The following is a 72089-nucleotide window of genomic DNA, read 5'->3' as shown; positions in this document are numbered from 1 at the left end:
CATCAGAAGACCGAAATCGAGATACTTGTCCGTGACTTACTGAAGCAAGGTATTATTCGCCCTAGTACCAGTTCCTTTTCTTCTCCAGTTCTGCTTGTTCGCAAAAAAGATGGGTCATGGCGACTCTGCATTGATTTTCGAGCACTTAATCATCTCACTATAAAGGACAAGTTCCCCATTCCAGTTGTTGATGAACTTCTTGATGAACTTCATGGGGCTCATTTTTTCTCCAAGTTAGATCTTCGTTCTGGGTATCATCAAATTCGGGTTAATGAGGAGGATATACCTAAAACTGCCTTTCGCACACATGATGGTCACTATGAATTTTTAGTCATGCCCTTTGGCCTCACGAATGCTCCTTCAACATTTCAGGCAGTGATGAATAACATATTTCGACCATACCTCCGGAAATTCATTCTGGTCTTCTTTGATGATATCCTCATATATAGCAAAACTTGGGCTGAGCATCTCCATCATCTGGAGCTTGTCTTGCAACTTCTCTCTGATCATCACCTCTGTGCAAAACTATCTAAATGTGTGTTTGGCCAGGAGGAAGTGGAGTATCTCGGGCATATTGTTGCACACCATGGAGTGCGGGTGGATCCTACAAAAATAGATGCCATGAAAACTTGGCCGCATCCTAAAACTCTCAAGAGCCTTCGGGGTTTTTTGGGGTTGACTGGCTACTACCGCAAGTTTGTCAAAGATTACGGGAAAATTGCAGCACCATTGACAGCTCTGTTAAAAAAGGATGCCTTCTCTTGGACCCCTGTTGCTGAGACTGCATTTGAACAACTGAAACAGGCTATGTGCAGTACACCTGTTCTCGCGATGCCAGATTTTTCCAAACCCTTCACTATTGAGAGTGATGCTTGCGGCAATGGATTGGGTGCTGTTCTCCTGCAAGATGACCATCCTATTGCGTTCACTAGCAAAGCCCTCTCTGGTAAGAATCTAGCCCTCTACTTATGAAAAAGAAATGATGGCTATTTTGCATGCTGTACAGAAGTGGCGGCCATACCTCTTAGGGAGTCATTTTTGCATCAGAACCGATCACCAAAGTCTGAAATACTTCTTGGAACAACGGGTATCCTCTCCTACACAACAGAAATGGGTCAGCAAACTCATGGGGTATGATTATGAGATCACCTACAAGAAGGGTAAGGAGAATATTGTGGCAGATGCTCTTTCTCGCACATTTGATAATCAAGCTTCCCTTTCCGCTATTTCTATGCCCATTCCCAATTGGTTAGCGTCTGTTTAGCAGGGCTATGACAGTGACTCTTCTTTATCTCAAATCATTCACCAGCTAACCAATAATCCTTCTGCTATACCACATTACTCTTGGGATGGTGCTTCTCTTCGATACAAGGGTCGGCTAGTGCTTCCTCAGAACCCAGCTCTACATCAGGCTATTTTTTATGAACTCCATGCTTCTCCTTCAGCAGGGCACTCAGGCTTCCTCAAAACTTATGAGCGAGCAAGGAGAAACTTCTTTTGGAAAGGGATGAAACAGACGATTCAACAGATGGTGGCTGAATGTGATACTTGCCAACGCCACAAGGGTGAAACGACCCTCCTTCCTGGCTTCCTCGAACCATTGCCCATCCCTACATGGATTTGGACTGATATTTCTATGGATTTCATTGAAGGGCTTCCTAAATCCGGTGGCAAGACAGTGATCTTGGTTGTGGTTGATCGTCTCTCAAAATATAGTCATTTTTGTGCCCTCAGCCACCCCTATACTGCCTCCTCTGTTGCACAAATCTTCATGGACCAGATATTTCGTCTTCATGGACTCCCTTCTTCCATTGTCTCTGATCGTGATGCAACTTTTACCAGTCATTTTTGGACTGAACTGTTTCAGAAAACTGGCACCAAACTGAAGATGAGTTCGGGCTATCACCCACAAACTGATGGTCAAACTGAAATTGTCAATAAATGCTTGGAAACTTATCTTCGTTGCTTCACTTCCGAACAGCAACATCAGTGGGCCAAGTGGCTCCCTTTAGTTGAATGGTGGTACAATACCTCTTACCACACTGCCTCTAAAATGACTCCATATGAAGCAGTCTATGGTCAGGCACCTCCAGTGCTCCTTCCCTACACTCCCAACAGCTCACCAGTCCAGGCAGTTGACATAGTTCTCCGCAGCAGGGATCAGATTCTTCGTACCTTACAGGATAATCTTCACATGGCCCGTAATCGGATGAAACAGCAAGCAGATCAACACCGTTCTGAGCACTCATTTCAAGTTGGGGATATGGTTTTTCTTCGTCTACAGCCATACAAACAATCCTCCCTAAAGCTGAAAGGGCGTCATAAGCTGGCCCCAAAATTTTATGGGCCTTATAAGGTTCTGCAGAAGATTGGTTCAGTTGCTTATAAACTGGAACTTCCTCCTTCTTCCCGCATTCATCCAGTCTTTCATGTTTCTTGTCTAAAGAAAGTTCTGGGTACCACTGTCAGAGCACAAACTACTCTCCCTGAAATGGATACGGAAGGATCCATTATCCTGGAGCCGGTGGCAATCATTGACCAGCGCACTCGCCAGCTTCGCTCTCGCTCCATCTCTGAGGTCTTGATTCAGTGGCATGGCATGCAACCAGAGGATGCTACCTGGGAACCCCTTCTTCAGATTCAACAACAATTTCCACACCTTAAGCTTTGAGGACAAAGCTTTTTTCTAAGGGAGAGGGGATGTTAGGAACCTGTGTGTTCCTTCTGTTTATTTTGTCAGAGTAGTGTTGTTGGACGCATATGCTTTGTAAGTCGTCCCGTGAGTATATTTTATTATCCCACATGCATAGGTAGTATTACTTTTCTAGATCCTACTCAGTATATAAGAATAGGTTGAGGCCCTTGATGGGTACAGACGAATTTATTGTATTGAGCTTGCTCAAAGGAGGTTACCCCCTCGAAGTGGCCTGCGATCAGTAGATTCATTCTGAGTTCTGCTATCACTTTGTATTCTGTTATTTCGAGCATTCTCATGATATTGCTATAAGGAGGTTCATCACACTATTCTTGTGTTACTCGTAATTGCATTTTTCATGTGCTTCTCTTTCCCTATTTCTGCTTTTTTTTTTTCTAAATACCTTTACCGTTGAGTTGTTTGTTTTTGTCCTATTTAAATTGTACACCGAGTCATTATCTTATAGATGGAAAGATGACTTTATTTATTTTATTAAAATAAATAAGAAGTCTACGTGTGTTACTTGACAAAGGATTATAAATGATGTTAAGTGTTATTTGAATTAAATATATGTTTTGGATAAAGCTATTTTTAATCTAATGATAAAATTATATGAAATTATTATTTATGAATAATAATATGACTTATTCTAATGGAAATAAAGTATTTAATAATCACTTTAATATTTTAGTAAATAATCAATTTAGTGTTTTCAAATTTTTTTTTATTATATTTATCTTTTATTAATATAATAATAAATGTTAAATAATTTTTGAAGAAATATACTTAAAGTATCTAATAATGATTTTTTTTTGATGTTGTGTTGTATTTAGGTAAGAATTAGTTTTATTTACTTAAATGTAATAGCTAAAAGTTTTAGTAAATAAATAGAATTTAAATAATTGATAAAAATCTATCTAAACTAAGAGTGTTTATTATGCCAAGGTCTATTTTTTTTAGATATCATTAATTAATATTCTATCAAATTGATACTTATTTTTTAGTGGATATTATGTATATTTTTTTCAGTATTAATTATAATTTTTCGTAATTATTTAACTTAACATTGATAAAAAGATTTTTAAAAAATAAATGTGATAAATATTTTTGATTGGCTATTATTTTTTATAAAATAGTTATAAATAATGATGAAAAAATATATAAAGAATACAAACTAGAATATTAAATACAAAAGAAGTCACTTATTTCAAATGTAACAATATTAAATAACTTATTTTTCCTTCTTAAAATTGATTTTTGAGATAAAATTAGTAAAATAAATTTTTTTTTAAATCAGTTAAAAATATTATAAAGATTTAAATAAATAGAAATGATTATTTATTAAAAAATAATAATTTAAAATGAATTATTTAAGATATTTTTTTTCTTAAATATCAATCATAAAATGGACAACATACATTACATTTTAATTTTTTTACTATTATAAATTTTTTATATATATTTACATTTGATAATTAAATATTAATTATTGCCGGGTTGTTATGCATTGAAAAGTATGAGGGAGTGAGGCCGAACATAAGGCAAGTGGTGCTAATGCTGGAAGGGAAGTTGCAGCCACAAATTTCACAAATTCAGTACTATGCGCTTATGGATAATCCAATAGACCAAAAAAACACTAGTAGCAGTGGCGATATATGACGTAAATAGATTTCAATAGTTGTGAAAGACACGAAAATTAGACTTGCAATGTTTTATGCACATGGATTGTGGTTGCCTCTTGGTATCAACGTGGAAAATGCTTTACCTTCCCAATTCTATTGTATAGTTTAGATTTTTGAAGATCTGAAAGATTAATCATTGACTATTTTTAAGCCAATAGGCTTATTTCTATTGGGCTTGCCGCCTTAATGTTGTGACATTCTGGTGTTGTGGGAAATCATAAAATAGAATCCGGTCATTAACAACAATCTGTAGAAAGGTCCAAAAGACATAATCAAATTTAGGATTTCTAAATCGGCTTAAATATTGTATGTCATGCAAAGATTAGTTTTAAAGCCCTTCTTGTCTAGTACGACCATGAACGGAGCTCCTTCCTCCAAATCTTCACAATACCATTTTCCAAATTATAATTGAATAATGCAAGAAATTAGTGAAACATGTAAGGTATCACAATGGAAACTCTGAAGGGAATTCGCTCTCCTTTCCTTTGCCAAATTTCTTAAAGTTTGTTTTGTTATATTATTAATCCCAGGAACTAAAGTTATTAATGCTCTATTTCTCATTAGTTCTGCTTAGGTAATTGTGCACGTTCTTCAGTCTTCATTTTAACCTATAGTTGGCATGAAAAAATTCATTATACGCAATTTAGAGCATTTTAATTTCTCTTTCTTCATTGGGCATGTTTCTTTTTCTCGGTGGTCTTTTTGTTTTTTAGCCTCAAAAATTGAACAAAAATAGAGTTAGGATAACTAGCAGGGACAAGAGATGTGTCTTTCTCTAGAAATTTTATGTGTCTTGTTACATGAGCCTCACGTGACTCACTCAAATAACAGGCTGCTACAGATGAGGCTATTAGAGATGGCTAATGTCTTTTAGCATGCAACATTTTATCTTTGTTCATCCATATCTGGTGAAACTTGTCAAATTCAACTGAAAAGACAAGAAGAAATTTATACCTGGCAAAAAATATTTCTACAATTTGTCGCTGGACTAACCAGACATTAAGATGGCTTTGCTGCAACAATACTAGTTAGGGTTGAGGAATTTCATGTGTTCTTTAGACAATCACCAGTTTTATCTAATCCGATATGTAAATTATTACTCGCTAAACTGGTTTCTCTATGACTTGTTTTTCGTATCTTAAATTGTGTTATTTTAATATGGAGATTCAGATCTTCATTTCTTTTTTACAAAAATTGCTTGGTGTGGATTATCGAAGCTTGTATTAAAGGATTCTTTGCATTTGGTAAGATATTTTAAAGATTGATGACAACTGAGACTTTTTTCCTTGCACAAATTCATGTTTCTAGATAATTTCTGTTGATTTTTATTTTTTTATATGCAACTTCATATAATTTTTTATTTTATTTTTGCTTATGTTGAGTATTTGATGGAACCATTTTTGCTGAATTTTGACTTGGTGATTTGTTATTGAATTTTCTTTTTCTACCTAAAATTTCGTTGATGTTGCAGTTTTTTTTATATTGACCTCTATATCAAGTACTTTTGGATTGTTTTGAATGAGTTTAATCCACGGGTAGGTTTTATTGAAACTTTAGTTGATTTTGGAACTATTTTTAAAAGTGAATGTTTGAATTGACTAAAGAAACTTTGACCAATTTGTAAGATGAAAAGGAATCACTAAAATTGGTGCATGGGAAAATGGCTATGAAAAAGTGAAAAAAGTGTCATAATTGAATTTAAGCAATGTAAAATTTAGAAATGTGCATGTTTACCTTATAGATTTCATTAGGAAGTTGACAATACCAATTGTTCTCCAAACATCTGTGAAATGGCCCCAATTGAATAGTTACATAAAACTTGTGAAAATTGTATTCAGCTATCTTTGCTACAAATTCCAAATGTATAGATGACATATATATCAATATTATTCTTTCTTGGTTTCCCTTCACATCCAATCTCAATTCATGTTATATTAAGACCAAACTTCAAACTTGGAGGGCTTTGCAGGTTGACATGTGCTCCCAAAAGGATAGCGTTGCAGGCAGGGTTGTATAGAGGACTATTTGCTATTTTGTTGGGCTCTATTGTTCTATACTACTCATCATCCCTAATTCTATTTTTTCTTTCCAGATATTTGTAAAACTAGAAATGTCGAACAAATGGGTTGCCATTACTTTTCGGCACAAAGTTTGGATTGTAAAAGCCATCAAAATTTTGATGTAGCCTCATTGCCCTTGTTTTCTATTTGGATCTTCTGATTCATGCCTAGTCAATTGTATAATCTATAATTAGTTGATTGGAGAGAGAGAGAACAACATAATTTTTTTTGGGCATGATTATTTGCGAGTTGTCCAAACATAGGTAATTTTTCTCTGTTTAGAAGGTGGTGACCAACATATTTTTTTATACATGATTATTTGTGAGTTGTCCAAATAGAGATAACTTTTCTTTTTTTAGAAGGTGGGGATTAATGTTTTTGACTTTCTATTACACGTTTATTGTTTCATTGGGACCTGAAAAAATTGCAAAACAAGCCCATTTATACCATAGGCTGAGATAAATTCCTATTTAATCAAATTTCTAGATTTCAATTATTTTTTATCAGCTTTCAATTTTCCTAGTAGTATTTTTAATTTTATATTGAGAAAATTTGATGAAAAATAGAAAGATGAACTCTTTCTTAAAAGTGGGTGTGTCATGTTCAAGGAATGTTAGGGTTTTTGTTGATAGTTTAAAAGATAAGATAGAATTTTTAGCATTTTTTGATGTTACTAGTAGATTATTTATATATTATATTTTATTAAAGGGCTTGACTAGACACTTGGGAATGTTAAAACAATACTAGTGCTTCACATGTGCTTTCAAATTTGGCATGCATTTTTGATAGAGTTAGCCACATAAGTGTGTTTCTAACATGTCAGATAGACAGTAGCTTGTAGGATACAATAATATACTTAGTAGGACTAGTATTTTCTTCAACATATTGCATAGATAATATCTTGTCTATGTTCCCACATTTTACTTACATGTCTAGCATGGTAATTTAAATGATAATATGGCAATGCCCTACAACAATTTTATGGATAATATCTAGGTGCTAGGGCACATATAATTTTTTTTTCCTTTATCTTGACACCTTTCTCCTCACAATTTTCGGTCCCAGAGGTAACTGCTCTTGCTAAGAGGGTTGCATTTTTTGAATATGAGTTGTCTTATTACAAATAACTTAAATCTCATTTTAATCCTATTAAAGAATTCTAAAAATTGTATTTTATCTATTTATCTTTGTTATGTTGCTAATATTTAGTTGTGAAGCTTTTCTTAGGAAAAAAGTCGGTGAAATTTGATTCTTACAAGAACAATTAGCAAGAATTCATCAGCTTTATGTTAGCAATCTTAGCAATGATCATTTTCGATAATAATTAAAATATAAGTTTGATAAACTTTTTTGATCTATATCTATAAAGGCTTGTACAATTTAATATTTTTATATAGATGTTTAAAGAAAATTTATAGGAAACCAAATGGAATGTCATTGATTAAAATAGTAAATATTTTTAAATAAAGAATAGATTGTGTATATAGGGATAGTCTAATTAAATTCAATTGTTGAACGTGCATTGTAATTTTAATGAATATTTTATCAAAGTTTACAAAAATATTTGGAATAAGTATATAAGAATATAAGAATCTTACAGTCATTTATTATTAAAATTTATTTTTCAATTGTTATTTTTGAAATAGACTGTGTAAGGATTTTTCCTTCAACTTTTAGATCACATTGTATGATCCAGCATTCTTTCCTTTTATTTCTCTTTCATTTAGATGATAGATATGGAAGTATGATCTGAAAAAATATTTACATAATCATTTCTAAAAATAGCTTACCACTATTATTAAAATTCATTTCAAATAAAAATTTAAAGTATAATAAATCAAATAACAAAAGATCAACACTTTACATAGCCAAAAGAAAAAAACTATTTAATGCGAATGGTGTGGACTAAGAAGTCATGTGAAATGTCCCTTTACTAATTTTGTATGATATTTCAGGCCTCTAATCAGATTTTCAAGATCAAACAACTAATATCACAAAGATCCACCAAATTTCTCAAGAAACCCCAAATCGGGTATGCCAGAAATAGTGCCAAAAGCTTCACAGCTTCACCTATTATTAATAAATCTGAAAGTGGACATTTTTACAGAAATTTGAGCAGCATAACAGGCTTAAGCATAACTTTTTCCCTGATTTCACCCATCTTTAGTTATGGAATGAACCTCCTCAAGCCTTAAAATGTACTTAAAAATAAATGCTAAGGTGGATATTTTCGTCAAAGATAAATGCCACTTCAAAGAGGCCTTGGATTTAGAAATTAACTCCCCAATTTTCCAAACTTGTGAGCTGCAGATTCATACCAAAGAGCTAGGAATGCACTACACTCTCACATTTAATAATCTGAAAGTAATGCTTTAAATTTTGTGGCCGCGAAACATGTATGTTGGTTCATAGTTAGGTGGGAAAGGGTTTGGAGAAACATTTTTGGGCAAACAAGTCCAGTAAAGCAGTCGTCCCAGAAGCAGCTCCCCGAGTTTAAGTCAGTCGTCGTAGTCAAGCTGCTCCGTGGCTAAGCCAGTCATACAAGTCTACGTGTGGATAAGTCAGGTGTCATAGTCCACAAAGTAAAATTTGTTTCTCGTGTTTCATGGAAAACGGTTCTAAAAAATATAGCCAAGCCAAATTTTAATGTAAATGTATAAGTCAATTGTAATAGTATGAAAAGTTTAATTATACTATCATAGGTATGTTGGAGATATGTAGGAGGTTTAAACTTCTACTTTCAAGGAAGAAGAGATAAAGTGAAGATTTATTTTTGTTATGTGAATATTTGAAATCTTTTCCTAAATTGTATTTAGGAGTTCTTATTTTTCAGTAAGCGGATGAAAATGAGATGGTAAAAAAATTTGTCTCAGATTCTTATTTGCCATTTAGTAACCATTTATGTTTAAATTTTCAGTAAAAATAAAATTAGAAGGAAACTAATTTTTTTAACTTGTTTTTATTGTTGCACGACATAGATATGTAATAATGAGAGGACCAACTTTTTTCAATTTTAGAGATTAAACTTTTAATCCGAAATTGACTACAAGATTGCTGGGACCAACAACTTTGAAATATTCCTAAACAAAATCCATAATCTCGAACTCTATTTTTTAGGAAGTGGCCATCAATGAGACCTCACCTTAAGTCATGGAGACGAGCAACAAGGAGTTAAAATACAAAGACAAGCATGGGCCTTATCTAATATGCACAAGATGAGGGATTCATAGTTGAGTGTTAAAGTATCTAAATACTTACACCACCAATTCTTAAACTATATGCAAGGATATTTTTTTCAAGGCTCATCATTTGTTATATAAATTGTACTAGTAGTTACATGCTTATATGCATGTGATGAGGAGGAGCCAATAGGTTTTATTTATCAACAAGTTGGTAGTAATGGCTGCTAAGCACATAGGAGAAGGGAAATTTGATATCAAATACAATATAGGTGTGTAAATCCTAATGAGCCTTTGACAAGCTTAATAAAGTGTGTGAAACTATTGATGACATGAGGTATTGAAATTTGGTTTGGCAATGATTCTCTTTCTATGCTTTTTCTTTTCTTTTTCCAATTTGTGGGCCATCCTTTCTAGGTAGATCAATGTAACTTGGGATCTTTGACAAGATTAGGTATTATATTGGAAGTGGCCTTTATAGATTCTGACCAAGGAGAAAACAGTGATATTGTAACTTGATATTTGATCTATTTGAAATACTATATTTTTTTTGTATTGTTGAATGATATATTAAATAAATCCCCTCAATCAATATTTTAAAGTAATCTAATAATTATCCTTATGAATGCTTTGAGAATATTTATTAATAATATATGAGGTTCATTAGGGTTTACAAATCTATTCTTGTGTTACTCATAATTGCATTTTTCATGTGCTTCTCTTTCCTTATTTCTGCTTTTTTTTTTCTGAATACCTTTACCATTGAGTTGTTTGTTTTTGTCCTATTTAAATTGTACACCGAGTCATTATATTTTAGATGGAAAGATGACTTTATTTATTTTATTAAAATAAATAAGAAGTCTACGTGTGTTACTTGACAAAGGATTATAAATTAAGTGTTATTTGAATTAAATATATGTTTTGGATAAAGCTATTTTTAATCTAATGATAAAATTATATGAAATTATTATTTATAAATAATAATATGACTTATTCTAATAGAAATAAAGTATTTAATAATCACTTTAATATTTTAGTAAATAATCAATTTAGTGTTTTCAAAATATTTTTTTATTATATTTATCTTTTATTAATATAATAATAAATGTTAAATAATTTTTGAATAAATATACTTAAAGTATCTAATAATGATTTTTTTTTTATGTTAAGTTGTATTTAGGTAAGAATTAGTTTTATTTACTTAAATGTAATAGCTAAAAGTTTTAGTAAATAAATAGAATTTAAATAATTGACAAAAATCTATCTAAACTAAGGGTGTTTATTATGCCAAGGTCTATATTTTTTTAGATATCATTAATTAATATTCTATCAAATTGATAGTTATTTTTTAGTGGATATTATGTATATTTTTTTCAGTATTAATTTTAATTTTTCGTAATTATTTAACTTAACATTGATAAAAAGATTTTAAAAAAATAAATGTGATAAATATTTTTGATTGGCTATTATTTTTTGTAAAAGAGTTATAAATAATGATGAAAAAATATATAAAGAATACAAACTAGAATATTAAATACAAAAGAAGTCACTTATTTCAAAAGTAACAATATTAAATAACTTATTTTTCCTTCTTAAAATTGATTTTTGAGATAAAATTAGTAAAATAAATTTTTTTTAAATCAGTTAAAAATATTATAAAGATTTAAATAAATAGAAATGATTATTTATTTAAAAATAATATTTTAAAATGAATTATTTAAGATATTTTTTTCTTAAATATCAATCATAAAATGGACAACTTACATTACATTTGAATTTTTTTACTATTATAAAAATTTTATATATATTTACATTTGATAATTAAATATTAATTAAATGAGAAAATATCTTTTTGTAATTATAAATTTTAATGAGTAAAATTTATGAATTATATGGTCCAATATTCATTATGAAAAGTTAAAATATTATTAAAAGTAAAAGTAAAAATAAAAATAACAAAAATATATTTTAAATAGTCAATATTATAAAACTAATTAAATTCACCTAGTAAAGGAAGAACATTAGTAATGACAATTAGATTGAACAATGATCCTAATAGTTAAATACTTGAAGATTATTTTGTGATTGGGATTATGTTGGTTTTTGACTCACTTTGTGTCTTTAGTCTAGAATATTCACTATAAAAGGTATTAATAGTTCATTTCTCTCTTTCAAACTATTCCCAAGAAACCAACAATTCTCAAAGTTCTCATGACTTTAGTAGTACAATAATCATAAGCTACCTAACTAAATGTTGGCTTCCATTCTTCCTACACTTCCAATAGCTACTCTCAAGCACCCAAGGGTTCTTGTGGTTCTAGAATGTTACAAGCACAACAATGATAATTAGAACAAACCAAGATAAAAATACTCTTTCAACACACACTAAAGTTACTTGACCATTTTCTCATTGATAATTTGTAAGCACAAATCTAATAGAAGGAAAAGTTCTAAAACCATATGTAAGTTTTTCTTTAAAATTTATATGTAATATGCTCTACAAACTGAGGTAGCTAAATTTTTTTCCACAAATGCAACTATAAATATAATAAAACTACTCAAAAAAATCTTGGTTATATATGTAATATAATAAACTAATAGATTGTTACTTTCTTTCAAAAACTATTCCCAAACAACCAACGATCCTCATGGTTCCTATAACATTATGAGTACAACAATGATAAGCTACACTACTAAATAATGGACCTTACATTATAAGCATTAATGTAGTACTTGTACGAGATCTTTCATATTCACAATTACATTCTTTGCTTCAAATTTTTTGTGTAAGAAATCTATAACTTGATTAATTCATAAAAGTTTGTTACCAAAAATTCTCATTATTGACCTTGCTAATCCCATTTGACAACAACAAGTATTTTATATTTTAGTGCCTTTGTATCATATATGTATGTGGCATCACAAAAGTAATACAAATAATTTTATATATCATTTTTATGGAGTTGAGAGTATTTCTATAGTTGATTTGGACATTACTTTATAACTATACTACTAGTCCAAGTTCCAAGGGTCTAATGATTGCTTAAAGTGCTTCTCTAACATGTGTTCAATTGTTATTGTATTTGCCATAGCAATATACTATTGCAATCACTTCTATTTAACAAGTGATTAATCTTTTTCCTTCCAACCGATTATGTTTAAATATTTTAATTTTGAATTTTGATTTTTTATTTTTCTAAGGTATATATGTGATATTTTTAGTTTTTAAACCAATAAAACTATTTTACTTGCAATTGATTGGCTTAGATATTTGGGTCTTATAGGAGGAAATTTACAGGAAGTATCCCTATTCTAAGGCTATATTTTTTGATGCACAAATATATAAACATATGAAGGTGTGTGTGTGTGTGTTTTTATATATATATACTTTAAATAAAATTGAATAAAATATTAATACACTAAGATACAACTATTCTTTATTTTTAATATACAACTATGCTATAAATATATTATTTAATAATATATAAATTTGAAATAGTTTTTTTAAAAAAAGAGTAAAATTAAATTATTTTTGATGATAACCATTTTATTCTACTTAATTAAACCATTATGTCTTACACAAAATACAAGCAACTACATCGCACTTGTTTCATAAATAATCTGCACAACTAATTATATTAAACAAGTAGTTAACTAAATAAATTTGTAGTCTTTCACAGATGGTTTACATACAGTGCTTCTAAATTTATATTTCTAAAATTATACATCAAGAGTTTTCCTCTACAAATAGTTTGACTTGTTGATGTTCATTTTATTATTGAAACTTAAAGACCTCTTTAAAAATTATTAAACCACCCAAACTTAAATTTAAGTCCAAGGAAAATAGTAAGTCAGGATCGACAAATTAGGCAAACACACATTCCTCTATGAGGGCTCCCAGCTACCACCTTGTTTTGTGTTATTTTTTAAATGTGCTAATTTGGTCTCCCAAAATAGAAGAAACTAAAACATGATTAAAACTACCATGGCATGTTGGAAACTAAAGATTCAAACATTTAGAAGAGTGTTATGTCTAAACAAGGCTATGTAAAACTTTAAATATACTTATCTACATTATTTGTTTTTAATATTATATCTAATTTACAACTTTATAAGTACCAAATATATTAAAATTTAATATCCATGAAATTACTAAATATATTCTCATTCACACAATAAAAAATGAAATAAAAGTTTAAAGAAGAAAAGGGCAACAGGCATGTGCTTGATCAAACTGAACTATTATAAAATCTACAAAAAACTCTTAGTTAAATAATTTCTCTTTAGATGACGGTTCACCTTTGTCAAAATTGAAAAGATGATTCTACAAGCATGACAAGAACACAGAGCATACAAAATATTTGATAAAGATGATGTTTATGATGTATATTTTGTTGATAAATAAGTGACAAACAATCGTAGAAGAGTAGATAATAAAATTGAGATTCTATATGGCCAAGGGGTGGCCTATTGTTGGAGTTGAAAGAAAAAATTTATAGGGTCTGAGAATGATCAGAAGGAAAGTTGCACTGTTCAAAGACACACAAATACGGAATTTGTAGCTCCTAAATCAGTGCATTCATTTGTTATTTCATCAAACATAAAAAATAGAATGGGACTGCTCATGGTCAGCCTAACTCTCACCCTTGGCATCATGGGAGGGCACTTGTTTCTTCCACTTATATATTTCCAATTTAGGGAACAATTTTTTCATGAAGTATTTTATTTTACATAACTAGTAGTCAACAAAGGATTTCACATTTAGATAGAAGCTTGCATGAGATTCTTGGTCTACTTTGTCCTGTTAAAACCATCAGGGGCCAATGTATTCTTATATAATTAGAATTTTTTTCTTGGATTAATCTTAGAAGATCAAGTCACTATTACAACCAAGGCCATCTCCACCCTATTGCCAACTCCCGTAAGTCACCCTAGAACTTTTTGTAAACTATTAAGACACCAACATAATAAATGTTGACAATATGATAGTCATCAAGCAGGACTTTCAAGAACCACCATTTCCTTGCTCTGTTGTCGTCACCTTTTCTTTTTGCCTCCAAAACATTTTTGGTATTAGACATCACCAAATTGGTGAATGTCTCAACTATAATAGCCTATCGGCTCACAAGGTATGCATGTTAGACAATAAACAAATAGTACTTTGGACAAATATTTTAATAGAAAGTTGGGAATTTAACATAAAGAGAAAATAAAAGAGGGGTCTACAATTGAGAACATGCTAAGTCAAAGCTTAGTGTGTTATGTGTAAGACTAGTTTACTTATTTCACTTTGAAATACCATGACTAATTTTAATCTCAATGGAATTATTTGCTTGTTTCAAACTTCTTGTCAAGGTCCACCACTCTTTTGAAATAAATCTCATTAAATATTTTACCTCATATTTTTCAAATATGGTAGTAGCTATATGCCATATTCAACAAGAGCTCTGTAGAGCTGGAGTCCCACGTAATGAATAAATAGATTTTGAAATTTGTCAAGTGTTCAAGTAATATTTTAATCAAAATTAAGCTTCTCATAATTGAAAATAATTAAATTTTTGATAAAATCATAAGATAAAAAAAAGTGAGTAAGTTCTTTTTTTTTTTTTTAAATGAATAGAATATTAATACATATGCTTTATAAAATGAAGACACTATGAATGATGCAAATATTCAATAAATAAAGAAACCAATTAAATTACTTGGAGTTCGTAAATAAAAATGCCTATAAAATTTTGCCCACATAAGCATCTTCCAAAGATTTAGGTAGATCAAAGTGGTATCATGTAACATGCGGTTGGATGCCTAAGAGTTGAAACAAAAGAATGAATTGATAAGTAGGAGATAATTTCCACAGCTAGTCAAATTGTGATATGAATATCAGGATTTAACTGTGTGATTTTAAGTCAAACTCGATGACCCATGTATCATGAGTAGTGATTCAACATGAATCCATCTCTCATGAGAATAAATGGAACACTTAGCACTCATTGGATCTGGGTGATGCTCACAGGGGTGAAGCACCGGGACTTCCCGGGAGGTCACCCATCCCAGTACTACTCCAGCCTGAGCACGCTTAACTACAGAGTTTCCTCCATAGTTAAACCCAAAGCTTGCAACCCCATTTGCAAAACCTTCACCAAGTGTTGTGCCTTATGGGGTTGCAAGCTTTGGGTTTAACTATGGAGGAAACTCTGTAGTTAAGCGTGCTCAGGCTGGAGTAGTACTGGGATGGGTGACCTCCCGGGAAGTCCCGGTGCTTCACCCCTGTGAGCATCACCTAGATCCAATGAGTGCTAAGTGTTCCATTTATTCTCATGAGAGATGGATTCATGTTGAATCACTACTCATGATACATGGGTCATCGAGTTTGACTTAAAATCACACAGTTAAATCCTGATATTCATATCACAAAAGAATGAATGTCAAGATTTCCACTTACATCAAATGTTTATACACAAAAGTATATAATGTTAACAAGGAATAGAGGCACATACACCTTTTGGATTGGGTCTAGTCATGCCATACAAAATGATATAGTTAAATCCCAATAGTATCACACTATAGTATTTAAAATGAAATACATAGAAATAGAAATAATTAAAAAAAAAAAAAAAAAAGTAGTAGAAATAAATAAATAAATGTGACTTTTCTATAAATGACTATAAATTTATCCCTCCACATGGCCAATGGTAAACAAACAACTTTAGAAAATAGAGTAAATCTATTTTACCCTCTATCCCACATATAGGGCACTCTTAAAGGTTTACCACGTATAATGCTAATCACAAGGTCAAAGGAAAATTCTCAAAAAATAGACTTTCTGCAATACCCGATTATCCATCTACTACAGCTTTGATCAATTAAATTTGCATTCGAGCTGAAAAGAATGTAAAAGAAATGTGTGTACAAAATCTATTCAAAGATTCAAAGGGAGATATAGTGAATCTAACATGGTGGAGATTGGGGACTTAATTTTTAGATGTAAAGTCCTCATTGTCATGCAATTGAACTTAGCCAATTTCTCTTTACGCAATGGGTACAAGGCTTCGCCCCAAAAGACACTCGCGCTTGGGATTCGCGAGAGTCGTGATCGAGTGGCTGTGTTCGACAGAGCCCCTTAAACTGCCATGCCAAAAATGGAAGCACCTACGGATTACGAGATCCGAGCAACAGTTTGGCTGCTGTTGAATCTGCATCGTCACACCCTGCAATGACGAAGATAGATTGCTAGAAAGCCTGCCTCCTCAACTGCTCTTGCACTGCGTTTTCTTTTAGTTCGCCTTCAGGGCCCTGCCAAATCTAGTCAGGCGATATTTTGAACTTGCGTACCTCTCTTCCATCAAAAACCAATGCAAATATTTTTATTCGAGTAGCTGCCTCTGCAGACGCTACGATCGATGGATAGTCATGCAGATTCCTCGATTTCTCTTCTAAGAATGTTTAGCTACATTGAGTTGAAGATTGCAACTAGGAATTTCAGGACAAAGCTGGGGAGAGGAGCATTTGGCACGGTGTACAAAGGACGTCTGGTAGACTGTACACTTGTGGCGGTAAAGAAGATGAACAGTGTACAGAGACAAGATGAGAAGCAATTCCGAGCAGAAATCAACTCTCTATAACTAATTTATCATTCTTAGCCAGGCTCCGAGGCTTTTATGCAGAAGGCAAGAGAAGGTATTTGATTTATGATTTCATGTGTAATGGCTCTCTTAGTTCCTTACTCTTCTCAAATAAATCTAAAGGTAAACATAAGGTACTCGACTGGAAGACTCGATTTGAGATCGCGTTAGGCATAGCAAGAGGATTACTTTATCTCCATGAAGAATGCAGAGATTGTATCATTCACTACGATGTTAAGCCCGAAAATATTCTTCTCGACAATAATTTTTCGACTAGAAGTTGGCAGATTTTGGACTGGCAAAGCTTGTGGGTAGAGATTTCAGCCGTGTTCTCACAACAACAAGAGGAACGAGAGGATACTTGGCTCCAAAGTGGATCTCTGGTCTTCCCATTACTCCCAAGGTTGATGTGTACAGTTTTGGTATGACGCTTTTGGAAATCATTTCTGGCCGAAGAAATTTGGATTTAAGCATTCAAGACTCAACTAAGTATTACTTTCCCTCATGGGCTGCCTCCCAAATTTTCAACGGCAACACAATTAATATTGTGGAGGCAGGAACTGCAGAGGAAACTGACAGTGAAGAGGTGAGAAGAACAATTATTGCGAGGTTGTTATGCATTGAAAAGTACGAGGGAGTGAGGCCGAACATAAGGCAAGTGGTGCTAATGCTGGAAGGGAAGTTGCAGCCACAAATTTCACAAATTCAGTACTATGCGCTGATGGACAATCCAATAGACCAAAGAAACACTAGTAGCAGTGGCGATATATGATGTAAATAGATTTCAATGGTTGTGAAAGACACGAAAATTAGACTTGCAGTGTTTTATGCACATGGATTGTGGCTGCCTCTTGGTATCAACATGGAAAATGCTTTACCTTCCCAATTCTATTGTATAGTTTAGATTTTTGAAGATCTGAAAGATTAATCATTGACTATTTTTAAGCCAATAGGCTTATTTCTATTGGGCTTGCCGCCTTAATGTTGTGACATTCTGGTGTTGTTGAAAATCATAAAATAGAATCCGGTCATTAACAGAAATCTGTAGAAAGGTCCAAAAGACATAATCAAATTTAGGATTTCTAAATCGGCTTAAATATTGTATGTCATGCAAAGTTTAGTTTTAAAGCTCTTCTTGTCCAGTAAGACCATGTACGGAGCTCCTTCCTCCAAATCTTCACAATACCATTTTCCAAATTATAATTGAATAATGCAAGAGATTAGTGAAACATGTAAGGTATCACAATGGAAACTCTCAAGGGAATTCGCTCTCCTTTCCTTTGCCAAATTTCTTAATGTTTGTTTTGTTATATTATTAGTCCCAGGAACTAAAGTTATTAATGCTCTATTTCTCATTAGTTCTGCTTAGGTAATTGTGCACATTCTTCAGTCTTCATTTTAACCTATAGTTGGCATGAAAAATTTCATTATACACAATTTAGAGCATTTTAATATCTCTTTTTTCATTGGGCATGTTGCTTTTTCTCGGTGGTCTATTTGTTTTTTAGCCTCAAAAATTGAACAAAAATAGAGTTAGGATAACTAGCAAGGACAAGAGATGTGTCTTTCTCTAGAAATTTTATGTGTCTTGTTACATGAGCTTCACGTGACTCACTCAAATAACAGGCTGCTACAGATGAGGCTATTACAGATGGCTAATATCTTTCAGCATGCAACATTTTATCTTTGTTCATCCATATCTGGTGAAACTTCTCAAATTCAACTGAAAAGAAAAGAAGAAATTTATACCTGGCAAAAAATATTTCTACAATTTTTCGCTGGAATAACCAGACATTAAGATGGCTTTTCTGCAACAATACTAGTTAGGGTTGAGGAATTTCATGTGTTCATTAGACAATCACCAGTTTTAGCTAATCCGATATGTAAATTATTACTCGCTAAACTGGTTTCTCTACGACTTGTTTGTCATAGCTTAAATTGTGTTATTTTAATATGGAGATTCAGATCTTCATTTCCTTTCTACAAAATTTACTTCGTGTGGACTAGCGAAGCTTGTATTAAAGGATTCTTTGCATTTGGTGAGATATTTTAAAGATTGATGACAACTGAGACTTTTTTCCTTGCACAAATTCATGTTTCTAGAGAATTTCTGTTGATTTTTTTTTTTTTATATGCAACTTCATATAATTTTTTATTTTATTTTTGCTTATGTTGAGTATCTGATGGAACCATTTTTGCTGAATTTTGACTTCACGCTTAGTTAATTTTCTATGGGTTGGTGATTTGTTATTGAATTTTCTTTTTCTACCTAAAATTTCGTTGTTGTTGCAATTTTTTTTATATTGACCTCTATATCAAGTACTTTTGGAATGTTTTGAATGAGTTAATCCACGCATAGTTTTAATGAAACTTTAGTTGATTTTGGAACTATTTTTAAAAGTGAATGTTTGAATTGACTGAAGAAACTTTGAGCAATTTGTAAGATGAAAAGGAATCACTAAAATTGGTGCATGGGAAAATGGCTATGAAAAAGTGAAAAAAGTGTCATAATTGAATTTAAGCAATGTAAAATTTAGAAATGCGCATGTTTACCTTATAGATTTCATTAGGAAGTTGACAATACCAATTATTCTCCAAACATCTGTGAAATGGCCCCAATTGAATAGTTACATAAAACTTGTGAAAATTGTATTCAGCTATCTTTGCTACAAATTCCAAATGTATAGATGACATATATATCAATATTATTCTTTCTTGGTTTCCCTTCACATCCAATCTCAATTCATGTTATATTAAGACTGAACTTCAAACTTGGAGGGCTTTGGAGGTTGACATGTGCTCCCAAAAGGATAGTGTTGCAGGCAGGGTTGTATAGAGGACTGTTTGTTATTTTGTTGGGCTCTATTGTTCTATACTGCTCATCATCCCTAATTCTATTATTTCTTTCCAGATATTTGTAAAACTAGAAACGTCGAACAAATGGGTTGCTATTACTTTTTGGCACAAAGTTTGGATTGTAAAAGCCATCAAAATTTTGATTTGGCCTCATTGCCCTTGTTTTCTATTTGGATCTTCTGATTCATGCCTAGTCAATTGTATAATCTATAATTAGTTGATTGGAGAGAGAGAACAACATAATTTTTTGCAAGCATGATTATTTGCGAGTTGTCCAAACATAGGTAATTTTTCTTTGTTTAGAAGGTGGAGACCAACATATTTTTTTATACATGATTATTTGTGAGTTGTCCAAATAGAGATAACTTTTCTTTGTTTAGAAGGTGGGGATTAATGTTTTTGACTTGCTATTACACATTTATTGTTGCATTGGGACCTGAAAAAATTGCAAAACAAGCCCATTTATACTATAGACTGAGATAAATTCCTATTAAATCGAATTTCTAGATTTCAATTATTTTTTATCAGCATTCAATTTTCCTAGTAGTATTTTTAATTTTATATTGAGAAAATTTGATGAAAAATAGAAAGATGAACTCTTTCTTAAAAGTGGGTGAGTCATCTTCAAGGAACGTTAGGGTTTTTGTTGACAGTTTATAAGATAAGATAGAATTTTTAGCATTTTTTGATGTTACTAGTAGATTATTTATATATTATATTTTATTAAAGGGCTTGACTAGACACTTGGAAATGTTAAAACAATACTATTGCCTCACTTGTGCTTTCAAATTTGGCATGCATTTTTTATAGAGTTAGCCACATAAGTGTGTTTCTGACATGTTAGATAGACAGTAGCTTGTAGGATACAATAATATACTTAGTAGGACTGGTATTTTCTTCAACATATTGCATAGATAATATCTTGTCTATGTTCCCACATTTTACTTACATGTCTAGCATGGTAATTTCAATGATAATATGGCAATGCCCTAAAACAATTTTATGGATAATATCTAGGTGCTATGACACATATAATTTTTTTTACCTTTATCTTGACACCTTTCTCCTCACAATTTTCGGTCCCAGAGGTAACTGCTCTTGCTAAGAGGGTTGCATTTCTTGAATATGAGTTGTCTTATTACAAATAACTTAAATCTCATTTTAATCCTATTAAATAACTCTAAAAATTATATTTTATCTATTTATCTCTGTTATGTTGCTGATATTTAGTTGTGAAGCTTTTCTTAGGAAAAAAGTTGGTGAAATTTGATTCTTACAAGAACAATTAGCAAGAATTCATCAGCTTTATGTTAGCAATCTTAGCAATGATCATTTTCGATAATAATTAAAATATAAGTTTGATAAACTTTTTTGATCTATATCTATAAAGGCTTATACAATTTAATATTTTTATATAGATTTTTAAAGAAAATTTATACGAAAATAAATGGAATGTCATTGATTACAATAGTAAATATTTTTAAATAAAGAATAGATTGTGTATATAGGGATAGTCTGATTAAATTCAATTGTTGAACGTGCATTGTAATTTTAATGAAGATTTTATCAAAGTTTACAAAAATATTTGGAATAAGTATATAAGAATATAAGAATCTTACAGTCATTTATTATTAAAATTTATTTTTCAATTGTTATTTTTGAAATAGACCGTGTAAGGATTTTTTTCGTCAACTTTTAGATCACATTGTATGATCCAACATTCTTTCCTTTTATTTCTCTTTCGTTCAGATGATAGATATGGAAGTATGATCTGAAAAAATATTTACATAATCATTTCTAAAAATAGCTTACCACTATTATTAAAGTTCATTTCAAATAAAAATTTAAAGTATAATATATCAAATAACAAAAGATCAACACTTTGCGTAGCCAAAAGAAAAAAATTATTTAATGCGAATGGTGTGGACTAAGAAGTCATGTGACATGTCCCTTTACTAATTTTGTATGATATTTCACGCCTCTAATTAGATTTTCAAGATCAAACAACTAATATCACAAAGATCCACCAAATTTATCAAGAAACCCCAAATCGGGTATGCCAGAAATAGTGCCAAAAGCTTCACAGCTTCACCTATTATTAATAAATCTGAAAGTGGACATTTTTCAAAAAATTGAGCAGCATAACAGGCTTAAGAAGAACTTTTTCCTTGATTTCACCCATCGTTAGTTATTGAACGAACCTCCTCAAGCCTTAAAATGTACTTAAAAATAAATGCTAAGGTGGATATTTTCGTCAAAGATAAACGCCACTTCCATGAGGCCTTGGATTTAGAAATTAACTCCCCAGTTTTCCAAACCTGTGAGCTGCAGATTCATACCAAAGAGTTAGGAATGCACTACGCTCTCACATTTAATAATCTGAAAGTAATGCTTTAGATTTTGTGGCCGAGAAACAACTGTGTTGGTTCATAGTTAGGTGGGAAAGGGTTTGGAGAAACGTTTTTGGGCAGACAAGTCCAGTAAACCAGTCGTTGCAGAAGCAGCTCCCCGGGATTAAGTCAGTCGTCGTAGTCAAGCTGCTCCGTGACTAAGCCAGTCATACAAGTCTACGTGTGGATAAGTCAGGTGTCATAGTCCACAAAGTAGAATTCGTTTCTCGTGTTTCATGGAAAACGTTTCTAAAAAATATAGCCAAGCCAAATTTTAATGTAAATGTATAAGTCAATTATAATAGTATGCAAAGTTTAATTATACTATCATAGTATATAAAGATAATGGAGAGATTCATAGGTATGTTGGAGATATGTAGGAGGTTTAAACTTCTACTTTCAAGGAAGAAGAGATAACATGAAGATTTATTTTTGTTATGTGAATATTTGAAATATTTTCCTAAATTGTATTTAGGAGTTCTTATTTTTCAGTAAGCGGATGAAAATGAGATGGGAACAAAATTTGTCTCAGATTGTTATTTTCCATTTAGTAACCATTTATGTTTAAATTTTCAGTAAAAATAAAATTAGAAGGAAAATAATCTTTTTTAACTTGTTTTTATTGTTGCACGACATAGATATGTATTAATGAGAGGACCAACTTCTTTCAATTTTAGGGATTAAACTTTTAATCCGAAATTGACTACAAGGTTGCTGGGACCAACAACTTTGAAATATTCCTAAACAAAATCCATAATCTCAAACTCTATTTTTTAGGAAGTGGCCATCAATGAGACCTCACCTTAAGTCATGGAGACGAGCAACAAGGAGTTAAAATACAAAGACAAGCATGGGCCTTATCTAATATGCACGAGATGAGGGATTCATAGTTGAGTGTTAAAGTATCTAAATACTTACACCACCAACTCTTAAACTATATGCAAGGACATTTTTTTCAAGGCTCATCATTTGTTCTATAAATTGTACTAGTAGTTACGTGCTTATATGCATGCAACAAGGAGGAGCCAATAGGTTTTATTTATCAACAAGTTGGTAGTAATGGCCGCTAAGCACATAGAAGAAGGGAAAATTGATATCAAATACAATATAGGTGTGTAAATCCTAATGAGCCTTTGATAAGCTTAATAAAGTGTGTGAAACTATTGATGACATGAGGTATTGAAATTTGGTTAGGCAATGATTCTCTTTCTATGCTTTTTCTTTTCTTTTTGCAATTTGTGGGCCATCCTTTCTAGGTAGATCAATGTAACTTGGGATCTTTGACAAGATTAGGTATTATATTGGAAGTGGCCTTTATAGATTCTGACCAAGGAGAAAACAGTGATCTATTTGAAATACTATAATTTTTTTGTATTGTTGAATGATATATTAAATAAATCCCCTCAATCAATATTTTAAAGTAATCTAATAATTATCCTTATGAATGCTTTGAGAATCTTTATTAATAATACATGAGGTTCATTAGGGTTTACAAATCTATTCTTGTGTTACTCATAATTGCAATTTTCATGTGCTTCTCTTTCCTTATTTCTGCTTTTTTTTTTTTCTGAATACCTTTACCGTTGAGTTGTTTGTTTTTGTCCTATTTAAATTGTACACCGAGTCATTATGTTATAGATGGAAAGATGACTTTATTTATTTTATTAAAATAAATAAGAAGTCTACGTGTGTTACTTGACAAAGGATTATAAATGATGTTAAGTGTTATTTGAATTAAATATATGTTTTGGATAAAGCTATTTTTAATCTAATGATAAAATTATATGAAATTATTATTTATAAATAATAATATGACTTATTCTAATGGAAATAAAGTATTTAATAATCACTTTAATATTTTAGTAAATAATCAATTTAGTATTTTCAAAATATTTTTTTATTATATTTATCTTTTATTAATATAATAATAAATGTTAAATAATTTTTGAAGAAATATACTTCAAGTATCTAATAATGATTTTTTTTTGATGTTGTGTTGTATTTAGGTAAGAATTAGTTTTATTTACTTAAATGTAATAGCTAAAAGTTTTAGTAAATAAATAGAATTTAAATAATTGATAAAAATCTATCTAAACTAAGAGTGTTTATTATGCCAAGGTCTATATTTTTTTAGATATCATTAATTAATATTCTATCAAATTGATACTTATTTTTTAGTGGATATTATGTATATTTTTTTTAGTATTAATTATAATTTTTGGTAATTATTTAACTTAACATTGATAAAAAGATTTTGAAAAAATAAATGTGATAAATATTTTTGATTGGCTATTATATTTTATAAAAGAGTTATAAATAATGATGAAAAAATATATAAAGAGTACAAACTAGAATATTAAATACAAAAGAAGTCACTTATTTCAAATGTAACAATATTAAATAACTTACTTTTCCTTCTTAAAATTGATTTTTGAGATAAAATTAGTAAAATAAAATTTTTTTTAAATCAATTAAAATATTATAAAGATTTAAATAAATAGAAATGATTATTTATTAAAAAATAATAATTTACAAAGAACTATTTAAGATATTTTTTTTTCTTAAATATCAATCATAAAATGGTCAACTTACATTGCATTTTAATTTTTTTACTATTATAGAAATTTTATATATATTTACATTTGAAAATTAAATATTAATTAAATGAGAAAATGTCTTTTTGTAATTATAATTTTTAATGAGTAAAATTTATGAATTATATGGTCCAATATTGATTATGAAAAATTAAAATATTATTAAAAGTAAAAATAAAAATAAAAATAATAAAAATATATTTTTAAAAGTCAATATTATCAAACTAATTAAATTCACCTAGTAAAGGAAGAACATTAGTAATGACAATTAGATTGAACAATGATCCTAATAGTTAAATACTTGAAGATTATTTTGTGATTGGGATTATGTTGGTTTTTGACTCACTTTGTGTCTTTAGTCTAGAATATTCACTATAAAAGATATTAATAGTTCATTTCTCTCTTTCAAACTATTCCCAAGAAACCAACAGTTATCAAAGTTCTCATGACTTTAGTAGTACAATAATCATAAGCTACCTAACTAAATGTTGGCTTCCATTCTTCCTACACTTCCAACATCTACTCTCAAGCACCCAAGGGTTCTTGTGGTTCTAGAATGTTATAAGCACAACAACGATAATTAGAACAAACCAAGATAAAAATACTCTTTCAACACACACTAAAGTTACTTGACCATTTTCTCATTGCTAATTTGTAAGCACAAATCTAATAGAAGGAAAAGTTCTAAAACCATATGTAAGTTTTTCTTTAAAATTTATATGTAATATGCTCTACAAACTGAGGTAGCTAAATTATTTTCCACAAATGAAACTATAAATATAATAAAACTACTCAAAAATATCTTGGTTATATATGTAATATAATAAACTAAGAGATTGTTACTTTCTTTCAAAAACTATTACCAAACAACCAACGATCCTCATCGTTCCTATAACATTATGAGTACAATAATGATAAGCTACACTACTAAATAATGGACCTTACATTATAAGCATTAATATAGTACTTGTACGAGATCTTTCATATTCACAATTACATTCTTTGCTTCAAATTTTTTGTGTAAGAAATCTGTAACTTGATTAATTCATAAAAGTTTGTTACCAAAAATTCTCATTATTGACCTTGCTAATCCCAGTTGACAACAAAAAGTATTTTATATTTTAGTGCCTTTGTATCATAGATGTATGTGGCATCACAAAAGTAATACAAATAATTTTATATATCATTTTTATGGAGTTGAGAGTATTTCAATAGTTGATTTAGACATTACTTTATAACTATACTACCAGTCCAAGTTCCAAGGGTCTAATGATTGCTTAAAGTGCTTCTCTAACATGTGTTCAATTGTTATTGTATTTGCCATAGCAATATACTATTGCAATCACTTCTATTTAACAAGTGATTAATCTTTTTCGTTCCAACCAATTAGGTTTAAATATTTTAATTTTGAATTTTGAATTTTTATTTTTCTAAGGTATATATGTGATATTTTTAGTTTTTAAACCAATAAAACTATTTTACTTGCAATTTATTGGCTTAGATATTTGAGTCTTATAGGAGCAAATTTACAGGAAGTATCCCTATTCTAAGGCTATATTTTTGGATGCACAAATATATAAACATATGAAGGTGTGTGTGTGTGTGTGTGTGTGTGTGTGTGTATACTTTAAATAAAATTAAATAAAATATTAATAAACTAAGATACAACTATTCTTTATTTTTAATATACAACTGTGCTATAAATATATTATTTAATAATATATAAATTTTAAATAGCTTTTAAAAAAAAAAAAAGTAAAATGAAATTATTTTTGATGATAACCATTTTATTCTACTTAATTAAACCATTATGTCTAAAAAAAAATACAAGCAACTACATCGCACTTGTTTCATAAATAATCTGCACAACTAATTATATTAAACAAGTAGTTAACTAAATAAATTTGTAGTCTTTCACAGATGGTTTACATATAGTGCTTCTAAATTTATATTTCTAAAATTATACATCAAGAGTTTTCCTCTACAAATAGTTTGACTTGTTGATGTTCATTTTATTATTGAAACTTAAAGACCTCTTTAAAAATTATTAAACCACCCCAACTTAAATTTAACTCCAAGACAAATAGTAAGTTAGGATCGACAAATTAGGCAAACAAACGTTCCTGTATGAGGGCTCCCAATTGCCACCTTCTTTTGTGTTATTTTTTAAATGTGCTAATTTTGTCTCCCAAAACAGAAGAAACTAAAATATGATTAAAACTACCATGGCATGTTGGAAACTAAAGATTCAAACATTTAGAAGAGTGTTATGTCTAAACAAGGCTATGTTAAACTTTAAATATACTTATCTACATTTTTAAAAAAAAATATTATATCTAATTTACAACTTTATAAGTACCAAATATATTAAAATTTAGTATCCATGAAATTACTAAATATACTCTCATTCACACAATAAAAAAAGAAATAAAAGTTTAAAGAAGAAAAGGGCAACAGGCGTGTGCTTGATCAAACTGAACTATTATAAAATCTACAAAAAACTCTTAGTTAAATAATTTCTCTTGAGATGACGGTTCACCTTTGTCAATATTGAAAAGATCATTCTACAAGCATGACAAGAACACAGAGCATACAAAATAGTTGATAAAGATGATGTTTATGATGTATATTTTGTTGATAAATAAGTGACAAACAATCGTAGAAGAGTAGATAATAAAATTGAGATTCTATATGGCCAAGGGGTGGCCTATTGTTGGAGTTGAAAGAAAAAAATTATAGGGTCTGAGAATGATCAGAAGGAAAGTTGCATTGTTCAAAGACACACAAATACGGAATCTGTAGCTCCTAAATCAGTGCATTCATTTGATATTTCATCAAACATAAAAAATAGAATGGGACTGCTCATGGTTAGCCTAACTCTCACCCTTGGCATCATTGGAGGGCACTTGTTTCTTCCACTTATATATTTCCAATTTAGGGAACAATTTTTTCATGAAGTATTTTATTTTACATATCTAGTAGTCAACAAATGATTTCACATTCAGATAGAACCTTGCACGAGATTCTTGGTCTACTTTGTCCTGTTAAAACCATTAGGGGCCAATGTATTCTTATATAATTAGAATTTTTTTCTTGGATTAATCTTAGAAGATCAAGTCACTATTACCACCAAGGCCATCTCCACCCTATTGCCAACTCCCGTAAATCACCCTAGAACTTTTTGTAAACTATTAAGACACCAACATAATAAATGTTGACAATATGATAGTCATCAAGCAGGACGTTCAAGAACCACCATTTCCTTGCTCTGTTGTCGTCACCTTTTTCCGTTGCCTCCAAAACATTTTTGGTATTAGACATCACCAAATTGGTGAATGTCTCAACTATAATAGCCTATCGGCTAACAAGGTATGCATGTTAGACAATAAACAAATAGTACTGTGGACAAATATTTTAATAGAAAGTTGGGAATTTAACAAAAAGAGAAAATACAAGAGGGGTCTACAATTGAGAACATGCTAAGTCAAAGCTTAGTGAGTTATGTGTAAGACTAATTTACCTATTGCACACTGAAATACCATGACTAATTTTAATTTCAATGGAATTATTTGCTTGTTTCAAACTTCTTGTCAAGGTCCACCACTCTTTTGAAATAAATCTCATTAAATATTTTACCTCATATTTTTCAAATATGCTAGTAGCTATATGCCATATTCAACAAGAGCTATGTAGAGCTGGAGTCCCACCTAATGAATAAATAGTTTGTGAAATTTGTCAAGTGTTCAAGTAATATTTTAATCAAAATTAAGCTTCTCATAATTGAAAATAATTAAATTTTTGATAAAATCATAAGATAAAAAAAAGTGAGTAAGTTCCTTTTTTTTTTCAAAAATCAATAGAAAATTAATACATATGCTTCATAAAATAAAGACACTATGAAGGATGCAAATATTCAGTAAATAAAGAAACCAATTAAATTACTTGGAGTTCGTAAATAAAAATGCCTATAAAATTTTGCCCACATAAGCATCTTCCAAAGATTTAGGCAGATCAAAGTGGTATCATGTAACATGCGGTTGTATGCCTAAGAGTTGAAACAAAAGAATGAATGTCAAGATTTCCACTTACATTAAATGTTTATACACAAAATTATATAATGTTAACAAGGAATAGAGGCACATACACCTTTTGGATTGGGTCTAGTCATGCCATACAAAATGATATAGTTAAATCCCAATAGTATCACACTATAGTATTTAAAATGAAATACATAGAAATAGAAATAATTAAAAATAAAAATAAAAAATAAAAGCAAATAAAAAATAGTAGAAATAAATAAATAAATGTGACTTTTCTATAAATGACTATAAATTTATCCCTCCACATGCCCAATGGTAAACAAACAACTTTAGAAAATAGAGTAAATCTATTTTACGCTCTATCCCACATATAGGGCACTCTTAAAGGTTTACCACGTATAATGCTAATCACAAGGTCAAAGGAAAATTCTCAAAAAATAGACTTTCTGCAATACCTGATTATCCATCTACTACTGCTTTGATCAATTAAATTTGCATTCGAGCTGAAAAGAATGTAAAAAAAATGTGTGTACAAAATCTATTCAAAGATTCAAAGGGAGATATAGTGAATCTAACATGGTGGAGATTGGGGACTTAATTTTTAGATGTAAAGTCCTCATTGTCATGCAATTGAACTTAGCCAATTTCCTAAAGATATCAGGTTTTTGATTCTTAAAGAAATTTTATTGCTACACTATTCAAAATGTGGATGATGCCATGCTTGAAGGATTCAAGACCATGTGGCCATAGCTTCAAAATTTGGCAGGTCGTATTTATTTTAAGTTGAGAAACTTTAATATGCGCTCTTCCAATCTCATGCACCTAAACATAGGCTATCTAAGCCATAATGACAGAAACAAGCCTCATGGATGTTGAGCAATACACTAGGCTTAAATTACTACATGAAATTTCAAAAGGAGAATTAGTTAATAAAATCGGTCTTCAAAATTATAATCGAGGCAATGTTGTAAACCAAGAATTCCTAGAATAAGGGTTCTTAATAGGTTTCTAGCACTAGAAGAGTTGGTAATCCATGGCCTATGTTTCCAAGTAAATTGTTGTACATTGAGCTAAATATTTGTAGAATAATATTTATTTCTTTCAAATTCTTGTATAAATTTGATGACAATGGCATTGCTTCTTTTAAATTCTTGCATATGAAGGAACATTTTTATGTCTGATGTAGGAGATGATTCTGAATGAGATTTGAGTACAACAGATGAAATTGATAAATTTGAAAAATGGTGCAAGCCCATATTGGGGCAGACAACGCTAAAAAAGCATTGAATTTTTTGCATTTTCTTTTCAAAGATTGGTCTGTTGAGTGTCACAATTTTTTTTTTTCAAGAAGACTATCCTAATAACATGCATAGTAAATTGCTAGATTAGGAAAATGAGTTTTCAAAATCAAGATTGTTCACTGCCATAAGAAAATAGTCAATGCAGGGGAGAACAAATTTTTAATTTTGTGGAAAAAACCTCTAGTCAGTGATGAAAATAGTAGTGGGAAAACTAGAAGCCTTGGAATGTGCAGATAGATTGATAAATTGAATTTAGCAAAAACTTCATTCATGATTGAAATATATATATAGGAAAAACTAGAAGTCAAAAGCAATTATACATCATATATTGTACACCATTTTTTAATCACTAAAGGATGGAACAAAAATTGAATTACTAAAGATCTCAAATAAATTTAGATAAGTTTTGCAAAAGATCCATGCTTAGACTGTCATATACCTGAAAAAATCACATTATAGACTAAAAAATCTACAACAATTTAACACAGTTTTTTTCTTTTCTCTTGAAACACAATTTAAATAATATATTTAAATACATAAAAAAATTAACATCTCACTTAATTGAAAAATAAAATTAAGTTTCATAGATTTGTGTTCATAACTAGTAAAATGGACCTCACTTTATTTAAATGATATTTATTCCCAACAACATCTCTAGTGCCTCCATCCATAGTATTCTCTGCAATCATACAACAAACAAAAAATGAGGAATGAAATAAAATCAAATAAGTCAGTCTAAATTTAAAATATAAGAGCATCTGATGTGAAAATTTAATATGAACAAAGGTGTTCAAACTGTAGGCTTTCAACCATCTTCTGTTGCAACACCTTCATACTCCAATAATGGAAGTGTTTAAAGATTATATTTTTTCATTGCACAATACACCATAGAAAGTATCCTAGAAATGGGAACTGACTTGATAAGCAACAAAATCAGCACTAAAAATGAATCCCAGTGGAAAATCTTGTGGCAAATTTCTTATGTTGAATGTGAAGCTAACCCAAGAAAAGTTAATGTTCCTGAGTCCATAATTACAATTCTCACCACACGAGGCCCCCTGACCTCTAAAGATTTTTTCTATTTACATGCACATGCAACACAAGACAGGTTACACCGTGAGATGCCATCACATGGAAGATGTTTCCTTTGAAAATTACCACTTGTCTATTGAACAATTTGAAAAATGGCACTTGCTCTACTTCTCTAATTTTCAGTTGAATTTTTTTTTAAAATCTAAAATTTCACTTAATAGAGAAATTAACTTAGACCATAAGATTAATGAACATTTTTTTCCCTTTGCACAGTTTTCAAAACATGAACTATTAGTTAAAAAGAGACTGAAAACTATAGTCTCCGCCTACATATGCAGGACTAATAAGCATTATGATTGTTCAAGAGGTCACGGAACATGCCAAGCTTAATGTGAAATAGTTAAAATCACACGCCTAGACTCTTCCTCTATTAATAATTCATTGCCCTTTCGATGCCTTTTGCTCATATGACCGACTTTGGCCCTTTCAAAGACTTTTGCACATATGACCAACTTTTCATATGTTTCCCGTGCCAAATGTCTTCGCATATTAATTCCCCTGGATGACTCTGCCACTCTTTCTCCTCTCTCTATCGTGGCCAACGTTTGACATATGGGCAGAGTTGCTTCTCTCAAGTCTTTGTTACGCAACACTACCAAATAAATTTCCATGCGTTTGGAAGAACACTATACTTTTCACCCTCAGCTTAATTTTGTGAATGGCTGTCATATCCCCAAAAAACAATTTTATTTTATTTTAAACCCTACGTTATGCAAGCACACCAACCTCTTTAAAATGAATTTTCACATCTCGCTTCTGGGAAATTGGAAACTTTGAGTTGGGAGTGAGGTTTCTCTTTCTGGGGTGTTTCCGGCTGAGCATAATTTCCTTTCTACTTGAGCGCTAGATAGTAAATTATATTGGGAGTGATGGACGAAACCAATAAAAAGTTCTGCATCTGTGTATTTATAGTGTGTATCCAACTGAAAACTCACGGCTCTGCAGTCAAAGGTGGACACTCTCTTGGGCGAATCGATGACTAGAAATCAGACAATAATTTCGAGAAATGGCACATCTGAATTGGGATTTTTCAGCCCAGATGGTACGAGTAACTGGTATATTGGCATCTGGAATGCCAATATAACAGAGAATACGATTGTTTGGGTGGCCAACAGGGAGACTCCTGCGAGAGAAAGTTCTGGCGTTTTGAAGCTTTCAGGAGGAGGTGATCTTGGACTGTTTGACGCAATGGGTGCATCTCTTTGGTCTGCCAATGTGACCAAAAGGCTGTTTTACTAGATTCTGGCAATTTTGTGATGTGCAGTGATGCCAACAAATCTAAAGCTGTTTGGCAGAGTTTTGACTATCCCGTCGACACCTTGTTGCCAGGGATGAGCTTCGGTGGGCAGCAAAAGCTCGTCTATTGGAAAAGCCCAGTAGATCCTTCTCCTGGGATTTTCTCTTGTCAAGCAGACCCATCTGGAACCAAACAAACGGAGAAATATGGAACTTGGGACGGCAAGTCTTTCAGTGAAATCCCATGGATGATAAACCAAGTCTACTTCTACAATGTCGGCGTTGAAAGCACTCACTCTGGCTGTTATGTCAAGTATACATTGAATGGTACCAAGAATATGCTCTCACGTTTCGTCCTAACAAAGTCTGGAGGAATGCAAGCATATGATCTGCTTGATGACGGTAAATGGAATATGTTCTGGTCTCGACCAGCAGAACCCTGTTCCATATATGGTCTCTGCGGCGCCTACGGAATCTGTAACTCCAACAATTTTCAGTTCTGCAGCTGCGTACAAGGCTTAGCCCCAAAAGACACTGGCGCTTGGGATTTGCGAGAGTCGTGATCGAGTGGCTGTGTTCGACAGAGCCCCTTAAACTGCCATGCCAAAAATGGAAGCACCTACGGATTACAAGATCCGAACAACAGTTTGGCTGCTGCTGAATCCGCATCGTCACACCCTACAATGACGAAGAAAGATTGCCAGAAAGCCTGCCTCCTCAACTGCTCTTGCACTGCGTTTGCTTTCAGTCCGCCTTCAGGGCCCTGCCAAATCTAGTCAGGCGATATTTTGAACTTGCGTACCTCTCTTCCATCAAAAACCAATGCAAATATTTTTATTCGAGTAGCTGCCTCTGTAAACGCTACGATCGATGGAGAGTCATGCAGATTCCTCGATTTCTCTTCTAAGAATGTTTAGCTACATTGAGTTGAAGATTGCAACTAGGAATTTCAGGACAAAGCTGGGGAGCGGAGGATTTCGCACGGTGTACAAAGGACGTCTGGTAGACTGTACACTTGTGGCGGTAAAGAAGATGAACAGTGTACAGAGACAAGATGAGAAGCAATTCCGAGCAGAAATCAGCTCTCTATAACTAATTTATCATTCTTAGTCAGGCTCCGAGGCTTTTATGCAGAAGGCAAGAGAAGGTATTTGATTTATGATTTCATGTGTAATGGCTCTCTTAGTTCCTTACTCTTGTCAAATAAATCTAAAGGTAAACATAAGGTACTCGACTGGAAGACTCGATTTGAGATCGCGTTAGGCATAGCAAGAGGATTACTTTATCTCCATGAAGAATGCAGAGATTGTATCATTCACTGCGAAGTTAAGCCCGAAAATATTCTTCTCGACAATAATTTTTTGACTAGAAGTTGGCAGATTTTGGACTGGCAAAGCTTGTGGGTAGAGATTTCAGCCGTGTTCTCACTACAACAAGAGGAACGAGAGGATACTTGGCTCCAGAGTGGATCTCTGGTCTTCCCATTACTCCCAAGGTTGATGTGTACAGTTTTGGTATGATGCTTTTGGAAATCATTTTTGGCCGAAGAAATTTGGATTTAAGCATTCAAGACTCAACTAAGTATTACTTTCCCTCATGGGCTGCCTCCCAAATTTTCAACGGCAACACAATTAATATTGTGGAGGCAGGAACTGCAGAGGAAACTGACAGTGAAGAGGTGAGAAGAACAATTATTGCCGGGTTGTTATGCATTGAAAAGTATGAGGGAGTGAGGCCGAACATAAGGCAAGTGGTGCTAATGCTGGAAGGGAAGTTGCAGCCACAAATTTCACAAATTCAGTACTATGTGCTTATGGATAATCCAATAGACCAAAGAAACACTAGTAGCAGTGGCGATATATGACGTAAATAGATTTCAATAGTTGTGAAAGACACGAAAATTAGACTTGCAGTGTTTTATGCACATGGATTGTGGTTGCCTCTTGGTATCAACATGGAAAATGCTTGACCTTCCCAATTCTATTGTATAGTTTAGATTTTTGAAGATCTGAAAGATTAATCATTGACTATTTTTAAGCCAATTGGCTTATTTCTATTGGGCTTGCCGCCTTAATGTTGTGACATTCTGGTGTTGTGGGAAATCATAAAATAAAATCCGGTCATTAACAACAATCTGTAGAAAGGTCCAAAAGACATAATCAAATTTAGGATTTCTAAATCGGCTTAAATATTGTATGTCATGCAAAGATTAGTTTTAAAGCCCTTCTTGTCTAGTACGACCATGAATGGAGCTCCTTCCTCAAAATCTTCACAATACCATTTTCCAAATTATAATTGAATAATGCAAGAAATTAGTGAAACATGTAAGGTATCACAATGGAAACTCTCAAGGGAATTCGCTCTCCTTTCCTTTGCCAAATTTCTTAATGTTTGTTTTGTTATATTATTAATCCCAGGAACTAAAGTTATTAATGCTCTATTTCTCATTAATTCTGCTTAGGTAATTGTGCACGTTCTTTAGTCTTCATTTTAACCTATAGTTGGCATGAAAAAATTCATTATACGCAATTTAGAGCATTTTAATTTCTCTTTCTTCATTGGGCATGTTGCTTTTTCTCGGTGGTCTTTTTGTTTTTTAGCCTCAAAAATTGAACAAAAATAGAGTTAGGATAACTAGCAGGGACAAGAGATGTGTCTTTCTCTAGAAATTTTATGTGTCTTGTTACATGAGCCTCACGTGACTCACTCAAATAACAGGCTGCTACAGATGAGGCTATTACAGATGGCTAATGTCTTTTAGAATGCAACATTTTATCTTTGTTCATCCATTTCTGGTGAAACTTGTCAAATTCAACTGAAAAGACAAGAAGAAATTTATACCTAGCAAAAAATATTTCTACAATTTGTCGCTGGACTAACCAAACATTAAGATGGCTTTGCTGCAACAATACTAGTTAGGGTTGAGGAATTTCATGTGTTCATTAGACAATCACAAGTTTTATCTAATCCGATATGTAAATTATTACTCGCTAAACTGGTTTCTCTATGACTTGTTTGTCGTATCTTAAATTGTGTTATTTTAATATGGAGATTCAGATCTTCATTTCTTTTTTGCAAAAATTGCTTGGTGTGGATTATCGAAGCTTTTATTAAAGAATTCTTTGCATTTGGTGAGATATTTTAAAGATTGATGACAACTGAGACTTTTTTCCTTGCACAAATTCATGTTTCTAGAGAATTTCTGTTGATTTTTATTTTTTTATATGCAACTTCATATAATTTTTTATTTTATTTTTGCTTATGTTGAGTATTTGATGGAACCATTTTTGCTGAATTTTGACTTCACACTTAGTTAATTTTCTATGGGTTGGTGATTTGTTATTGAATTTTCTTTTTCTACCTAAAATTTCGTTGATGTTGCAATTTTTTTTATATTGACCTCTATATCAAGTACTTTTGGATTGTTTTGAATGAGTTTAATCCACGGGTAGTTTTTATTGAAACTTTAGTTGATTTTGGAACTATTTTTAAAAGTGAATGTTTGAATTGACTGAAGAAACTTTGAGCAATTTGTAAGATGAAAAGGAATCACTAAAATTGGTGCATGGGAAAATGGCTATGAAAAAGTGAAAAAAGTGTCATAATTGAATTTAAGCAATGTAAAATTTAGAAATGTGCATGTTTACCTTATAGATTTCATTAGGAAGTTGACAATACCAATTGTTCTCCAAACATCTGTGAAATGGCCCCAATTGAATAGTTACATAAAACTTGTGAAAATTGTATTCAGCTATCTTTGCTACAAATTTCAAATGTATAGATGACATATATATCAATATTATTCTTTCTTGGTTTCCCTTCACATCCAATCTCAATTCATGTTATATTAAAACCAAACTTCAAACTTGGAGGGCTTTGCAGGTTGACATGTGCTCCCAAAAGGATAGCGTTGCAGGCAGGGTTGTATAGAGGACTGTTTGCTATTTTGCTAGGCTCTATTGTTCTATACTGCTCATCATCCCTAATTCTATTTTTTCTTTCCAGATATTTGTAAAACTAGAAATGTCGAACAAATGGGTTGCCATTACTTTTCGACACAAAGTTTGGATTGCAAAAGCCATCAAAATTTTGATGTGGCCTCATTGCCCTTGTTTTCTATTTGGATCTTCTGATTCATGCCTACTCAATTGTATAATCTATAATTAGTTGATTGGAGAGAGAGAACAACATAATTTTTTTTGGGCATGATTATTTGTGAGTTGTCCAAACATAGGTAATTTTTCTCTGTTTAGAAGGTGGTGACCAACATATTTTTTTATACATGATTATTTGTGAGTTGTCCAAATAGAGATAACTTTTCTTTTTTTAGAAGGTGGGGATTAATGTTTTTGACTTGCTATTACACGTTTATTGTTGCATTGGGACCTGAAAAAATTGCAAAACAAGCCCATTTATACCATAGACTGAGATAAATTCCTATTTAATCGAATTTCTAGATTTCAATTATTTTTTATCAGCTTTCAATTTTCCTAGTAGTATTTATAATTTTATATTGAGAAAATTTGATGAAAAATAGAAAGATGAACTCTTTCTTAAAAGTGGGTGTGTCATGTTCAAGGAATTTTAGGGTTTTTGTTGACAGTTTAAAAGATAAGATAGAATTTTTAGCATTTTTTGATGTTACTAGTAGATTTTTTATATATTATATTTTATTAAAGGGCTTGACTAGACACTTGGAAATGTTAAAACAATACTAGTGCGTCACATGTGCTTTCAAATTTGGCATGCATTTTTGATAGAGTTAGCCACATAAGTGTGTTTCTAACATGTCAGATAGACAATAGCTTGTAGGATACAATAATATACTTAGTAGGACTAGTATTTTCTTCAACATATTGCATAGATAATATCTTGTCTATGTTCCCACATTTTACTTACATGTCTAGCATGGTAATTTAAATGATAATATGGGAATGCCCTAAAACAATTTTATGGATAATATCTAGGTGCTAGGACACATATAATTTTTTTTTCCTTTATCTTGACACCTTTCTCCTCACAATTTTCGGTCCCAGAGGTAACTGCTCTTGCTAAGAGGGTTGCATTTATTGAATATGAGTTGTCTTATTACAAATAACTTAAATCTCATTTTAATCCTATTAAAGAATTCTAAAAATTGTATTTTATCTATTTATCTTTGTTATGTTGCTAATATTTAGTTGTGAAGCTTTTCTTAGGAAAAAAGTCGGTGAAATTTGATTCTTACAAGAACAATTAGCAGGAATTCATCAGCTTTATGTTAGCAATCTTAGCAATGATCATTTTCGATAATAATTAAAATATAAGTTTGATAAACTTTTTTGATCTATATCTATAAAGGCTTATACAATTTAATATTTTTATATAGATTTTTAAAGAAAATTTATAGGAAAACAAATGGAATGTCATTGATTAAAATAGTAAATATTTTTAAATAAAGAATAGATTGTGTATATAGGGATAGTCTAATTAAATTCAATTGTTGAACGTGCATTGTAATTTTAATGAAGATTTTATCAAAGTTTACAAAAATATTTGGAATAAGTATATAAGAATATAAGAATCTTACAGTCATTTATTATTAAAATTTATTTTTCAATTGTTATTTTTGAAATAGACTGTGTAAGGATTTTTCCTTCAACTTTTAGATCACATTGTATGATCTAGCATTCTTTCCTTTTATTTCTCTTTCATTCAGATGATAGATATGGAAGTATGATCTGAAAAAATATTTACATAATCATTTCTAAAAATAGCTTACCACTATTATTAAAATTCATTTCAAATAAAAATTTAAAGTATAATAAATCAAATAACAAAAGATCAACACTTTACATTGCCAAAAGAGAAAAACTATTTAATGCGAATGGTGTGGAGTAAGAAGTCATGTGAAATGTCCCTTTACTAATTTTGTATGATATTTCAGGCCTCTAATCAGATTTTCAAGATCAAACAACTAATATCACAAAGATCCACCAAATTTCTCAAGAAACCCCAAATCGGGTATGCCAGAAATAGTGCCAAAAGCTTCACAGCTTCACCTATTATTAATAAATCTGAAAGTGGACATTTTTACAGAAATTTGAGCAGCATAATAGGCTTAAGAAGAACTTTTTCCCTGATTTCACCCATCGGTAGTTATGGAATGAACCTCCTCAAGCCTTAAAATGTACTTAAAAATAAATGCTAAGGTGGATATTTTCGGCAAAGATAAATGCCACTTCCAAGAGGCCTTGGATTTAGAAATTAACTCCCCAGTTTTCAAAACATGTGAGCTACAGATTCATACCAAAGAGCTAGGAATGCACTACGCTCTCACATTTAATAATCTGAAAGGAATGCTTTAAATTTTGTGGGCGGGAAACAACTGTGTTGGTTCATAGTTAGGTGGGAAAGGGTTTGGAGAAACATTTTTGGGCAGACAAGTCCAGTAAAGCAGTTGTCGCAGAAGCAGCTCCCCGGGATTAAGTCAGTCGTCGTAGTCATGCTGCTCCGTGGCTAAGCCAGTCATACAAGTCTACGTGTGGATAAGTCAGGTGTCGTAGTCCACAAAGTAAAATTTGTTTCTCGTGTTTCATGGAAAACGGTTCTAAAAAATATAGCCAAGCCAAATTTTAATGTAAATGTATAAGTCAATTGTAATAGTATGAAAAGTTTAATTATACTATCATAGGTATGTTGGAGATATGTAGGAGGTTTAAACTTCTAATTTCAAGGAAGAAGAGATAACATGAAGATTTATTTTTGTTATGTGAATATTTGAAATCTTTTCCTAAATTGTATTTAGGAGGTCTTATTTTTCAGTAAGCGGATGAAAATGAGATGGGAACAAAATTTGTCTCAGATTGTTATTTGCCATTTAGTAACCATTTATGTTTAAATTTTCAGTAAAAATAAAATTAGAAGGAAACTAATTTTTTTAACTTGTTTTTATTGTTGCACGACATAGATATGTATTAATGAGAGGACCAACTTCTTTCAATTTTAGAGATTAAACTTTTAGTCCAAAATTGACTACAAGATTGCTGGGACCAACAACTTTGAAATATTCCTAAACAAAATCCATAATCTCGAACTCTATTTTTTAGGAAGTGGCCATCAATGAGACCTCACCTTAAGTCATGGAGACGAGCAACAAGGAGTTAAAATACAAAGACAAGCATGGGCCTTATCTAATATGCACGAGATGGGGGATTCATAGTTGAGTCTTAAAGTATCTAAATACTTACACCACCAACTCTTAAACTATATGCAAGGACATTTTTTTCAAGGCTCATCATTTGTTATATAAATTGTACTAGTAGTTACATCCTTATATGCATGTGATGAGGAGGATCCAATAGGTTTTATTTATCAACAAGTTGGTAGTAATGGCTGCTAAGCACATAGGAGAAGGGAAATTTGATATCAAATACAATATAGGTGTGTAAATCCTAATGAGCCTTTGACAAGCTTAATAAAGTGTGTGAAACTATTGATGACATGAGGTATTGAAATTTGGTTAGGCAATGATTCTCTTTCTATGCTTTTTCTTTTCTTTTTGCAATTTGTGGGCCATCCTTTCTAGGTAGATCAATGTAACTTGGGATCTTTGACAAGATTAGGTATTATATTGGAAGTGGCCTTTATAGATTCTGACCAAGGAGAAAACAGTGATATTGTAACTTCATATTTGATCTATTTGAAATACTATATTTTTTTTGTATTGTTGAATGATATATTAAATAAATCCCCTCAATCAATATTTTAAAGTAATCTAATAATTATCCTTATGAATGCTTTGAGAATCTTTATTAATAATATATGAGGTTCATTAGGGTTTACAAATCTATTCTTGTGTTACTCATAATTGCATTTTTCATGTGCTTCTCTTTCCTTATTTTTGCTTTTTTTTTTTTGAATACCTTTACTGTTGAGTTGTTTGTTTTTGTCCTATTTAAATTGTACACCGAGTCATTATCTTATAGATGGAAAGATGACTTTATTTATTTTATTAAAATAAATAAGAAGTCTACGTGTATTACTTGACAAAGGATAATAAATGATGTTAAGTGTTATTTGAATTAAATATATGTTTTGGATAAAGCTATTTTTAATCTAATGATAAAATTATATGAAATTATTATTTATAAATAATAATATGACTTATTCTAATGGAAATAAAGTATTTAATAATCACTTTAATATTTTAGTAAATAATCAATTTAGTGTTTTCAAAATATTTTTTTCTTATATTTATCTTTTATTAATATAATAATAAATGTTAAATAATTTTTGAAGAAATATACTTAAAGTATCTAATAATGATTTTTTTTTTAATGTTAAGTTGTATTTAGGTAAGAATTAGTTTTATCTACTTAAATGTAATAGCTAAAAGTTTTAGTAAATAAATAGAATTTAAATAATTGACAAAAATCTATCTAAACTAACAGTGTTTATTATGCCAAGGTCTATATTTTTTTAGATATCATTAATTAATATTCTATCAAATTGATAGTTATTTTTTAGTGGATATTATGTATATTTTTTTCAGTATTAATTTTAATTTTTCGTAATTATTTAACTTAACATTGATAAAAAGATTTTAAAAAAATAAATGTGATAAATATTTTTGATTGGCTATTATTTTTTATAAAAGAGTTATAAATAATGATGAAAAAATATATAAAGAATACAAACTAGAATATTAAATACAAAAGAAGTCACTTATTTCAAATGTAACAATATTAAATAACTTATTTTTCCTTCTTAAAATTGATTTTTGAGATAAAATTAGTAAAATAATTTTTTTTTAAATCAGTTAAAAATATTATAAAGATTTAAATAAATAGAAATGATTATTTATTAAAAAATAATAATTTAAAATGAATTATTTAAGATATTTTTTTTCTTAAATAGCAATCATAAAATGGACAACTTAAATTACATTTTAATTTTTTTACTATTATAAATTTTTTATATATATTTACATTTGATAATTAAATATTAATTAAATGAGAAAATATCTTTTTGTAATTATAAATTTTAATGAGTAAAATTTATGAATTATATGGTCCAATATTGATTATGAAAAGTTAAAATATTATTAAAAGTAAAAGTAAAAATAAAAATAACAAAAATATATTTTAAATAGTCAATATTATAAAACTAATTAAATTCACCTAGTAAAGGAAGAACATTAGTAATGACAATTAGATTGAACAATGATCCTAATAGTTAAATACTTGAAGATTATTTTGCGATTGGGATTATGTTGGTTTTTGACTCACTTTGTGTCTTTAGTTTAGAATATTCACTATAAAAGGTATTAATAGTTCATTTCTCTCTTTCAAACTATTCCCAAGAAACCAACAATTCTCAAAGTTCTCATGACTTTAGTAGTACAATAATCATAAGCTACCTAACTAAATGTTGGCTTCCATTCTTCCTACACTTCCAACATCTACTCTCAAGCACCCAAGGGTTCTTGTGGTTCTAGAATGTTACAAGCACAACAATGATAATTAGAACAAACCAAGATAAAAATACTCTTTCAACACACACTAAAGTTACTTGACCATTTTCTCATTGCTAATTTGTAAGCACAAATCTAATAGAAGGAAAAGTTCTAAAACCATATGTAAGTTTTTCTTTAAAATTTATATGTAATATGCTCTACAAACTGAGGTAGCTAAATTGTTTTCCACAAATGCAACTATAAATATAATAAAACTACTCAAAAAAATCTTGGGTATATATGTAATATAATAAACTAATAGATTGTTACTTTCTTTCAAAAACTATTCCCAAACAACCAACGATCCTCATGGTTCCTATAACATTATGAGTACAACAATGATAAGCTACACTACTAAATAATGGACCTTACATTATAAGCATTAATGTAGTACTTGTACGAGATCTTTCATATTCACAATTACATTCTTTGCTTCAAATTTTTTGTGTAAGAAATCTATAACTTGATTAATTCATAAAAGTTTGTTACCAAAAATTCTCATTATTGACCTCAGTTGACAACAACAAGTATTTTATATTTTAGTGCCTTTGTATCATATATGTATGTGGCATCACAAAAGTAATACAAATAATTTTATATAACATTTTTATGGAGTTAAGAGTATTTCAATAGTTGATTTGGACATTACTTTATAACTATACTACTAGTCCAAGTTCCAAGGGTCTAATGATTGCTTAACGTGCTTCTCTAACATGTATTCAATTGTTATTGTATTTGCCATAGCAATATACTATTGCAATCACTTCTATTTAACAAGTGATTAATCATTTTCCTTCCAACCAATTATGTTTAAATATTTTAATTTTGAATTTTGATTTTTTCTTTTTCTAAGGTATATATGTGATATTTTTAGTTTTTAAACCAATAAAACTATTTTACTTGCAATTGATTGGCTTAGATATTTGGGTCTTATAGGAGGAAATTTACAGGAAGTATTTCTATTCTAAGGCTATATTTTTTGATGCACAAATATATAAACATATGAAGGTGTGTGTGTGTGTGTGTTTATATATAGACTTTAAATAAAATTGAACAAAATATTAATACACTAAGATACAACTATTCTTTATTTTTAATATACAACTATGCTATAAATATATTATTTAATAATATATAAATTTGAAATAGTTAAAAAAAAAAAAGTAAAATTAAATTATTTTTGATGATAACCATTTTATTCTACTTAATTAAACCATTATGTCTTACAAAAAATACAAGCAACTACATCGCACTTGTTTCATAAATAATCTGCACAACTAATTATATTAAACAAGTAGTTAACTAAATAAATTTGTAGTCTTTCACAGATCGTTTACATACAGTGCTTCTAAATTTATATTTCTAAAATTATACATCAAGAGTTTTCCTCTACAAATAGTTTGACTTGTTGATGTTCATTTTATTATTGAAACTTAAAGACCACTTTAAAAATTATTAAACCACCCAAACTTAAATTTAAGTCCAAGGCAAATAGTAAGTCAGGGTCGACAAATTAGGCAAACACACATTCCTCTATGAGGGCTCCCAACTACCACATTCTTTTGTGTTATTTTTTAAATGTGCTAATTTTGTCTCCCAAAATAGAAGAAACTAAAACATGATTAAAACTACCATGGCATGTTGGAAACTAAAGATTCAAACATTTAGAAGAGTGTTATGTCTAAACAAGGCTATGTAAAACTTTAAATATACTTATCTACATTATTTGTTTTTAATATTATATCTAATTTACAACTTTATAACTACCAAATATATTAAAATTTAATATCCATGAAATTACTAAATATATTCTCATTCACACAATAAAAAATGAAATAAAAGTTTAAAGAAGAAAAGGGCAAAAGGCATGTGCTTGATCAAACTGAACTATTATAAAATCTACAAAAAACTCTTAGTTAAATAATTTCTCTTGAGATGACGGTTCACCTTTGTCAATATTGAAAAGATGATTCTACAAGCATGACAAGAACACAGAGCATACAAAATAGTTGATAAAGATGATGTTTATGATGTATATTTTGTTGATAAATAAGTGACAAACAATCGTAGAAGAGTAGATAATAAAATTGAGATTCTATATGGCCAAGGGGTGGCCTATTGTTGGAGTAGAAAGAAAAAAATTATAGGGTCTGAGAATGATCAGAAGGAAAGTTGCATTGTTCAAAGACACACAAATACGGAATTTGTAGCTCCTAAATCAGTGCATTCATTTGTTATTTCATCAAACATAAAAAATAGAATGGGACTGCTCATGGTCAGCCTAACTCTCACCCTTGGCATCATGGGAGGGCACTTGTTTCTTCCACTTATATATTTCCAATTTAGGGAACAATTTTTTCATGAAGTATTTTATTTTACATATCTAGTACTCAACAAAGGATTTCACATTTAGATAGAAGCTTGCACGAGATTCTTGGTCTACTTTGTCCTGTTAAAACCATCAGGGGCCAATGTATTCTTATATAATTAGAATTTTTTTCTTGGATTAATCTTAGAAGATCAAGTCACTATTACAACCAAGGCCATCTCCACCCTATTGCCAACTCCCGTAAGTCACCCTAGAACTTTTTGTAAACTATTAAGACACCAACATAATAAATGTTGACAATATGATAGTCATCAAGCAGGACTTTCAAGAACCACCATTTCCTTGCTCTGTTGTCGTCACCTTTTTTTGTTGCCTCCAAAACATTTTTGGTATTAGACATCACCAAATTGGTGAATGTCTCAACTATAATAGCCTATCTGCTCACAAGGTATGCATGTTAGACAATAAACAAATAGTACTATGGACAAATATTTTAATAGAAAGTTGGGAATTTAACATAAAGAGAAAATACAAGAGGGGTCTACAATTGAGAACATGCTAAGTCAAAGCTTAGTGTGTTATGTGTAAGACTAGTTTACTTATTTCACACTGAAATACCATGACTAATTTTAATTTCAATGGAATTATTTGCTTGTTTCAAACTTCTTGTCAAGGTCCACCACTCTTTTGAAATAAATCTCATTAAATATTTTACCTCATATTTTTCAAATATGCTATTAGCTATATGCCATATTCAACAAGAGCTCTGTAGAGCTGGAGTCCCACCTAATGAATAAATAGATTTTGAAATTTGTCAAGTGTTCAAGTAATATTTTAATCAAAATTAAGCTTCTCATAATTGAAAATAATTAAATTTTTGATAAAATCATAAGATAAAAAAAAGTGAGAAAGTTATTTTTAAAAAAAAAAATGAATAGAATATTAATACATATTCTTTATAAAATGAAGACACTATGAATGATGCAAATATTCAATAAATAAAGAAACCAATTAAATTACTTGTAGTTCGTAAATAAAAATGCCTATAAAATTTTGCCCACATAAGCATCTTCCAAAGATTTAGGCAGATCAAAGTGGTATCATGTAACATGCGGTTGGATGCCTAAGAGTTGAAACAAAAGAATGAATGTCAAGATTTCCACTTACATCAAATGTTTATACACAAAAGTATATAATGTTAACAAGGAATAGAGGCACATACACCTTTTGGATTGGGTCTAGTCATGCCATACAAAATGATATAGTTAAATCCCAATAGTATCACTCTATAGTATTTAAAATGAAATACACAGAAATAGAAATAATTTAAAAAAAAAAAAAAAATAGTAGAAATAAATAAATAAATGTGACTTTTCTATAAATGACTATAAATTTATCCCTCCACATGACCAATGGTAAACAAACAACTTTAGAAAATAGAGTAAATCTATTTTACCCTCTATCCCACATATAGGGCACTCTTAAAGGTTTACCACGTATAATGCTAATCACAAGGTCAAAGGAAAATTCTCAAAAAATAGACTTTTTGCAATACCCGATTATCCATCTACTACTCTTTGATCAATTAAATTTGCATTCGAGCTGAAAAGAATGTAAAAGAAATGTGTGTACAAAATCTATTCAAAGATTCAAAGGGAGATATAGTGAATCTAACATGGTGGAGATTAGGGACTTAATTTTTAGATGTAAAGTTCTCATTGTCATGCAATTGAACTTAGCCAATTTCTCTTGACGCAATGGGTGCATCTCTTTGGTCTGCCAATGTGACCAAAAGGCTGTTTTACTAGATTCTGGTAATTTTGTGATGTTCAGTGATGCCAACAAATCTGAAGCTGTTTGGCAGAGTTTTGACTATCCCGTCGACACCTTGTTGCCAGGGATGAGCTTCGGTGGGCAGCAAAAGCTCGTCTATTGGAAAAGACCAGTAGATCCTACTCCTAGGATTTTCTCTTCTCAAGCAGACCCATCTGGAACCAAACAAATGGAGAAATATGGAACTTGGGATGGCAAGTCTTTCAGTGAAAACCCATGGATGATAAACCAAGTCTACTTCTACAATGTCGGCGTTGAAAGCACTCACTATGGCTATTATGTCAAGTATACATTGAATGGTACCAAGAATATGCTCTCACATTTCATCCTAACAAAGTCTGGAGGAATGCAAGCATATGATCTGCTTGATGACGGTAAATGGAATATGTTCTGGTCTCGACCAGCAGAACCCTATTCCATATATGGTCTCTGCGGAGCCTACGGAATCTGCAACTCCAACAATCTTCAGTTCTACAGCTGCGTACAAGGCTTCGCCCCAAAAGACACTCGCGCTTGGGATTCGCGAGAGTCGTGATCGAGTGGCTGTGTTCGACAGAGCCCGTTAAACTGCCATGCCAAAAATGGAAGCACCTATGGATTACGAGATCCGAGCAACAGTTTGGCTGCTACTGAATCTGCATCGTCACACCTTGCAACGACGAAGATAGATTGCCAGAAAGCATGCCTCCTCAACTGCTCTTGCACTGAGTTTGCTTTCAATCCGCCTTCAGGGCCCTGCCAAATCTAGTCAGGCGATATTTTGAACTTGCGTACCTCTCTTCCATCAAAAACCAATGCAAATATTCTTATTCGAGTAGCTGCCTCTGTAGACGCTATGATCGATGGAGAGTCATGCAGATTCCTTGATTTCTCTTCTAAGAATGTTTAGCTACATTGAGTTGAAGATTGCAACTAGGAATTTCAGGACAAAGCTGGGGAGTGGAGCATTTGGCATGGTGTACAAAGGACGTCTGGTAGACTGTACACTTGTGGTGGTAAAGAAGATGAATAGTGTACAGAGACAAGATGAGAAGCAATTCCAAGTAGAAATCAGCTCTCTATAACTAATTTATCATTCTTAGTCAGGCTCCGAGGCTTTTATGCAGAAGGCAAGAGAAGGTATTTGATTTATGATTTCATGTGTAATGGCTCTCTTAGTTCCTTACTTTTCTCAAATAAATCTAAAGGTAAACATAAGGTACTCGACTGGAAGACTCGATTTGAGATCGCGTTAGGCATAGCAAGAGGATTACTTTATCTCCATGAAGAATGCATAGATTGTATCATTCACTGCGATGTTAAGCCCGAAAATATTCTTCTTGACAATAATTTTTCGACTAGAAGTTGGCAGATTTTGGACTGGCAAAGCTTCTGGGTAGAGATTTCAGCCGTGTTCTCACTACAACAAGAGGAACGAGAGGATACTTGGCTCCAGAGTGGATCTCTGGTCTTTCCATTACTCCCAAGGTTGATGTGTACAGTTTTTGTATGACGCTTTTGGAAATCATTTTTGGCTGAAGAAATTTGGAATTAAGCATTCAAGACTCAACTAAGTATTACTTTCCCTCATGGGCTGCCTCCCAAATTTTCAACGGCAACACAATTAATCTGGTGGAGGCAGGAACTGCAGAGGAAACTGACAGTGAAGAGGTGAGAAGAACAATTATTGCGGGGTTGTTATGCATTGAAAAGTACGAGGGAGTGAGGCCGAACATAAGGCAAGTGGTGCTAATGCTGGAAGGGAAGTTGCAGCCACAAATTTCACAAATTCAGTACTATGCGCTTATGGACAATCTAGTAGACCAAAGAAACACTAGTAGCAGTGGTGATATATGATGTAAATAGATTTCAATAGTTGTGAAAGACACGAAAATTAGACTTGCAGTGTTTTATGCACATGGATTGTGGCTGCCTCTTGGTATCAACATGGAAAATGCTTTACCTTCCCAATTCTATTGTATAGTTTAGATTTTTGAAGATCTGAAAGATTAATCATTGACTATTTTTAAGCCAATAGGCTTATTTCTATTGGGCTTGCCGCCTTAATGTTGTGACATTCTAGTGTTGTCGGAAATCATAAAATAGAATCCAATCATTAACAACAATCTGTAGAATGGTCCAAAAGACATAATCAAATTTAGGATTTCTAAATCGGCTTAAATATTGTATGTCATGCAAAGATTAGTTTTAAAGCGCTTCTTGTCCAGTAAGACCATGTACGGAGCTCCTTCCTCCAAATCTTCACAATACCATTTTCTAAATTATAATTGAATAATGCAAGAGATTAGTGAAACATGTAAGGTATCACAATGGAAACTCTCAAGGGAATTCGCTCTCCTTTCCTGTGTAAAATTTCTTAATGTTTGTTTTGTTATATTATTAGTCCCAGGAACTAAAGTTATTAATGCTCTATTTCTCATTAGTTCTGCTTAGGTAATTGTGCACGTTCTTCAGTCTTCATTTTAACCTATAGTTGGCATGAAAAATTTCATTATACGCAATTTAGAGCATTTTAATATCTCTGTTTTCATTGGGCATGTTGCTTTTTCTCGGTGGTCTTTTTGTTTTTTAGTCTCAAAAATTGAACAAAAATAGAGTTAGGATAACTAGCAGGGACAAGAGATGTGTCTTTCTCTAGAAATTTTATGTGTCTTGTTACATGAGCTTCACGTGACTCACTCAAATAACAGGCTGCTACAGATGAGGCTATTACAGATGGCTAATATCTTTCAGCATGCAACATTTTATCTTTGTTCATCCATATCTGGTGAAACTTGTCAAATTCAACTGAAAAGAAAAGAAGAAATTTATACCTGGCAAAAAATATTTCTACAATTTTTCGCTGGACTAACCAAACATTAAGATGGCTTTTCTGCAACAATACTAGTTAGGGTTGAGGAATTTCATGTGTTCATTAGACAATCACCAGTTTTATCTAATCCGATATGTAAATTATTACTCGCTAAACTAGTTTCTCTACGACTTGTTTGTCGTAGCTTAAATTGTGTTATTTTAATATGGAGATTCAGATCTTCATTTCTTTTCTGCAAAATTTACTTGGTGTGGATTAGCGAAGCTTGTATTAAAGGATTCTTTGCATTTGGTGAGATATTTTAAAGATTGATGACAACTGAGACTTTTTTCCTTGCACAAATTCATGTTTCTAGAGAATTTCTGTTGATTTTATTTTTTTTATATGCAACTTCATATAATTTTTTATTTTATTTTTGCTTATGTTGAGTATCTAATGGAACCATTTTTGCTGAATTTTGACTTCACGCTTAGTTAATTTTCTATGGGTTGGTGATTTGTAATTGAATTTTCTTTTTCTACCTAAAATTTCGTTGATGTTGGAATTTTTTTTATATTGACCTCTGTATCAAGTACTTTTGGAATGTTTTGAATGAGTTTAATCCAGGGGTAGTTTTAATGAAACTTTAGTTGATTTTGGAACTATTTTTAAAAGTGAATGTTTGAATTGACTGAAGAAACTTTGAGCAATTTGTAAGATGAAAAGGAATCACTAAAATTGGTGCATGGGAAAATGCCTATGAAAAAGTGAAAAAAGTTTCATAATTGAATTTAAGCAATGTAAAATTTAGAAATGCGCATGTTTACCTTATAGATTTCATTAGGAAGTTGACAATACCAATTATTCTCCAAACATCTGTGAAATGGCCCCAATTGAATAGTTAGATAAAACTTGTGAAAATTGTATTCAGCTATCTTTGCTACAAATTCCAAATGTATAGATGACATATATATCAATATTATTCTTTCTTTGTTTCCCTTCACATCCAATCTCAATTAATGTTATATTAAGACCGAACTTCAAACTTGGAGGGCTTTGGAGGTTGACATGTGCTCCCAAAAGGATAGCGTTGCAGGCAGGGTTGTATAGACGACTGTTTGTTATTTTGCTGGGCTCTATTGTTCTATACTGCTCATCATCCCTAATTCTATTTTTTCTTTCCAGATATTTGTAAAACTAGAAACGTCGAACAAATGGGTTGCCATTACTTTTTGGCACAAAGTTTGGATTGTAAAAGCCATCAAAATTTTGATTTGGCCTCATTGCCCTTGTTTTCTATTTGGATCTTCTGATTCATGCCTACTCAATTGTATAATCTATAATTAGTTGATTGGAGAGAGAGAACAACATAATTTTTTGCGGGCATGATTATTTGCGAGTTGTCCAAACATAGGTAATTTTTCTTTGTTTAGAAGGTGGAGACCTACATATTTTTTTATACATGATTATTTGTGAGTTGTCCAAATAGAGATAACTTTTCTTTGTTTAGAAGGTGGGGATTAATGTTTTTGACTTGCTATTACACATTTATTGTTGCATCGGGACCTGAAAAAATTGCAAAACAAGCCCATTTATACCATAGACTGAGATAAATTCCTATTAAATCGAATTTCTAGATTTCAATTATTTTTTATCAGCTTTCAATTTTCCTAGTAGTATTTTTAATTTTATATTGAGAAAATTTGATGAAAAATAGAAAGATGAACTCTTTCTTAAAAGTGGGTGAGTCATCTTCAAGGAACGTTAGGGTTTTTGTTGACAGTTTAAAAGATAAGATAGAATTTTTAGCATTTTTTGATGTTACTAGTAGATTATTTATATATTATATTTTATTAAAGGGCTTGACTAGACACTTGGAAATGTTAAAACAATACTAGTGCCTCACTTGTGCTTTCAAATTTGGCATGGATTTTTGATAGAGTTAGCCACATAAGTGTGTTTCTGACATGTCAGATAGACAGTAGCTTGTAGGATACAATAATATACTTAGTAGGACTGGTATTTCCTTCAACATATTGCATAGATAATATCTTGTCTATGTTCCCACATTTTACTTACATGTCTAGCATGGTAATTTCAATGATAATATGGCAATGCCCTAAAACAATTTTATGGATAATATCTAGGTGCTATGACACATATAATTTTTTTCCCTTAATCTTCACACCTTTCTCCTCACAATTTTCGGTCCCAGAGGTAACTGCTCTTGCTAAGAGGGTTGCATTTCTTGAATATGAGTTGTCTTATTACAAATAACTTAAATCTCATTTTAATCCTATTAAATAACTCAAAAAATTGTATTTTATCTATTTATCTCTGTTATGTTGCTAATATTTAGTTGTGAAGCTTTTCTTAGGACAAAAGTCGGTGAAATTTGATTCTTACAAGAACAATTAGCAAGAATTCATCAGCTTTATGTTAGCAATCTTAGCAATGATCATTTTCGATAATAATTAAAATATAAGTTTGATAAACTTTTTTGATCTATATCTATAAAGGCTTATACAAATTAATATTTTTATATAGATTTTTAAAGAAAATTTTTACGAAAACAAATGGAATGTCATTGATTACAATAGTAATTATTTTTAACTAAAGAATAGATTGTGTATATAGGGATAGTCTGATTAAATTCAATTGTTGAATGTGCATTGTAATTTTAATGAAGATTTTATCAAAGTTTACAAAAATATTTGGAATAAGTATATAAGAATATAAGAATGTTACAGTCATTTATTATTAAAATTTATTTTTCAATTGTTATTTTTGAAATAGACCGTGTAAGGATTTTTCCGTCAACTTTTAGATCACATTGTATGATCCAACATTCTTTCCTTTTATTTCTCTTTCGTTCAGATGATAGATACGGAAGTATGATCTGAAAAAATATTTACATAATCATTTCTAAAAATAGCTTACCACTATTATTAAAATTCATTTCAAATAAAAATTTAAAGTATAATAAATCAAATAACAAAAGATCAACACTTTACGTAGCCAAAAGAAAAAAACTATTTAATGCGAATGGTGTGGACTAAGAAGTCATGTGACATGTCCCTTTACTAATTTTGTATGATATTTCATGCCTCTAATTAGATTTTAAATATCAAACAACTAATATCACAAAGATCCACCAAATTTATCAAGAAACCCCAAATCGGGTATGCCAGAAATAGTGCCAAAAGCTTCACAGCTTCACCTATTATTAATAAATCTGAAAGTGGACATTTTTACAAAAATTTGAGCAGCATAACAGGCTTAAGCAGAACTTTTTCCTTGATTTCACCCATCGTTAGTTATGGAACGAACCTCCTCAAGCCTAAAAATGTACTTAAAATTAAATGCTAAGCTGGATATTTTCGTCAAAGATAAATGCCACTTCCAAGAGGCCTTGGATTTAGAAATTAACTCCCCAGTTTTCCAAACATGTGAGCTGCAGATTCATACCAAAGAGCTAGGAATGCACTACGCTCTCACATTTAATAATCTGAAAGTAATGCTTTAAATTTTTTGGCTGGGAAACAACTGTGTTGGTTCATAGTTAGGTGGGAAGGGGTTTGGAGAAACGTTTTTGGGCAGACAAGTCTAGTAAAGCAGTCGTCGCAGAAGCAGCTCCCCGGGATTAAGTCAGTCGTCGTAGTCAAGCTGCTCTATGGCTAAGCCAGTCATACAAGTCTACGTGTGGATAAGTCAGGTGTCGTAGTCCACAAAGTAGAATTTGTTTCTCGTGTTTCATGGAAAACGGTTCTAAAAAATATAGCCAAGCCAAATTTTAATGTAAATGTATAAGTCAATTGTAATAGTATGCAAAGTTTAATTATACTATCATAGTATATAAAGATAATGGAGAGAATCATAGGTATGTTGGAGATATGTAGGAGGTTTAAACTTCTACTTTCAAGGAAGAAGAGATAACATGAAGATTTATTTTTGTTATGTGAATATTTGAAATATTTTCCTAAATTGTATTTAGGAGTTCTTATTTTTTAGTAAGCGGATGAAAATGAGATGGGAAAAAAATTTGTCTCAGATTGTTATTTTCCATTTAGTAACCATTTATGTTTAAATTTTCAGTAAAAATAAAATTAGAAGGAAAATAATCTTTTTTAACTTGTTTTTATTGTTGCACGACATAGATATGTATTAATGAGAGGACCAACTTCTTTCAATTTTAGAGATTAAACTTTTAATCCGAAATTGACTACAAGATTGCTGGGACCAACAACTTCGAAATATTCCTAAACAAAATCCACAATCTCGAACTCTATTTTTTAGGAAGTGGCCATCAATGAGACCTCACTTTAAGTCATGGAGACGAGCAACAAGGAGTTAAAATACAAAGACAAGCATGGGCCTTATCTAATATGCACGAGATGAGCTATTCATAGTTGAGTGTTAAAGTATCTAAATACTTACACCACCAACTCTTAAACTATATGCAAGGACATTTTTTTCAAGGCTCATCATTTGTTATATAAATTGTACTAGTAGTTATGTGCTTATATGCATGCGATGAGGAGGAGCCAATAGGTTTTATTTATCAACAAGTTGGTAGTAATGGCCGCTAAGCACATAGAAGAAGGGAAAATTGATATCAAATACAATATAGGTGTGTAAATCCTAATGAGCCTTTGATAAGCTTAATAAAGTGTGTGAAACTATTGATGACATGAGGTATTGAAATTTGGTTAGGCAATGATTCTCTTTCTATGCTTTTTCTTTTCTTTTTGCAATTTGTGGGCCATCCTTTCTAGGTAGATCAATGTAACTTGGGATGTTTGACAAGATTAGGTATTATATTGGAAGTGGCCTTTATAGATTCTGACCAAGGAGAAAACTGTGATCTATTTGAAATACTATAATTTTTTTGTATTGTTGAATGATATATTAAATAAATCCCCTCAATCAATATTTTAAAGTAATCTAATAATTATCCTTATGAATGCTTTGAGAATATTTATTAATAATATATGAGGTTCATTAGGGTTTACAAATCTATTCTTGTGTTACTCATAATTGCAATTTTCATGTGCTTCTCTTTCCTTATTTCTGCTTTTTTTTTCTGAATACCTTTACCGTTGAGTTGTTTGTTTTTGTCCTATTTAAATTGTACACCGAGCCATTATCTTATAGATGGAAAGATGACTTTATTTATTTTATTAAAATAAATAAGAAGTCTACTTGTGTTACTTGACAAAGGCTTATAAATGATGTCAAGTGTTATTTGAATTAAATATATGTTTTGGATAAAGCTATTTTTAATCTAATGATAAAATTATATGAAATTATTATTTATAAATAATAATATGACTTATTCTAATGGAAATAAAGTATTTAATAATCACTTTAATATTTTAGTAAATAATCAATTTAGTGTTTTCAAAATATTTTTTTATTATATTTATCTTTTATTAATATAATAATAAATGTTAAATAATTTTTGAAGAAATATACTTGAAGTATCTAATAATGATTTTTTTTTGATGTTGTGTTATATTTAGGTAAGAATTAGTTTTATTTACTTAAATGTAATAGCTAAAAGTTTTAGTAAATAAATAGAATTTAAATAATTGATAAAAATCTATCTAAACTAAGAATGTTTATTATGCCAAGGTCTATATTTTTTTAGATATCATTAATTAATATTCTATCAAATTGATACTTATTTTTTAGTGGATATTATGTATATTTTTTTTAGTATTAATTATAATTTTTGGTAATTATTTAACTTAACATTGATAAAAAGATTTTGAAAAAATAAATGTGATAAATATTTTTGATTGGCTATTATATTTTATAAAAGAGTTATAAATAATGAGGAAAAAATATATAAAGAGTACAAACTAGAATATTAAATACAAATGAAGTCACTTATTTTAAATGTAACAATATTAAATAACTTACTTTTCCTTCTTAAAATTGATTTTTGATATAAAATTAGTAAAATATTTTTTTTTTAAATCAATTAAAAATATTGTAAAGATTTAAATAAATAGAAATGATTATTTATTAAAAAATAATAATTTAAAATGAATTATTTAAGATATTTTTTTTCTTAAATATCAATCATAAAATGGACAACTTACATTACATTTTAATTTTTTTACTATTATAAAATTTTTATATATATTTACATTTGATAATTAAATATTAATTAAATGAGAAAATATATTTTTGTAATTATAAATTTTAATGAGTAAAATTTATGAATTATATGGTCCAACATTGATTATGAAAAGTTAAAATATTATTAAAAGTAAAAGTAAAAATAAAAATAACAAAAATATATTTTAAATAGTCAATATTATAAAACTAATTAAATTCACCTAGTAAAGGAAGAACAATAGTAATGACAATTAGATTGAACAATGATCCTAATAGTTAAATACTTGAAGATTATTTTGTGATTGGGATTATGTTGGTTTTTGACTCACTTTGTGTCTTTAGTCTAGAATATTCACTATAAAAGATATTAATAGTTCATTTCTCTCTTTCAAACTATTCCCAAGAAACCAACAGTTCTCAAAGTTCTCATGACTTTAGTAGTACAATAATCATAAGCTACCTAACTAAATGTTGGCTTCCATTCTTCCTACACTTCCAACATCTACTCTCAAGCACCCAAGGGTTCTTGTGGTTCTAGAATGTTACAAGCACAACAATGATAATTAGAACAAACCAAGATAAAAATACTCTTTCAACACACACTAAAGTTACTTGACCATTTTCTCATTGCTAATTTGTAAGCACAAATCTAATAGAAGGAAAAGTTCTAAAACCATATGTAAGTTTTTCTTTAAAATTTATATGTAATATGCTCTACAAACTGAGGTAGCTAAATTATTTTCCACAAATGCAACTATAAATATAATAAAACTATTAAAAAATATCTTGGTTATATATGTAATATAATAAACTAAGAGATTGTTACTTTCTTTCAAAAACTATTCCCAAACAACCAACGATCCTCATGGTTCCTATAACATTATGAGTACAATAATGATAAGCTACACTACTAAATAATGGACCTTACATTATAAGAATTAATATAGTACTTGTACGAGATCTTTCATATTCACAATTACATTCTTTGCTTCAAAGTTTTTGTGTAAGAAATCTGTAACTTGATTAATTCATAAAAGTTTGTTACCAAAAATTCTCATTATTGACCTTGCTAATCCCAGTTGATAACAAAAAGTATTTTATATTTTAGTGCCTTTGTATCATATATGTATGTGGCATCACAAAAGTAATACAAATAATTTTATATATCATTTTTATGGAGTTGAGAGTATTTCAATAGTTGATTTAGACATTACTTTATAACTATACTACCAGTCCAAGTTCCAAGGGTCTAATGATTGCTTAAAGTGCTTCTCTAATATGTGTTCAATTGTTATTGTATTTGCCATAGCAATATACTATTGCAATCACTTCTATTTAACAAGTGATTAATCTTTTTCGTTCCAACCAATTACGTTTAAATATTTTAATTTTGAATTTTGAATTTTTATTTTTCTAAGGTATATATGTGATATTTTTAGTTTTTAAACCAATAAAACTATTTTACTTGCAATTTATTGGCTTAGATATTTGGGTCTTATAGGAGCAAATTTATAGGAAGTATCCCTATTCTAGGGCTATATTTTTGGATGCACAAATATATAAACATATGAAGGTGTGTGTGTGTGTGTGTGTGTGTGTGTGTGTGTGTGTGTGTGTGTGTGTGTGTGTGTGTGTGTGTGTGTGTGTGTGTGTATACTTTAAATAAAATTAAATAAAATATTAATAAACTAAGATACAACTATTCTTTATTTTTAATATACAACTGTGCTATAAATATATTATTTAATAATATATAAATTTTAAATAGCTTTTTTAAAAAAAAAGTAAAATGAAATTATTTTTGATGATAACCATTTTATTCTACTTAATTAAACCATTATGTCTTACAAAAAATACAAGCAACTACATCGCACTTGTTTCATAAATAATCTGCACAACTAATTATATTAAACAAGTAGTTAACTAAATAAATTTGTAGTCTTTCACAGATGGTTTACATATAGTGCTTCTAAATTTATATTTCTAAAATTATACATCAAGAGTTTTCCTCTACAAATAGTTTGACTTGTTGACGTTCATTTTATTATTGAAACTTAAAGACCTCTTTAAAAATTATTAAACCACCCCAACTTAAATTTAACTCCAAGACAAATAGTAAGTCAGGATCCAATAATTAGGCAAACAAACGTTCCTGTATGAGGGCTCCCAACTGCCACCTTCTTTTGTGTTATTTTTTAAATGTGCTAATTTTGTCTCCCAAAACAGAAGAAACTAAAACATGATTAAAACTACCATGGCATGTTGGAAACTAAAGATTCAAACATTTAGAAGAGTGTTATGTCTAAACAAGGCTATGTAAAACTTTAAATATACTTATCTACATTTTTTTAAAAAAATATTATATCTAATTTACAACTTTATAAGTACCAAATATATTAAAATTTAATATCCATGAAATTACTAAATATACTCTCATTCACACAATAAAAAATGAAATAAAAGTTTAAAGAAGAAAAGGGCAACAGGCGTGTGCTTGATCAAACTGAACTATTATAAAATCTACAAAAAACTCTTAGTTAAATAATTTCTCTTGAGATGACGGTTCACCTTTGTCAATATTGAAAAGATCATTCTACAAGCATGACAAGAACACAGAGCATACAAAATAGTTGATAAAGATGATGTTTATGATGTATATTTTGTTGATAAATAAGTGACAAACAATCGTAGAAGAGTAGATAATAAAATTGAGATTCTATATGGCCAAGGGGTGGCCTATTATTGGAGTTGAAAGAAAAAAATTATAGGGTCTGAGAATGATTAGAAGGAAAGTTGCATTGTTCAAAGACACACAAATACGGAATTTGTAGCTCCTAAATCAGTGCATTCATTTGATATTTCATCAAACATAAAAAATAGAATGGGATTGCTCATGGTCAGCCTAACTCTCACCCTTGGCATCATGGGAGGGCACTTGTTTCTTCCACTTATATATTTCCAATTTAGGGAACAATTTTTTCATGAAGTATTTTATTTTACATATCTAGTAGTCAACAAATGATTTCACATTCAGATAGAACCTTGCACGAGATTCTTGGTCTACTTTGTCCTGTTAAAACCATTAGGGGCCAATGTATTCTTATATAATTAGAATTTTTTTCTTGGATTAATCTTAGAAGATCAAGTCACTATTACCACCAAGGCCATCTCCACCCTATTGCCAACTCCCGTAAATCACCCTAGAACTTTTTGTAAACTATTAAGACACCAACATAATAAATGTTGACAATATGATAGTCATCAAGCAGGACTTTCAAGAACCACCATTTCCTTGCTGTGTTGTCGTCACCTTTTTTTGTTGCCTCCAAAACATTTTTGGTATTAGACATCACCAAATTGGTGAATGTCTCAACTATAATAGCCTATCGGCTAACAAGGTATGCATGTTAGACAATAAAAAAATAGTACCGTGGACAAATATTTTAATAGAAAGTTGGGAATTCAACAAAAAGAGAAAATACAAGAGGGGTCTACAATTGAGAACATGCTAAGTCAAAGCTTAGTGAGTTATGTGTAAGACTAGTTTACCTATTGCACACTGAAATACCATGACTAATTTTAATTTCAATGGAATTATTTGCTTGTTTCAAACTTCTTGTCAAGGTCCACCACTCTTTTGAAATAAATCTCATTAAATATTTTACCTCATATTTTTCAAATATGCTAGTAGGTATATGCCATATTCAACAAGAGCTCTGTAGAGCTGGAGTCCCACCTAATGAATAAATAGTTTGTGAAATTTTTCAAGTGTTCAAGTAATATTTTAATCAAAATTAAGCTTCTCATAATTGAAAATAATTAAATTTTTGATAAAATCATAAGATAAAAAAAAGTGAGTAAGTTCTTTTTTTTTTCAAAAATCAATAGAAAATTAATACATATTCTTTATAAAATGAAGACACTATGAAGGATGCAAATATTCAATAAATAAAGAAACCAATTAAATTACTTGGAGTTCGTAAATAAAAATGCCTATAAAATTTTTCCCACATAAGCATCCTCCAAAGATTTAGGCAGATCAAAGTGGTATCATGTAACATGCGGTTGGATGCCTAAGAGTTGAAACAAAAGAATGAATGTCAAGATTTCCACTTACATCAAATGTTTATACACAAAAGTATATAATGTTAACAAGGAATAGAGGCACATACACCTTTTGGATTGGGTCTAGTCATGCCATACAAAATGATATAGTTAAATCCCAATAGTATCACACTATAGTATTTAAAATGAAATATATAGAAATAGAAATAATTAAAAATAAAAATAAAAAATAAAAACAAATAAAAAATAGTAGAAATAAATAAATAAATGTGACTTTTCTATAAATGACTATAAATTTATCCCTCCACATGCCCAATGGTAAACAAACAACTTTAGAAAATAGAGTAAATCTATTTTACCCTCTATCCCACATATAGGGCACTCTTAAAGGTTTACCACGTATAATGCTAATCACAAGGTCAAAGGAAAATTCTCAAAAAATAGACTTTCTGCAATACCCGATTATCCATCTACTACTGCTTTGATCAATTAAATTTGCATTCGAGCTAAAAAGAATGTAAAAAAAATGTGTGTACAAAATCTATTCAAAGATTCAAAGGGAGATATAGTGAATCTAACATGGTGGAGATTGGGGACTTAATTTTTAGATGTAAAGTCCTCCTTGTCATGCAATTGAACTTAGCCAATTTCCTAAAGATATTAGGTTTTTGATTCTTAAAGACATTTTATTGCTACACTATTCAAAATGTGAATGATGCGATGCTTGAAGGATTTAGGACCATGTGGCCATAGCTTCAAAATTTGGCAGGTCGTATTTATTTTAAGTTGAGAAACTTTAATATGCGCTCTTCCAATCTCATGCACCTAAACATAGGCTATCTAAGCCATAATGACAGAAACAAGCCTCATGGATGTTGAGCAATACACTAGGCTTAAATTACTACATGAAATTTCAAAAGGAGAATTAGTTAATAAAATCGGTCTTCAAAATTATAATTGAGGCAATGTTGTAAACCAAGAATTCCTAGAAGAAGGGTTCTTAATAGGTTTCTAGCACTAGAAGAGTTGGTAATCCATGGCCTATGTTTCCAGGTAAATTGTTGTACATTGAGCTAAATATTTGTAGAATAATATTTATTTCTTTCAAATTCTTGTATAAATTTGATGACAATGGCATTGCTTCTTTTAAATTCTTGGATATGAATGAACATATATTATGTTTGATGTAGGAGATGATTCTGAATGAGATTTGAGTACAACAGATGAAATTGATAAATTTGAAAAATGGTGCAAGCCCATATTGGGGTAGACAACACTAAAAAAGCATTGATTTTTTTGCATTTTCTTTTCAAAGATTTTTCCATTGAGTGTCACAAATTTTTTTTTTCAAGAAGACTATCCTAATAACATGCATAGTAAATTGCTAGATTAGGAAAATGAGTTTTCAAAATCAAGATTGTTCACTGCCATAAGAAAATAGTCAATGCAGGGGAGAACAAATTTTTAATTTTGTGGAAAAAACCTCTAGTCAGTGATGAAAATAGTAGTGGGAAAACTAGAAGCCTTGGAATGTGCAGATAGATTGATAAATTGAATTTAGCAAAAACTTCATTCATGATTGAAATATATATATAGGAAAAACTAGAAGTCAAAAACAATTATACATCATATATTGTACACCATTTTTTAATCACTAAAGGATGGAACAAAAATTGAATTACTAAAGATCTCAAATAAATTTAGATAAGTTTTGCAAAAGATCCATGCTTAGACTGTCATATACCTGAAAAAATCACATTATAGACTAAAATATCTGCAACAATTTAACACAGTTTTTTTCTTTTCTCTTGAAACACAATTTAAATAATATATTTAAATACATAAAAAAATTAACATCTCACTTAATTGAAAAATAAAATTAAGTTTCATAGATTTGTGTTCATAACTAGTAAAATGGACCTCACTTTATTTAAATGATATTTATTCCCAACAACATCTCTAGTGCCTCCATCCATAGTATTCTCTGCAATCATACAACAAACAAAAAATGAGGAATGAAATAAAATCAAATAAGTCAGTCTAAATTTAAAATATAAGAGCATCTGATGTGAAAATTTAATATGAACAAAGGTGTTCAAACTGTAGGCTTTCAACCATCTTCTGTTGCAACACCTTCATACTCCAATAATGGCAGTGTTTAAAGATTATATTTTTTCATTGCACAATACACCATAGAAAGTATCCTACAAATGGGAACTGACTTGATAAGCAACAAAATCAGCACTAAAAATGAATCCCAGTGGAAAATCTTGTGGCAAATTTCTTATGTTGAATGTGAAGCTAACCCAAGAAAAGTTAATGTTCCTGAGTCCATAATTACAATTCTCACCACACGAGCCCCCCTGACCTCTAAAGATTTTTTCTATTTACATGCACATGCAACACAAGACAGGTTACACCATGAGATGCCATCACATGGAAGATGTTTCCTTTGAAAATTGCCACTCGTCTATTGAACAATTTGAAAAATGGCACTTGCTCTACTTCTCTAATTTTCAGTTGAATTTTTTTTAAAATCTAAAATTTCACTTAATAGAGAAATTAACTTAGACCATAAGATTAATGAACATTTTTTTCCCTTTGCACAGTTTTCAAAACATGAACTATTAGTTAAAAAGAGACTGAAAACTATAGTCTCCGCCTACATATGCAGGACTAATAAGCATTATGATTGTTCAAGAGGTCACGGAACATGCGAAGCTTAATGTGAAATAGTTAAAATCACACGCCTAGACTCTTCCTCTATTAATAATTCATTGCCCTTTCGATGCCTATTGCTCATATGACCGACTTTGGCCCTTTCAAAGACTTTTGCACATATGACCAACTTTTCATATGTTTCCCGTGCCAAATGTCTTCGCATATTAATTCCCCTGGATGACTCTGCCACTCTTTCTCCTCTCTCTATCGTGGCCAACGTTTGACATATGAGCAGAGTTGCTTCTCTCAAGTCTTTGTTACGCAACACTACCAAATAAATTTCTCATGCGTTTGGAAGAACACTATACTTTTCACCCTCAGCTTAATTTTGTGAATGGCTGTCATATCCCCAAAAAACAATTTTATTTTATTTTAAACCCTACGTTATGCAAGCACACCAACCTCTTTAAAATGAATTTTCACATCTCGCTTCTGGGAAATTGGAAACTTTGAGTTGGGAGTGAGGTTTCTCTTTCTGGGGTGTTTCCGGCTGAGCATAATTTCCTTTCTACTTGAGCGCTAGATAGTAAATTATATTGGGAGTGATGGACGAAACCAATAAAAAGTTCTGCATCTGTGTATTTATAGTGTGTATCCAACTGAAAAGTCACGGCTCTGCAGTCAAAGGTGGACACTCTCTTGGGCGAATCGATGACTAGAAATCAGACAATAATTTTGAGAAATGGCACATCTGAATTGGGATTTTTCAGCCCAGATGGTACGAGTAACTGGTATATTGGCATCTGGAATGCCAATATAACAGAGAATACGATTGTTTGGGTGGCCAACAGGGAGACTCCTGCGAGAGAAAGTTCTGGCGTTTTGAAGCTTTCAGGAGGAGGTGATCTTGGACTGTTTGACACAATGGGTGCATCTCTTTGGTCTGCCAATGTGACCAAAAGGCTGTTTTACAAGATTCTGGTAATTTTGTGATGTGCAGTGATGCCAACAAATCTAAAGCTGTTTGGCAGAGTTTTGACTATCCCGTCGACACCTTGTTGCGAGGGATGAGCTTCGGTGGGCAGCAAAAGCTCGTCTATTGGAAAAGCCCAGTAGATCCTTCTCCTGGGATTTTCTCTTGTCAAGCAGACCCATCTGGAACCAAACAAACGGAGAAATATGGAACTTGGGACGGCAAGTCTTTCAGTGAAATCCCATGGATGATAAACCAAGTCTACTTCTACAATGTCGGCGTTGAAAGCACTCACTCTAGCTGTTATGTCAAGTATACATTGAATGGTACCAAGAATATGCTCTCATGTTTCGTCCTAACAAAGTCTGGAGAAATGCAAGCATATGATCTGCTTGATGACGGTAAATGGAATATGTTCTGGTCTCGACCAGCAGAACCCTGTTCCATATATGGTCTCTGCGGCGCCTACGGAATCTGCAACTCCAACAATTTTCAGTTCTGCAGCTGCGTACAAGGCTTAGCCCCAAAAGACACTCGCGCTTGGGATTTGCGAGAGTCGTGATCGAGTGGCTGTGTTCGACAGAGCCCCTTAAACTGCCATTCCAAAAATGGAAGCACCTACGGATTACGAGATCCGAGCAACAGTTTGGCTGCTGCTGAATCCGCATCGTCACACAATACAATGACGAAGAAAGATTGCCAGAAAGCCTGCCTCCTCAACTGCTCTTGCACTGCGTTTGCTTTCAGTCCGCCTTCAGGGCCCTGCCAAATCTAGTCAGGCGATATTTTGAACTTGCGTACCTCTCTTCCATCAAAAACCAATGCAAATATTTTTATTCGAGTAGCTGCCTCTGTACACGCTACGATCGATGGAGAGTCATGCAGATTCCTCGATTTCTCTTCTAAGAATGTTTAGCTACATTGAGTTGAAGATTGCAACTAGGAATTTCAGGACACAGCTGGGGAGCGGAGCATTTCGCACGGTGTACAAAGGACGTCTGGTAGACTGTACACTTGTGGCGGTAAAGAAGATGAACAGTGTACAGAGACAAGATGAGAAGCAATTCCGAGCAGAAATCAGCTCTCTATAACTAATTTATCATTCTTAGTCAGGCTCCGAGGCTTTTATGCAGAAGGCAAGAGAAGGTATTTGATTTATGATTTCATGTGTAATGGCTCTCTTAGTTCCTTACTCTTGTCAAATAAATCTAAAGGTAAACATAAGGTACTCGACTGGAAGACTCGATTTGAGATCGCGTTAGGCATAGCAAGAGGATTACTTTATCTCCATGAAGAATGCAGAGATTGTATCATTCACTGCGAAGTTAAGCCCGAAAATATTCTTCTAGACATTAATTTTTTGACTAGAAGTTGGCAGATTTTGGACTGGCAAAGCTTGTGGGTAGAGATTTCAGCCGTGTTCTCACTACAACAAGAGGAACGAGAGGATACTTGGCTCCAGAGTGGATCTCTGGTCTTCCCATTACTCCCAAGGTTGATGTGTACAGTTTTGGTATGATGCTTTTGGAAATCATTTTTGGCCGAAGAAATTTGGATTTAAGCATTCAAGACTCAACTAAGTATTACTTTCCCTCATGGGCTGCCTCCCAAATTTTCAACGGCAACACAATTAATATTGTGGAGGCAGGAACTGCAGAGGAAACTGACAGTGAAGAGGTGAGAAGAACAATTATTGCCGGGTTGTTATGCATTGAAAAGTATGAGGGAGTGAGGCCGAACATAAGGCAAGTGGTGCTAATGCTGGAAGGGAAGTTGCAGCCACAAATTTCACAAATTCAGTACTATGCGCTTATGGATAATCCAATACACCAAAAAAACACTAGTAGCAGTGGCGATATATGACGTAAATAGATTTCAATAGTTGTGAAAGACACGAAAATTAGACTTGCAGTGTTTTATGCCCATGGATTGTGGTTGCCTCTTGGTATCAACATGGAAAATGCTTTACCTTCCCAATTCTATTGTATAGTTTAGATTTTTGAAGATCTGAAAGATTAATCATTGACTATTTTTAAACCAATAGGCTTATTTCTATTGGGCTTGCCGCCTTAATGTTGTGACATTCTGGTGTTGTGGGAAATCATAAAATAAAATCCGGTCATTAACAACAATCTGTAGAAAGGTCCAAAAGACATAATCAAATTTAGGATTTCTAAATCGGCTTAAATATTGTATGTCATGCAAAGATTAGTTTTAAAGCCCTTCTTGTCTAGTACAACCATGAGCGGAGCTCCTTCCTCCAAATCTTCACAATACCATTTTCCAAATTATAATTGAATAATGCAAGAAATTAGTGAAACATGTAAGGTATCACAATGGAAACTCTCAAGGGAATTCGCTCTCCTTTCCTTTGCCAAATTTCTTAATGTTTGTTTTGTTATATTATTAATCCCAGGAACTAAAGTTATTAATGCTCTATTTCTCATTAGTTCTGCTTAGGTAATTGTGCACATTCTTCAGTCTTCATTTTAACCTATAGTTGGCATGAAAAAATTCATTATACGCAATTTAGAGCATTTTAATTTCTCTTTCTTCATTGGGCATGTTGCTTTTTCTTGGTGGTCTTTTTGTTTTTTAGCCTCAAAAATTGAACAAAAATAGAGTTAGGATAACTAGCAGGGACAAGAGATGTGTCTTTCTCTAGAAATTTTATGTGTCTTGTTACATGAGCCTCACGTGACTCACTCAAATAACAGGCTGCTATAGATGAGGCTATTACAGATGGCTAATGTCTTTTAGCATGCAACATTTTATCTTTGTTCATCCATATCTGGTGAAACTTGTCAAATTCAACTGAAAAGACAAGAAGAAATTTATACCTGGCAAAAAATATTTCTACAATTTGTCGCTGGACTAACCAGACATTAAGATGCCTTTGCTGCAACAATACTAGTTAGGGTTGAGGAATTTCATGTGTTCATTAGACAACCACCAGTTTTATCTAATTCGATATGTAAATTATTACTCGCTAAACTGGTTTCTCTATGACTTGTTTGTCGTATCTTAAATTGTGTTATTTTAATATGGAGATTCATATCTTCATTTCTTTTTTGCAAAATTTACTTGGTGTGGATTATCGAAGCTTGTATTAAAGGATTCTTTGCATTTGGTGAGATATTTTAAAGATTGATGACAACTGAGACTTTTTTCCTTGCACAAATTCATGTTTCTAGAGAATTTCTGTTGATTTTTATTTTTTTATATGCAACTTCATATAATTTTTTATTTTATTTTTTCTTATGTTGAGTATTTGATGGAACCATTTTTGCTGAATTTTGACTTCATGCTTAGTTAATTTTCTATGGGTTGGTGATTTGTTATTGAATTTTCTTTTTCTACCTAAAATTTCGTTGATGTTGCAGGTTTTTTTATATTGACCTCTATATCAAGTACTTTTGGAATGTTTTGAATGAGTTTAATCCACGGGTAGTTTTTATTGAAACTTTAGTTGATTTTGGAACTATTTTTAAAAGTGAATGTTTGAATTGACTGAAGAAACTTTGAGCAATTTGTAAGATGAAAAGGAATCACTAAAATTGGTGCATGGCAAAATGGCTATGAAAAAGTGAAAAAAGTGTCATAATTGAATTTAAGCAATGTAAAATTTAGAAATGTGCATGTTTACCTTATAGATTTCATTAGGAAGTTGACAATACAAATTGTTCTCCAAACATCTGTGAAATGGCCCCAATTGAATAGTTACATAAAACTTGTGAAAATTGTATTCAGCTATCTTTGCTACAAATTTCAAATGTATAGATGACATATATATCAATATTGTTCTTTCTTGGTTTCCCTTCACATCCAATCTCAATTCATGTTATATTAAGACCAAACTTCAAACTTGGAGGGCTTTGCAGGTTGACATGTGCTCCCAAAAGGATAGCGTTGCAGGCAGGGTTGTATAGAGGACTGTTTGCTATTTTGCTGGGCTCTATTGTTCTATACTGCTAATCATCCCTAATTCTATTTTTTCTTTCCAGATATTTGTAAAACTAGAAACGTCGAACAAATGGGTTGCCATTACTTTTCGGCACAAAGTTTGGATTGTAAAAGCCATCAAAATTTTGATGTGGCCTCATTGCCCTTGTTTTCTATTTGGATCTTCTGATTCATGCCTAGTCAATTGTACAATCTATAATTAGTTGATTGGAGAGAGAGAACAACATAATTTTTTTTGGGCATGATTATTTGTGAGTTGTCCAAACATAGGTAATTTTTCTCTGTTTAGAAGGTGGTGACCAACATATTTTTTTATACATGATTATTTGTGAGTTGTCCAAATAGAGATAACTTTTCTTTGTTTAGAAGGTGGGGATTAATGTTTTTGACTTGCTATTACACGTTTATTGTTGCATTGGGACCTGAAAAAATTGCAAAACAAGCCCATTTATACCATAGACTGAGATAAATTCCTATTTAATAAAATTTCTAGATTTCAATTATTTTTTATCAGCTTTCAATTTTCCTAGTAGTATTTTTAATTTTATATTGAGAAAATTTGATGAAAAATAGAAAGATGAAATCTTTCTTAAAAGTGGGTGTGTCATGTTCAAGGAACGTTAGGGTTTTTGTTGACAGTTTAAAAGAGAAGATAGAATTTTTAGCATTTTTTGATGTTACTAGTAGATTATTTATATATTATATTTTATTAAAGGGCTTGACTAGACACTTGGAAATGTTAAAACAATACTAGTACCTCACATGTGATTTCAAATTTGGCATGCATTTTTGATAGAGTTAGCCACATAAGTGTGTTTCTAACATGTCAGATAGACAGTAGCTTGTAGGATACAATAATATACTTAGTAGGACTGGTATTTTCTTCAACATATTGCATAGATAATATCTTGTCCATGTTCCCACATTTTACTTACATGTCTAGCATGGTAATTTAAATGATAATATGGCAATGCCCTACAACAATTTTATGGATAATATCTAGGTGCTAGGACACATATAATTTTTTTTTCCTTTATCTTGACACCTTTCTCCTCACAATTTTCGGTCCCAGAGGTAACTGCTCTTGCTAAGAGGGTTGCATTTCTTGAATATGAGTTGTTTTATTACAAATAACTTAAATCTCATTTTAATCCTATTAAAGAATTCTAAAAATTGTATTTTATCTATTTATCTTTGTTATGTTGCTAATATTTAGTTGCGAAGCTTTTCTTAGGAAAAAAGTCGGTGAAATTTGATTCTTACAAGAACAATTAGCAAGAATTCATCAGCTTTATGTTAGCAATCTTAGCAATGATCATTTTCGATAATAATTAAAATATAAGTTTGATAAACTTTTTTGATCTATATCTATAAAGGCTTATACAATTTAATATTTTAATATAGATTTTTAAAGAAAATTTATAGGAAAACAAATGGAATGTCATTGATTAAAATAGTAAATATTTTTAAATAAAGAATAGATTGTGTATATAGGGGTAGTCTAATTAAATTCAATTGTTGAATGTGCATTGTAATTTTAAGGAAGATTTTATCAAAGTTTACAAAAATATTTGGAATAAGTATATAAGAATATAAGAATCTTACAGTCATTTATTATTAAAATTTATTTTTCAATTGTTATTTTTGAAATAGATTGTGTAAGGATTTTTCCTTCAACTTTTAGATCACATTGTATGATCCAGCATTCTTTCCTTTTATTTCTCTTTCATTCAGATGATAGATATGGAAGTATGATCTGAAAAAATATTTACATAATCATTTCTAAAAATAGCTTACCACTATTATTAAAATTCATTTCAAATAAAAATTTAAAGTATAATAAATCAAATAACAAAAGATTAACACTTTACGTAGCCAAAAGAAAAAAACTATTTAATGCGAATGGTGTGGACTAAGAAGTCATGTGAAATGTCCCTTTACTAATTTTGTATGATATTTCAGGCCTCTAATCAGATTTTCAAGATCAAACAACTAGTATCACAAAGATCCACCAAATTTCTCAAGAAACCCCAAATCGGGTATGCCAGAAATAGTGCCAAAAGCTTCACAGCTTCACCTATTATTAATAAATCTGAAAGTGGACATTTTTACAGAAATTTGAGCAGCATAACAGGCTTAAGCAGAACTTTTTCCTTGATTTCACCCATCGTTAGTTATGGAATGAACCTCCTCAAGCCTTAAAATGTACTTAAAAATAAATGCTAAGGTGGATATTTTCGTCAAAGATAAATGCCACTTCCAAGAGGCCTTGGATTTAGAAATTAACTCCCAAGTTTTCCAAACATGTGAGCTGCAGATTCATACCAAAGAGCTAGGAATGCACTATGCTCTCACATTTAATAATCTGAAAGTAATGCTTTAAATTTTGTGGCCGGGAAACAACTATGTTGGTTCATAGTTAGGTGGGAAAGGGTTTGGAGAAACGTTTTTGGGCAGACAAGTCGAGTAAAGCAGTTGTCGCAGAAGCAGCTCCCCGGGATTAAGTCAGTCGTCGTAGTCATGCTACTCCGTGGCTAAGCCAGTCATACAAGTCTACGTGTGGATAAGTCAGGTGTCGTAGTCCAAAAAGTAAAATTTATTTCTCGTGTTTCATGGAAAACGGTTCTAAAAAATATAGCCAAGCCAAATTTTAATGTAAATGTATAAGTCAATTGTAATAGTATGAAAAGTTTAATTATTCTATCATAGGTATGTTGGAGATATGTAGGAGGTTTAAACTTCTACTTTCAAGGAAGAAGAGATAACGTGAAGATTTATTTTTTTTATGTGAATATTTGAAATCTTTTCCTAAATTGTATTTAGGAGTTCTTATTTTTCTGTAAGCGGATGAAAATGAGATGGGAACAAAATTTGTCTCAGATTGTTATTTGCCATTTAGTAACCATTTATGTTTAAATTTTCAGTAAAAATAAAATTAGAAGGAAAATATTTTTTTTAACTTGTTTTTATTGTTGCACGACATAGATATGTATTAATGAGAGGACCAACTTCTTTCAATTTTAGAGATTAAGCTTTTAATCTGAAATTGACTACAAGATTGCTCGGACCAACAACTTTGAAATATTCCTAAACAAAATCCATAATCTCGAACTCTATTTTTTAGGAAGTGGCCATCAATGAGACCTCACCTTAAGTCATGGAGACGAGCAACAAGGAGTTAAAATACAAAGACAAGCATGGGCCTTATCTAATATGCACGAGATGAGGGATTCATAGTTGAGTGTTAAAGTATCTAAATACTTACACCACCAACTCTTAAACTATATGCAAGGACATTTTTTTTAAGGCTCATCATTTGTTATATAAATTGTACTAGTAGTTACGTGCTTATATGCATGCGATGAGGAGGAGCCAATAGGTTTTATTTATCAACAAGTTGGTAGTAATGGCCGCTAAGCACATAGAAGAAGGGAAAATTGATATCAAATACAATATAGGTGTGTAAATCCTAATGAGCCTTTGATAAGCTTAATAAAGTGTGTGAAACTGTTGATGACATGAGGTATTGAAAATTGGTTAGGCAATGATTCTCTTTCTATGCTTTTACTTTTCTTTTTGCAATTTGTGGGCCATCCTTTGTAGGTAGATCAATGTAACTTGGGATCTTTGACAAGATTAGGTATTATATTGGAAGTGGCCTTTATAGATTCTAACCAAGGAGAAAACAGTGATCTATTTGAAATACTATAATTTTTTTGTATTGTTGAATGATATATTAAATAAATCCCCTCAATCAATATTTTAAAGTAATCTAATAATTATCCTTATGAATGCTTTGAGAATCTTTATTAATAATATATGAGGTTCATTAGGGTTTACAAATCTATTCTTGTGTTACTCATAATTGCATTTTTCATGTGCTTCTCTTTCCTTATTTCTGCTTTTTTTTTTTGAATACCTTTACCGTTGAGTTGTTTGTTTTTGTCCTATTTAAATTGTACACCGAGTCATTATCTTATAGATGGAAAGATGACTTTATTTATTTTATTAAAATAAATAAGAAGTCTACGTGTGTTACTTGACAAAGGATTATAAATGATGTTAAATGTTATTTGAATTAAATATATGTTTTGGATAAAGCTATTTTTAATCTAATGATAAAATTATATGAAATTATTATGTATAAATAATAATATGACTTATTCTAATGGAAATAAAGTATTTTATAATCACTTTAATATTTTAGTAAATAATAAATTTAGTATTTTCAAAATATTTTTTTATTATATTTATCTTTTATTAATATAATAATAAATGTTAAATAATTTTTGAAGAAATATACTTAAAGTATCTAATAATGATTTTTTTTTGATGTTGTGTTGTATTTAGGTAAGAATTAGTTTTATTTACTTAAATTTAATAGCTAAAAGTTTTAGTAAATAAATAGAATTTAAACAATTGATAAAAATCTATCTAAACTAAGAGTGTTTATTATGCCAAGGTCTATATTTTTTTAGATATCATTAATTAATATTCTATCAAATTGATACTTATTTTTTGGTGGATATTATGTATATTTTTTTTAGTATTAATTATAATTTTTGGTAATTATTTAACTTAACATTGATAAAAAGATTTTAAAAATAAATGTGATAAATATTTTTGATTAGCTATTATTTTTTATAAAAGAGTTATAAATAATGATGAAAAAATATGGAAAGAGTACAAACTAGAATATTAAATACTAAAGAAGTCACTTATTTCAAATGTAACAATATTAAATAACTTATTTTTCCTTCTTAAAATTGATTTTTGAGATAAAATTAGTAAAATAATTTTTTTTAAATCAATTAAAAATATTATAAAGATTTAAATAAATATAAATGATTATTTATTAAAAAATAATAATTTACATTGAATTATTTAAGATATTTTTTTTTCTTAAATATCAATCATAAAATGGTCAACTCACATTACATTTTAATTTTTTTACTATTATAAAAATTTTATATATATTTACATTTGAAAATTAAATATTAATTAAATGAGAAAATGTCTTTTTGTAATTATAATTTTTAATGAGTAAAATTTATGAATTATATGGTCCAATATTGATTATGAAAAATTAAAATATTATTAAAAGT

General features: G+C 30.8%; 6 protein-coding genes across 6 annotated transcripts; all 6 read left to right on the top strand.

Annotated features, from left to right (window-relative positions):
- The first annotated feature begins 17016 nt into the window (after window positions 1-17016).
- On the top strand, window positions 17017-18010 carry LOC149554173 (G-type lectin S-receptor-like serine/threonine-protein kinase SD2-2). The gene is made up of 3 exons (XM_089790468.1): window positions 17017-17169; window positions 17257-17293; window positions 17526-18010. Exons 1-3 carry the CDS (start codon window positions 17017-17019, stop codon window positions 18008-18010), a joined length of 675 nt encoding a protein of 224 aa, XP_089646594.1.
- A 14476-nt stretch (window positions 18011-32486) lies between these two features.
- LOC149554172 (G-type lectin S-receptor-like serine/threonine-protein kinase At2g19130) lies at window positions 32487-33523 on the top strand. The gene is made up of 3 exons (XM_089790467.1): window positions 32487-32716; window positions 32776-33256; window positions 33332-33523. The coding sequence occupies exons 1-3, from the start codon at window positions 32487-32489 to the stop codon at window positions 33521-33523; spliced, it is 903 nt and encodes a 300-aa protein (XP_089646593.1).
- A 94-nt stretch (window positions 33524-33617) lies between these two features.
- LOC149554171 (G-type lectin S-receptor-like serine/threonine-protein kinase SD2-2) lies at window positions 33618-34611 on the top strand. The gene is made up of 3 exons (XM_089790464.1): window positions 33618-33770; window positions 33862-33894; window positions 34117-34611. The coding sequence occupies exons 1-3, from the start codon at window positions 33618-33620 to the stop codon at window positions 34609-34611; spliced, it is 681 nt and encodes a 226-aa protein (XP_089646590.1).
- Window positions 34612-46329: 11718 nt separating this feature from the next.
- Window positions 46330-47153, top strand: LOC149554170 (G-type lectin S-receptor-like serine/threonine-protein kinase SD2-2). Its single transcript, XM_089790463.1, has 3 exons — window positions 46330-46346; window positions 46406-46886; window positions 46962-47153. Exons 1-3 carry the CDS (start codon window positions 46330-46332, stop codon window positions 47151-47153), a joined length of 690 nt encoding a protein of 229 aa, XP_089646589.1.
- Window positions 47154-62759: 15606 nt separating this feature from the next.
- On the top strand, window positions 62760-63796 carry LOC149554169 (receptor-like serine/threonine-protein kinase SD1-8). The gene is made up of 3 exons (XM_089790462.1): window positions 62760-62989; window positions 63049-63529; window positions 63605-63796. The coding sequence occupies exons 1-3, from the start codon at window positions 62760-62762 to the stop codon at window positions 63794-63796; spliced, it is 903 nt and encodes a 300-aa protein (XP_089646588.1).
- Window positions 63797-63890: 94 nt separating this feature from the next.
- Window positions 63891-64884, top strand: LOC149554168 (G-type lectin S-receptor-like serine/threonine-protein kinase SD2-2). Its single transcript, XM_089790461.1, has 3 exons — window positions 63891-64043; window positions 64131-64167; window positions 64400-64884. The coding sequence occupies exons 1-3, from the start codon at window positions 63891-63893 to the stop codon at window positions 64882-64884; spliced, it is 675 nt and encodes a 224-aa protein (XP_089646587.1).
- The last annotated feature ends 7205 nt before the right edge of the window (window positions 64885-72089 follow it).

The sequence above is a fragment of the Cupressus sempervirens genome, chromosome 6 (assembly GCF_028749045.1).
Source record: "Cupressus sempervirens isolate cs-2001-9-10 chromosome 6, ASM2874904v1, whole genome shotgun sequence".
In the NCBI taxonomy this organism is placed as follows: Eukaryota; Viridiplantae; Streptophyta; class Pinopsida; order Cupressales; family Cupressaceae; genus Cupressus; species Cupressus sempervirens.
This window is presented reverse-complemented; position numbering and strand designations above follow the sequence as displayed.

Excerpts from the sequence above, each read along its gene's own strand:
- LOC149554173 (XM_089790468.1), top strand. The coding sequence starts at position 17,017 with ATGGATAGTCATGCAGATTCCTCGATTTCTCTTCTAAGAATGTTTAGC. Across the intron at positions 17,170-17,256 it reads TAGACTGTACACTTGTGGCG|CCAGGCTCCGAGGCTTTTAT; the intron begins GTAAAGAAGATG and ends TATCATTCTTAG. Across the intron at positions 17,294-17,525 it reads TATGCAGAAGGCAAGAGAAG|ATTTTGGACTGGCAAAGCTT; the intron begins GTATTTGATTTA and ends AGAAGTTGGCAG.
- LOC149554172 (XM_089790467.1), top strand. The coding sequence starts at position 32,487 with ATGACTAGAAATCAGACAATAATTTCGAGAAATGGCACATCTGAATTG. Across the intron at positions 32,717-32,775 it reads GCAATGGGTGCATCTCTTTG|TGATGCCAACAAATCTAAAG; the intron begins GTCTGCCAATGT and ends TGTGATGTGCAG. Across the intron at positions 33,257-33,331 it reads ATTTTCAGTTCTGCAGCTGC|AGCCCCTTAAACTGCCATGC; the intron begins GTACAAGGCTTA and ends TGTGTTCGACAG.
- LOC149554171 (XM_089790464.1), top strand. The coding sequence starts at position 33,618 with ATGGAGAGTCATGCAGATTCCTCGATTTCTCTTCTAAGAATGTTTAGC. Across the intron at positions 33,771-33,861 it reads TAGACTGTACACTTGTGGCG|GCTCCGAGGCTTTTATGCAG; the intron begins GTAAAGAAGATG and ends ATTCTTAGTCAG. Across the intron at positions 33,895-34,116 it reads TATGCAGAAGGCAAGAGAAG|AAGTTGGCAGATTTTGGACT; the intron begins GTATTTGATTTA and ends TTTTTTGACTAG.
- LOC149554170 (XM_089790463.1), top strand. Across the intron at positions 46,887-46,961 it reads ATCTTCAGTTCTACAGCTGC|AGCCCGTTAAACTGCCATGC; the intron begins GTACAAGGCTTC and ends TGTGTTCGACAG.
- LOC149554169 (XM_089790462.1), top strand. The coding sequence starts at position 62,760 with ATGACTAGAAATCAGACAATAATTTTGAGAAATGGCACATCTGAATTG. Across the intron at positions 62,990-63,048 it reads ACAATGGGTGCATCTCTTTG|TGATGCCAACAAATCTAAAG; the intron begins GTCTGCCAATGT and ends TGTGATGTGCAG. Across the intron at positions 63,530-63,604 it reads ATTTTCAGTTCTGCAGCTGC|AGCCCCTTAAACTGCCATTC; the intron begins GTACAAGGCTTA and ends TGTGTTCGACAG.
- LOC149554168 (XM_089790461.1), top strand. The coding sequence starts at position 63,891 with ATGGAGAGTCATGCAGATTCCTCGATTTCTCTTCTAAGAATGTTTAGC. Across the intron at positions 64,044-64,130 it reads TAGACTGTACACTTGTGGCG|TCAGGCTCCGAGGCTTTTAT; the intron begins GTAAAGAAGATG and ends TATCATTCTTAG. Across the intron at positions 64,168-64,399 it reads TATGCAGAAGGCAAGAGAAG|ATTTTGGACTGGCAAAGCTT; the intron begins GTATTTGATTTA and ends AGAAGTTGGCAG.